Genomic DNA, 57504 nt, shown 5'->3' on the forward strand with positions numbered 1-57504 from the left:
CAAACAGCCACAGCACGCTGCCCCACACGAGGGCCGCGAACAGCGGGAAGGGGTCACGTGCCGGCGTGGGGATCCAGCCACTTCTCCGAGCCCACGCGCGCCGCCGCAAACAGCACCCGCGACAGCAGGTACATGTTGATCTGGGTACACGCATGCGGGCACGGGGGAGAGAGAGATGCGTGTTTGTGTGTGCGCATGGGGTTGGTGGAGGAGTGGTGGACACGTACGTGCGTGCGGGCAGTGGAGACATGAAGGACGTGGGGGTGATGGGGAGCCAGTGGTGTGGGATGGTGAGAAGTGACAGGAGATACGAGCATGAGATGGAAACACGGGTGTGAGGGTGCGAGAGGGAGAGACACGGGCATCAGATGAGGAGAGGTGGGGGGGCGTAGAGAGGCACTGGAGTGAATCCGGGAGAGGCAGCGTGGTGCGAGACACCCACGGGTGTTGGACGAGAGCATCGAGGGTGCAAAATCGTGAGAGGCGAGTGTGGGAGCCGAAGGAGCTGGAGAGCCACAGTCTCACCTGGCTGGGAGCCACAGTCTCACCTGGCTGTTGACCTGGTTGTTCTCTCCGAACACGAGCCAACCCCCGAGCGAGGCGGCCAGGAAGGCGTGGACGCTCTTTTTCTGCCCGCCCGTCGCCACGCGCAGCAGAGCCATCGCCCCCTTGTAGAGCAGCACGAAGCAGGCGAGGTTCCGCGAGTGCTGGTACGTCGCTCGCAGGATCGCACGCACCTTCTCCTCCAGGCTGGTTTAAAAAAAAAAGACATTCCCCCGTATAGCCTTTAACGGACCGTTGGGACGAGTGCAGTTTGAGAGCACTGATTCACGCCGGCATGGCACACGAGGCGGTGGGCGGACAAGCACCACGCCCGGCTGCCTTTATCTACCCGGTGGTGATGTTTACACGCTGCACCAGGTACTTTTTTGAGGCTGCGTACACCCTAAGGGAGCCAAAGGAGTGGTTCAGATCGCAGTTATCAAATGTTGGCTGTGAGCGGGAGTTTAACTCAGGTCACCACTGCTCCGCTGCTCCGCGATGCTCCACGCACCGTGGTGCGTGGAGCATCGCGGGTCATAATTACGGGATACATTTGTCCTGCTGGGTTGTAAGTGGTTAATTCTCTTCTCAGTGGCAGGCTCTGCATTTATAAAAATTTCAAACATAGCAAGATATCATGGCATATTTCACTATACCTCACACACCGGACAGTGTGCATTCATGATGATAGGAAGCAGAGACGTTTCAGCATAGTACAGTACCACAATGGCTTTTATTGCACTGCCCTCTGTAGAAAACAATCGCCTAAACCAGCTGGGGTTTTTTATGCATGGTGGTAACCTATCCAAGCGTTTTCCAGGCTTAAGCCTGCTTAGTTGGGACGCGTTCCGGCTGATTCGCTCATGGCGGTGTGCAGCAACGAATCTTTTACACGGACAAGCGTGGGAGAGCGGTGACGGAGCCGATGGCGGCGTGCGTGAGACCGGCGTGGGCGCTGTGACGGTGCGATCCATCTTTGCCGTCACCTGCCGGTCCGGAAGAGGAAGGTCATGACCAGCGCGTGCGGCGCCCGGATCTTCGCTCCGTACCTGCGCCCGTTCGCAGGAGCCACAAGGCAGTTCACAACGTCCGACGCATTATGACAATCGTGTGACCGTCACCGCACGTCGTAAACACGGCACTGTGCATCTCGCAACAGAGCCAATGAACCACAAATGTGCTGAAATTGGTAATATAAACTCTGGGAGTTCCATCACATCTGCTTGCACACAAACTATTATAGTAAACTACTAATAGTAGTTTGTCTCTTAATGGGCGTATTTAACTCTCTTGGTTGAAGAATACAATTCCCTGACCATGTGCTTGCCCTACCAATGCCGTGGCCATCACCATTGTCCTGCCAATACCAGGGCTTATTCCCTCACCCTTAACTACTGTATCCCTACTCCTAGTCATGGCCCTTACTCCGGCTGAACCTTACCACCTATGTCTACCCCTACCGCTATCCTACCCCCAAACTTTAACTTTTCAGCACACCACTTAAAATGTGCTGGTTGAAAGCGGCACATGCCATGCCGGTTATGATAGCCGTTGGAGCATACTTCACCACCCTGGTAAGTGCAGCTATTACCAAGATATGAATGCTAATAGTGCGATAAGCCAATGCGCTAATGCTCAACGACCACTTTACTTTGTGTAGCAATGAAAACGTCCTCGAGTCTCTGGCTCTTTCAGAAGGGTCCTGCCAGATTTTTTCAGTAGGGGGCAGCAGCACACGCTGGGTTATATAATCGAGTGAGAGATTACAATATGGGTATTTTTTTTTATACACATTTTGTACATTTGGACCGTGACGCCGAGACAAATTGCCTACCCCGACCCGCGCCTAATCGTCACATTTATCCCGCCTCCCGCACTCACACGGGATGTCACCTCCCTCGCCTGCTGTGCACGAGGTCGTGGGTTCGATCCAGACCACGACGCCTGCTCGCTCTATATTTGAAGTTAACATTTGTCTCTCGCCCCGTGGATTTTTCTCCGAGTTCTCCGTTTTGCCCCTCCCCATTTAGAATCAACACCACGAGTTTGGAGGAGAGTTTTTAGGCTGCCGCTATAAATGTCCACGTGAGGTTTCGCCACTACGTTGAGCTGTGATTTGTGACCGCAAGGTCGCTTCTGAACAGAAGAGCTCTACATAGTTCAGTGGGCTTGCCCTGGCAAAACAAATCAGGTGTATTGTTCATAGCTGGGGGCCCCTTTGGTTCGTGTCCACGGTAGTCGCGGGCAGCACTTGTCCCGCGCGCTGCAAAGTTCAGCAGCAGCAGCGCCCCCCATTCACCTTCGCCCTCAGACAACTGCAGAGGGCCCGAGCCGGCTACCCCCTGAGCAGCAGCAAGGAGGAGGATGAATGCAAGCGGCGTGCGGCACTCACACGGCCCCATTGCGTAGCCCCTTGAGGGCGGCGAGCGCCGGCTGGAGGCGCCTCTGCGCCAGGAGGCGGTTCAGCAGCAGCAGCAGCTGGCGGGCGGCCGCCGGCACCTCCATGGCGGCGTCAGCGTGCGCGTGACGTCACTTCCTTCCGCACCGACAGCGGGGGGGGGGTGCAGCAGCACGACACTTCCGGCGAGGGACGGGCCATGTCAGGTCAGAGAGGAATTACCTCTAGAGGCTGCACGGACATTCATCAGCAGGTCAAGCCCACTGATCTATATTATTATATTCTAAACTAGCTTCACTAGCCCGGGACTTGGATTCTTGTCTTAGATGCGTACACGGCCGACGCGGAGGCTTGGGGGATGAGTGACGTCAGCAGGCACACTGCGTGACGCTGCCGCGTGCGGGTGACATCACAGTTGTGACGTCACCGCTCACTTGCCGTGCAAAATCTGTGCATTATTGCGCGCCCCCCCCCCCCCCCCAAATACAAAAGTCTATTTTTATACTTTTTGCATTATGTACAGTCTGGAAGCTACCCACATGCCAAATTTGCAAGTTTGTTGCATTTCAGGAAGTATGCTAAACATTTCGAATAGATTCACTAATGTCCCTTGTGTATATACAGAGCTCTTTTGTTTTATACTCCAGGAGGAATCTGGCGAGATATCAAGATATATATATATATTTTTCTCACAGATGTCAGAACATTACAACAACAAACAATACACACGATAGGTGTCCAAAGTATAAGGTAAACAATTCACTTAAAAATATCCACGCACATCTAAACTGTTTCATCTTACCAGGTAAAGCACACCTGAGGTATACACTTATACTGGTAGGAACCACCTGGTTCCACCAGCCCACAGGGGATTATTGTGTCCGTCTGTCCGTCGTGCATCCACAAATGGGAGAGGTGGGGCTGGGTGGAGAGGGGAGAGTGGGGAGAGGCTGGGTGGGGAGGGTATGGGTGGGGAGGGTGGGGAGGGGCTGGTCACCCCGTGGTGCCCTTATAAAACTCAACATTTAACCTACTCACGCCGGCTTGTGCCCGCCCTCACAGTCGGCCCTTGTTGTTGTCCATCCTACACGTGTCCAAATAGTGTCAGTATCCTTCTCATCACAGCCTGCATCGTCTCTGGTCAGGCACCTGTAATTCGCTTGTCAGAGGATTTACCTGTCGAGTTGGTACACGTGGCCGACTAATGTCAGATAGCAACATGTACGCGCAGCATATTTACGTTTGAGAACCGAACATGTGTAATACCGTGCTTCTTGATTTGATGTCTCCTCGGTTGTGAAACTTATATTTTATATTGCCAATACTTGTAATTTATTTTATATTGTCAAAAGATGTGCAACAAACGCAAATAATTATAATCTGAATATGTATAGATAATTAAAGATACATTAAATAAGTTGAAATCAAACTTATATAAAGATCAAACAGCAATATATCATGGCATACACTGGGTGGGAATAACACAGTACTGAAGACTGACACGAGGTGCCAGCAACGATTACAGCAGCAACCTGACACGGTTTATTGTAAATTAATGTAATTATTTAGCCAGAATATTCTTAAAATCCTAGAGAAAACAGAAAAGAACCTCACAATACATATTACCTTGGCATTTCAGTACGTAAAAAATTAACCCGTAAAAACAAAGTTTTTCACTATAAATCCTTTATATGCGTGGCATCGGTTTTATTTTATTATTCATTTCTGTTTTTCTTGAGTAAGAGTTTCATTTTTATCACATTGGTATTTTAAATTAAATATGAAAAAAAAAATTCCTAAAAAGTGGAAAAAAATTTTCACGAAAATAAATTGTCACGTAATTTTAGATTTGAAGCTTTCGTGACTGCAAGGATTCATACAAGCTTGGGTTGCCTCCGAAACGTGATTTTAATGTTTTATTTTTATTAATTTCATTTTTTACCTACGTGACTTTACCGAAAGACCTAAGAGTATAAATTGTCACGCACAACGAGTCTGTGTGCAAAATGTCAGCTCGATTGGATCACGGGAAGTGGGTTAAAAAACGACCGAAAGATTTGCACGGTCGTAAGCGCGCAAGCAAGCAAGTGAACTTAATATAAAGGATTTAACAAGTAAACCCGTAAAAACAAAGTTTTTCACTATAAATCCTTTATATGCGTGGCGGCTAGAGTCTTCTCGTCCTCTGGCTTGAGATGGCTGCAATCTATGGGTCAGATGATTGTCTGCCAGTATTAAGTAATTGGTAATTAAATATTTAATTTGTTTTCCCTAAACAGTGTAAAATTTTGGAAAAAAATTTTCAGGAAAATTGTCACACAACGAGTCTGTGTGGAAAATGTCAGCTCGATTGGATCACGGGAAGTGGGTTAAAAAACGAGCGAAAGATTTGCACGGTCCTAAGCAAGCAAGCAAGCACGCAAGCAAGCACGCAAGCAAGCGAACTTAATATAAAGGATTTAAAAAGCCGATTAATGATATTGTAAAGGTATGGAAATGAGTGGTTTCTTATATTGTTGCAAATCAACGGCTTCTCTAATAGCAAAAATAAGGTTTGTCCAATGCACATCCCCTGCATACTTGCTGGACAGTGCACACCTGTGATGTACACCTGGGCTGAGACTCCAAAGGCTTAAAATGCCTAATCTGTCACTCTGTCCCAGGGCAGCAGATACCTTTTATCTGATGAAATTTTTTTGGCTATTTGTGAAATTTCATCACTTCTGGATTTGTTGAATATTACACTAACACAATGAGATGGACGGATGGGTTTTGAATAACGCGTATGTGTAAAATACCACGCTTCAGTGTTGAACTGTATAGTATATACACGAGACAAATACACTTGATCATGCACTGTAATGTTAGGGTTCATACTGGATGTATTGGGCTTTGCATTTGCCTTGTGCTATGCCTGCACACAAGTCGTGAGGTACAGAACTACAGCACAGATATATTTTTTATCATCGCCCATCACCTCAACAGTAAAGATGTGCACCACTTTGAGCGAAGTCGCCAGTGGTTGCCCTTTAACACGTGATCCCGTCACGCAAATATGTAATTCCAAGGCCCCGAAAGATTACCAGACTGCTCACCTTTCATTTGAGCCACGCGACACTTGTGATTGGCGATTTCCACGTAATGTATGTTGAGAATCGTACATTTTTCCCTTTCGTTACATCGTGTACCTGTTCACGCCACGCAGCTGGCCTGACATCAGGGGTTTTGCTTACATTCACACGCACCTGCGAGGGATTTTGGGCTGGGGAAGGTATTGATTTTGTGCTGGGGAAGGTATTGATTTTGTGCTGGGGAAGGTATTGATTTTAGGTGGAGTCTCGCACTGGATCAGCAGAAGGAAGCGTGCGCACACAACAGCTCGCAAACCTCACGCCACGGGCACCGTCTTGAGCTTGGAGACACTCAGTCACTTGCAGTCTTGGAACCATTTCAGTGCTTTGTGATGTGTGTTTTGGAAAGTTCAAAGCGACGCATGTTTATAGCGGAGTATTGTTTTTCAAGCTGTGCACGTTGTTATGAAAACCTCTTGGAAATGCAAATAGTTTGCGCCTCTTGAATGTCAAAAATGTCCCTGTAATTCCACACGTGTTGAAGACGAGCACATTATGCACCTGTTTGTAATTTACAGGGTATCGATTTTCATGTTTGACAAATGTTTTACTGCTCTTTAAGGAAGCCAATATCTTCATCAGGCCAGATGGTGTAAGAGCCATCAAGTCAATCACAAATTTGCAAAGTCAAATCTCGGGAGGTAGACTCAGCTTATCATTTCCATGGGGCGGGTAAAACAGATGCCCCATATTTTGTAAATATAGTGGTTGTCCTATGAAAAAGACTGTAATTTGAAATGTAAAACTGCCTCATAAACATCGATGGTAATTGATAGTTTAATGAGACAATTGACTTGGCTTCGTAGAAAAATCCCTCCTGGTTGAACTACAAACCAATGTACTGCCAGAAAACAGTGTTTGAGCGCAATTTTTTTTGTTACAGATAAAGCAGAAAAGAACAATAAACAGCATCCAATCTCCCCACAGGCATGCCTCAGCACCACGTGGTGAGGTGCGACCTCACAATCAGCTCACCTTTCACATCAACTTCGCAGCTCAGCATGGCTACATTAAGGAGGCGATGCAAGCCAAGTATGTGGTACAGACACATTCTACTTCGTAGTTTCCTTCCATTTATTTCAAGCACCATAGGTTTTTTTTGTTCATAAATAATTTTGAAACAGTGTGAGGACGCAATTACAGAACATGGACTGACTTATCAAATGTATAGCTTTCCAGTGATTAGTGACAGAATATGCACAACAAGGTTTATTTACAAGTATAATCTGCTTATAGCTTGAGTGACATATATACAGTACACACATTTCGTATATCGTGGTATTGAATGAAACATGTGTATGGCACGTTGGGTTGCCCTGCTTTGTGCCCAGGCCTGTCGAGTCTTGTGGCCACCGACAGAAGCATCTTTGGGTCAACTCCCTTCCGTCGTCTCTTGCTTATCTCCATCATCCTTCGAGACAATCACTACACGTGAGCAATAGTGTATGAAACTGTGCAGGCGATCCTGTGCTATAGACTTTTAAGTGTTATTCTCCCCTATGTGTGAGTTGCATCCAGGTACTCAAATTTCTTCCTATATGCATGTGTAGTGACATATATGGGGTCACTACGGCAGTTCCAAGGAGAACCAGGGTGTAAATGGTCCTCTATCAGCGGCATGTGCTGGGGCAACAAGGAGAGTCCATGAGGGGCATGGCTCCGGTGAATGCAGAGAGGGGGCATGGGAGGACGAAACAGTCTAAGCGAACCCGAGAGGGCATGTGACCGGACAGAAGAGGCAATGTGACACGTGGTGTAGGGGTCCTCGTTCTCCTGGTAAGATCCAAAAGGGGGCGTGGCCGAGGGCGGAGCCAGGCCACGCTGAGGGGCATATGAGACGAGTCCAGAGAGCGATCTGGGCTGTCTTCTGGGAATCAACTCGCTGTCTACGTCTCTTCGGTCTCCGGGCTTTGGGGCTTGTTAGTCGTGGACCAAGCAGGGTGTTAACGGACCTGGTCCGGTTATATAGTTACCCCGTGGTGGTTACCGCTATGTAGTATCCCGTTGTATGGTTAGGTAGTGGACCAGAATACAGAGAATTAACTGTGTTGTACGTTATGTAGTGACCCTGTTGGGGTCTAGTTAGCTACGTTGTACGTTTAGGGAGTTACCCTGTTGTGGTTGTTAAATAAACACGTTGCCTCCAAGAACAAGTGTGTCTCAGTTAAACCACTACACATGCACTCAATCAAAAATAAATTGGCCAATTATTCCAATGCAGGACCCTCCTGAATGAATTTCGGGACTTGGTGAGCTTTTCCTGGATAAAGATATTTTTTTAAAATGCATTATATGTTCAATCTGCTTTATAACTTGAAAAAGTCTTGTGATTAAACACTTAAAATAAAACTACCAGTATGATATAAACTGCAATCCCTCCAGTGTTAGTTATGTATTACATTTTACAAATACAGTGGCTTGCTATACCATTTGTACTGACACTTCATAGCCTAAGATGAAATGTAAAGAATATAAAACACAAGGTTCACATGTATTTAAACAACACATCACATTATTACAAGTCCATGCCACACCTGCTGATTTCACATCATCTAGTTTTACTCTGCATCTATAGCCTTCTGTGGCCAATAGCTGTCACACTTAGCAGTGTTCAGTGACCTTCCATCTTGTTAAGTGACTCTTGCAATGTAAACATTTTGACCAAATATACACTTTTGGCAAATAAATTAGCATAAAAAATATCAATATGTTCATGAATACATTTAGTTAATGTTACATCAATGTGAACAAGAGTGAGTGTTTTTTTCAATGGATATTGGTATCTGGCAATAGAATGTAGAATCACCACCACTTGCACAATGGAGAAGAGTACCACACCAAACTCATTAAAGAAGAGACAATGACAATGTTCTAAATTAGTGCTGGGGGTTAAGTGGACTTAGCAGCACCTGTCTCTACAAACCGTGACTGTCATCAGTAAGAGGGTAATTTAATCCTCAAATGTATTCAATTGAAAAATACCAGTCTCGGGCATATAAGTGCTTATACATTTTGCTTTCTTCGTTCATAATAAATATTTATCTTCACATTGTGAACCCAAAGAGAGTCTCTACTAAATCATAAGTGTAAATACAAGAGCTGAGAATAATACCAGTCTCGTTGGTAGCTCATTCACCTGCTCGTGTCAATGACTATCACACAGCCAATCAAGTGTGTAGGTTCTATGGAGCAGTAGTCAACACAAAGATCCCCCGTAGAGCCTGTAACAAACTGTTGGGGCAAGTGCTGTTAGCGAGCACCGATGAAGGCTGGCCCGGCACACGAGGGGGTGAGTGGCCAGCACCACGCCCGACCGCCTTTGTCTCCCTAGTGATGAGGTTTACACATCTCACCAGGTACTCATTTGAGGCTGAGTCGACCTTGGGTAGGCCCGGGACCGTTTCCGATAATCGTCAATAGTATTCGCAGTGAGCGGGACTCGAACTAGGATCGCGGGGTTCGTAGCGCAGCGCGCTAACTGCGACGCTCCCACATCCAAACCCTCAACCTCACCCCCTGCCACTGCTACACCAAAGGGCCATCATAATAAGTTGAGGACAAGCACCACAGAGACACTCTAAAAGGTAGTCTTAGAGCAAATTCACTTCTATTTGTGAGACATACAGTAGATACATTATTTTGTGCAATAAGACCGTACTCACCCACATGACACCACATTTTATATAACTTATACAAAACTACGACTCTTAAGACCATCATTTTGTGTGTGGCAGAACTTCTTTGGAGATTCAAATCCCATTGATGAATTATTAGGAAGTCTACATCACTCCAGTGTCTCACAGGTCTTAACATTCACCAATGTAAGTTGTTGCAGGTAGTCTTGCTCAAATCATACACAGAATCTGTTATTTGTGGCCATGGAACTCAGACATAAGAACATTAGAATACATGGAAATGCTCTTCTTTGCATCGACGCTGCTCAAGGGCACAGACAAGCATGCCAACACTACCCGCGAGAGCTCGGGAAATCTGTCAGCAAGCTTCCTCCAAAACATCACTGGTTCCGATGGCACAAACTCACCGAGATTATCCAAGTATGCGATGAGCTGTGCGATGCCAGCGATGTTGTCTTCCAACAAAGGAACCGCATTGCATATTTCCCCCGAATCCATGAGCAGCTCCAGGGCCTTGGCCGGATCGAACATTCGGCAGGCGGCCAGGAAGCGTGCCGCCGGCTGGGTGAACCGGCACGGACTCTCGAATTCCACATACTGGCAGAGGCGTGTCGCCATGGCAATCAGAGCATCGGCAGCCACTGTGCAAGCCACCTCCGCCTCCCCCTGCGCCCAGAACGCGAGCTCGCGCAGGTCGTCCACCACGCAGGCCGCCGTGCTCCGTGCCAGCTCATACTTGGCGAGCATTTGCCTCACGTGCCCGCCATACCTGTCCAAGACGTCGAGCTGCTCCTCAGTGTTGCCGCTCTGCGCCAGCTCCACAACTTCCTCCACCGCGCTGCTCCCGCTCGTCTGCTGCTCGCCCTGGAAGAACTCCGCGTAGTCCTGCAGATGCAGGCGGTGGTAGGAGGCAGACTCGAACCAGGAGCTCCAGCGATTTGGCTGTACGGCAGGCGGAAGAGTTGGCTTCATCCCCTTCTCCTGCAGGAAGTTGCGGAAGCGGGCTTTCCGTGCTGGGCACGCTGAAAATGATTTCTCGATGGCCACGATAAGCTGACTAACTTCGTCGAACGCATTCTGCCAAATCTCGCCCACGATGCTCAATATGTGTGCCGCACTGGTCACGTGGACGGCGTTTAGGAAAATAGGCTTCAGGCTTCTCTCCCACGCCTTGTACATGTAAGCCGCATGGTCGGTCACAAACGCAGACACTTTGGTGGGCTCAATGTTCACCATCTGTGTTGCTCGCAGCACAGCTTCGCTCACCGTTTTGAAGTTGGTTATCTCAAGCAGACAGCACTCAATCAGATAGGCCTCCAGCAGCGGTTCAACGCTTTTATTTCCACCGTTCCTCGGGCCTTCCACCGACAGGCTTGGCACTGCCAGAATATTGAGCATGTATCGATCCTCCTCATCGGTCGTCTCGTCCACTACAATAGCCACATTGTGGCAGCGGCCGAACTTCTCCGTGAGCTCCTTCACATGCAGCTCATACACTTTCTGAGAATACATGTTCCGCAGGACGGATGCCTCCGGAAGCACACCAACCTTTTTCACGTTTTGCTCTAGAAAGGCATGCAGAGCCGGATGGTCTATTTTACCGATGGGAATGTTCGCCTCGGCAAACGCTTGCACGAGCTTGAGAACGGGCTCCAGGCGATTGCCACTTCGCTGCGGCTGGGGAGCGACTTCGGTTTTGACCACTCGAGGCTTCTTAGACGGCTTCTCCTCGCTAATGGTGTACAGGCCGAGGCGGCGTCGATGTTTGGCCGTGATGAGATGCTTCTCCAGGCTGGCTTTCCTGGTGTGATCCACGGGGATGTTACAGGAGCTGCAGATGAGCTGCTTCCCGCTGGCGTGAAAGACTCCGCTAAATTCACGGGCTCGATCTTCCGGAGTGATTCTCACAGACGTTTTGGAAGCCGGTTTTGGCATCATTTCTGCATGGGCTCACTGGAAAGCTGCTAAACAAAACACAAACACATCGTGTTAAATGTGGCTTGATATAAGCACATTATTCATGTGTGCTTCTTGTACTCTATGTTGTTATTAAACTATGAAGAGAAATTTAATACGAAACAACTTAAAAGTGACATTTAACTACTAAGTGACATGTCTCGGACCGTGTTCGTGAGCATAAGGCAGATTTGAATCACGGTAGGGACCAATACGTCGGCCGTGGCTGATTATTGTTTAAATACGGTTGGCTCCCAAGAAATTGATTTCTCTGAGACGAAGGTACTTTGTAAGCCCAATGGGTATCAACAAAAGATTTGTTCACGGAGCCATCTATATATACAGACACGGACACAATTTCAACCGAGAGGATGGGTACAAACTGAGCAATCAATGAATTTCTCGCGCCAACGTGGCCTCCTCCGGATGCCGACCTCGACGTCGCGGTGGCTCTGTGATCTCACATTAACACGCTAATCTCTCACGTTAACATAGCCACCCGTGCACTCGCTGTGGAGGCAGCTCTCCGATCTCACATTAACATGCTAATCTCTCACGTTAACATAGCCACCCGTGCACTCGCTGTGGAGGCCGCTCTCCGATCTCACATTAACACGCTAATCTCTCACGTTAACATTACTAGCCCTGCCCACTTCGTATATGACCCAAGGACTATAACCATTTTAAACCTATAAAACAGTCTGCATTCGGCAGCTTTCCCCTTCTTTCCTCCTGACGATCTTTCGTGTTGTGATCGAAACAGCGCAGTTTTTTGTTTATTTAATATTTATTATTATTTTAAATTTGTACCTATCTACGTGACTTTACCGAAAGACCCAAAGAATATTAATTCCTCCGGTCACGGAAGCTTTAAGTCAAGATTTATATTTACTGATCATCAATGTGTTTTTTTTAGTTACCTTTTTACGTAAATAACGAATTCTGTGATACAGAGAACTTATTGGAAAATTAGAATAAGTCACTGGGGATGACCCATTCACTTAGATGCCATTGTCAACATATGGTCTCAATGAAACCGTTGCCATGAACCAGTAGCTTGGATGCAGTTTAAAAGAATTTGGTTGCCAAGAAACCATTGCTAGGAAACAGTCTCCAAGATGTAGTTGCTAAGATATGGTTACTAGGGTATAGTGGCAAGATCAGATTGCCTGGATCAGGTTGCCAGGATATGGTTGCTGGGAGATAGTGGCTAGCAGTAAGGGTGACAGAGTGTAATGCCCAAACTATCCATCTTATACCAACTTCACAAGTAGATATCAAACATAAGAGTCGGGAGTTAAGAGCTGTATACGCACAGTTTGTGATTTCAGATTACATTTAAGTTTTTTTCAAGGATACTTTGCTGTAAAATATGCATATTCCTGCACTTATAGAATGACAGATGTTACGTAAAGAATTCCACTATTTTGCTTCCACTAACACAGCTAGCTTATGCTGCAAAAATGTAGAACCCATTTAAAAATGGTTCGATCCATACGCTATGAGCAGCATAAATGAATACTGACCGCCAATTACATATTCAACAAAAACACTTTATAAATGCATTCCGTATAATGTGTTGTATTTTTTACATTATTATATTCGGTAACACTTATGTTCATTTACAAACGCAGAGCATTCATGCCGCACAAACAGAAGAGGTCATGATAATATAGGCTATGTCCAGGACATGGTATCATACACACAGATGTAATTTCACTGACAAATGCTGAATTAAACCTATATTATTGAAATGTAGGTTTGTAATGCTGCATGCTATTTAACATGATTTATTTGAACAAAGCATATCAGATTACACAAATTTATTTTATGTGTGTGACTACAAAACTATACTTGCATAGCATGCATATACACAGCTCATACTGTTGTTTTAAACATATACCACATATCACAAGCAGATGTGCAAACTGGACACTTCGAACATTTTGAGGAAATTCTATTTTTAATCACACGCGTCACATTACAGTATTTCCGAACAGAAAAAATAACATCAATGCACCCAACTCTATTTTTCGATTGTACACCCATAATGTACTGTATACAAACACCACATCCCTTCATATATACAGTGTGCACACATATAAATCTGTCATTTGTGAATCTATTTTCCCTAGCACAATGTCACTTATATCACGAGGGGTTGAGCATAATGTGCAGAGGTCACGGTCTGTCTGTCCATGTGTCTGAGTGAGCACATCTAGGCCAAATTGGATTACATTATCTGCCTTTCCCTACAACCCCAGCGGCAGAACCCCCCCTACACCACACCCAGCCCCCCCCACCAGCATTGGCAGTGCACGGCTGAGTGCTGCAATGCAGCGGGGCGTGCGGTGGTGGCACGGACGCAAAGCGCGACGCACCGTGCATGCGTAAGCAGCCCCCTCTGTGCACGACGTGAAACCTCTATTAGTGCTCTCTCTCTCTCGCCGATCGATACGGTATATAGTGCAAATGACAGTTGCCAATGTGCAATTTCTAAGGATTTATAAATACATCGCTTGAGAGACAGCGCTCGGAAGATACGAACGCCTCAATTCTCTGACTGAAAACTAAAATGCATCGCAGGCTAACTTGAGAAATATATTTTTTAAATCCACTATCGTCACGAATAATGTTGCTTATATAAAATACAGTAGTCCGAAATGTTTAACAATGGCCTTCTTTGAATAAAGCTCAGGGCCACTGCTTGAAACATTCATCCTACTCTGTATGTTTACGTAGTATGGGAGCGTTAATGGAGACATAGTTTAGCGTATGTAAGCAGCACTGTCCCTTTCTATTTTAAATTTTATATATGAGGTTTCAGATGGTTGTTTTAATATCAATATAAATGGGACCAGACACATCATACACCGAGAAATGCAGTGGCTCAATGGCATAAACTACCCCAGATGGGTTAACACTGAATATTTTAGTATTTCTAACGCAAAATGAAACACATGCACCAGCAGGGATCGCATGAATAGGTATATACAGCTACCTTTCGTTTTACACGGCGGTTGTGTTCTTGAAAAACGGCGCGCAACTTAAGATCGTGTAAATTTACCTTAATTTTCCCATAAAAAATCAAGGAAATGGTTGGGTTCGGGAGTGCATGCTATTGAACCTTATTCTTACATCTACATATTTCACTGGTTACAGTACATATTATATTTACTACCATGCATGTATTAAATATAGTAACAGACTATTTAAAATAAAGATAAATTAAAATAAAAAGATGTTTAACACGTAGTGAGATGCTTGAGTGTGGCGCCACGTACTGGGGCTGGTGAAGGGGAGGAGTGGAGAGTGGTGGGGTTACTACTCGAGAGAGAGAAGGGGGGGGGATCGTCTTCATCAGATGACGACGATGGTGCAGATGATGGCTGAGGCTCCTGCTTCGTTTCCAACTTTCGTAAGAATGGAAGCGATGAAGATTGCGTTCAATCTTCATCGTTGCTTTCATCTTTTTTTCTTTCTGCATCTCCCAATAACACTGCATGACGGAAGAAAACATTCTGGCTAATTCAGAGATACGTTCCGTGTTCGGATCATCCTCGTCAAAAATGGCCATGGCTTCGTAGATGAGGCTCAAAACCTTGGCCAATCGCTTCCTTGTGAGGGAACGCACCTCCTCAACCTCTTAACCGTCTTCCCCTCCATCTTCCTTCTGCCGTTTATTCTCCAGCTGGAGCAGATCCTCCGTCGTCAAATCCTCGACGTGTGAATTGTACAACTCCGCCACATCATCCACTTCCACCTCGTCAAAGCCGACTGCCTTGGCCATATCAACGATTCGGCGATGGTTCCGTGCAACTTCATCGACGCTGAAGCCTCGGAAGCCGTGACAGAAGTATGGGCACAGCTTCTTCCATACCCCATTCATATAAGAGGGGGTAACCTTATTCCATGCCGTGCCACCCATCATTATGGAGTCCCGGATGGTGAACTTCTTACAAAACTCCTTTACCGTCATCTTGTTGTCTTCGGTGGCTTTGACGAAGACGGTGAATGTTTTCCTAAGGTAATAAGTCTTGAAAGTCACTATCACCCCCTGATCCATTGGTTGAATGAAGTGGTGTTGGGAGGGGAAAACACCACCTTATTATTCTCAATCAGATCACATGTAGATGGTGGATGGCCGGAGGAATTGTAGATGATCAGGATAATCTTGAAAACAGGTTTTCCCCTTTTTTTGGCAACAAAACAGGTGTTAAGATTTTTCGATTCAAAGCTTTCGTGACTGCAGGGATTCATCTTCTTGGTTCTTTCGGTAAAGTCACGTAGAAGGGAAGTAATAAAATAATAAAAATAAAACATAATAAAATAAAATAATTCTCACGACGTTTCGGCTACAACGCAAGCAGCCGTCTTCAGGTGAAGAATGAGACAATGCCAAGCTAGGAGCTTATATATAAGCTGCGTTGGAGGTGGAAGAAAGAGCGCCTTAACAAAAGAATGTGCATATGAAGAGGAATTTAGCATATTCATGGAAAATGCGTAGGAGGTGGGCGGGGGGGTTTCAAAGTCATATTATGCCCATGCATTATGCAGGATCAACAGCACCAAGGGGGGGTGCAGGGATTAGCAGTAACAAAGGAAAGGAATGTTAATGATATGTAGCTGCAGTTACTCAACAACCACGTAGAAAACTAAAGTATAAACTACATAAAAAACTAAAGTATAAATAGCATAGCACCATCAGTATACTTACTATTCTCTACACTAAGCTGAGTTACTAACAGCAAGTAATACATTACAATTCTACGTCGTAAAAATTATATAATATGCTTCCATCTAAACTTTATTCTATTGCATCACACGAGCATATACCGTACTATATACTGCCAACATTAAATTATATACTGTATTGCTGTAAACCAACCTATATCTTATACATTTAATATAACACTATGTATTATTCTACCCACCCTAATGTGTGTCGAAATGGTTTATTACGTCCTTCCAATGATTGCTAAGCCAGAATCCATCTTCTCGGTTAAAATTGTCTCTGTGTTTGTATATGTGGATCGCCTCATGAACGAATCTCTCATGATAGCCAGATGGCTTGCAGAGAACCTCTGTCTTGGAGAAGTCAATATCATGTGAGCCCACTGAGTTGTAACAGTGATCTGCCACGGCTGAGGTGTTTGTCCTACCGTGTTTCAGGTCAGCTTTATGTTCACGGATGCGGTCCGAGACATGTCGTTTGGTTTCCCCAATGGTAGCAGTTGGTTTCCCCAATGGTAGCAGTGGTAGCAGTTACATTGGGGAAACCAAACGACATGTCTCGGACCGCATCCGTGAACATAAAGCTGACCTGAAACACGGTAGGACAAACACCTCAGCCGTGGCAGATCACTGTTACAACTCAGTGGGCTCACATGATATTGACTTCTCCAAGACAGAGGTTCTCTGCAAGCCATCTGGCTATCATGAGAGATTCGTTCATGAGGCGATCCACATATACAAACACAGAGACAATTTTAACCGAGAAGATGGATTCTGGCTTAGCAATCATTGGAAGGACGTAATAAACCATTTCGACACACATTAGGGTGGGTAGAATAATACATAGTGTTATATTAAATGTATAAGATATAGGTTGGTTTACAGCAATACAGTATATAATTTAATGTTGGCAGTATATAGTACGGTATATGCTCGTGTGATGCAATAGAATAAAGTTTAGATGGAAGCATATTATATAATTTTTACGACGTAGAATTGTAATGTATTACTTGCTGTTAGTAACTCAGCTTAGTGTAGAGTATAGTAAGTATACTGATGGTGCTATGCTATTTATACTTTAGTTTTTTATGTAGTTTATACTTTAGTTTTCTACGTGGTTGTTGAGTAACTGCAGCTACATATCATTAACATTCCTTTCCTTTGTTACTGCTAATCCCTGCACCCCCCCTTGGTGCTGTTGATCCTGCATAATGCATGGGCATAATATGACTTTGAAACCCCCCCGCCCACCTCCTACGCATTTTCCATGAATATGCTAAATTCCTCTTCATATGCACATTCTTTTGTTAAGGCGCTCTTTCTTCCACCTCCAACGCAGCTTATATATAAGCTCCTAGCTTGGCATTGTCTCATTCTTCACCTGAAGACGGCTGCTTGCGTTGTAGCCGAAACGTCGTGAGAATTATTTTATTTTATTATGTTTTATTTTTATTATTTTATTACTTCCCTTCTACGTGACTTTACCGAAAGAACCAAGAAGAGGTGTTAAGATGTTAAAACACCAAACTGAAACCTTTTACAAGGAATCATGTCTGCATTAACCACAATACTTGTGGTCAGAATGCAACAAAAAAACATACTCTGATAATATATGCATTGTCTTTGAAACTGATTGGTCCACACCAGAGACAGCTAGTCTCAAATGGTGTTGCCAGAAAAAAGGGGAAAACCTATTCTCATATTTTGGTACTGGCAAAGGAGGTCCCATGATGATAATCTTGAAGTCACGCAGCTATTCATGCAACTTGCCGGAAAAACATTTAATAGAAAATACTGGCAGTCATCCATCCTTTGGAATTATGTTCATAATTGACAGGGAACCTGTCCTTCGCATATCCTTTAAGAGCACGGGGATTGGCGGAGTGATAGATCATCATTGTCTTCAATTTATAATCACCCTCAGCGTTGCCTCCCAACAGAAGGGTGTAGCGATCCTTTGCGGCCTTAAACCGAAGTGCCGACTTCTCCTTTCGAGATATGTAGGTCCTTGCCATCATCCTTTTCCAAAAGAGGGCGGTCTCGTCGACGTTGAGTACCTGCTTGGCGGAATAACTCCCCTCGTCGGTGACCTTCAACGTGGCGATAAACTCCGCAGCACCATCATGGTCAGCACAATCAGCTTCGGTTGTCATTTTGATGTTTTGGTAGCTGTAGCAGTTCGTGAAGTTGTAAAACCAACCAGAACTAGCATGAAATGCCTTTAGCACACTAAATTTTCACCAAGTCATCGTACATAGGACGAGACTTGGTCTGGATAAAAAGCATGCTGATGGGGATATTTAGTTGGTTCTGGTTTTCGAACCAGGTTCTCAGCATGCGTTCCATCTGCTCCATTGCCGTACTCCTTGCATAAGACGTCTTCTTGGCACTCATCGAGGTCCCAGATTTGGCATTTTCTTCGATTATCTGAGCATTGTCTCTAATGGTTGGGATGGTGCTCTCGCTTAACCCAAGCAAGAGGTCAACTTCAGTACACGCTCACCTCTATTTAGGCGTTCAATAACGTCTAATTTGACGTCAATTGTGATAGCTTTCCGCTGCTTCTTGAATTTGGAGGCATCCTTGGATGTAGCTGGACGTTTACCGGACATATAGGTAGGCAAATGTGTGCACAAGCGAGAGTTCATGCGGACAAGATCTTCAAAATGCCGCGTGAGAAGGAGATGGTGATGCTGCCTGCGCTTGTGGTTGGTGTACTGCACCTCAGGCATTGCTACTGAACTTTTCTGCCTGACTAACGATTAGCTCGCATTGCGTTCCGTACACTATGGCCAACGCGTTAGAGCGCATTATTTCAATAGCAGTGCGCGCATAACAAAAATAAGCATAAGTTAATCTAGCACACCATTTTAAAATCACGTTACGTAAACACGTGTAAAATGCAAGACGACTGTAGAGTGAAAAACACCACCACGATGTGAAAGGAAATTACGAAAAAATAAAGTGATCCATTTTTTTAAATTAGTGCATATTCTATTTAGGAGAAATATGAAGCATTTTACTGGAGAATACCAAAGTAAATTACATATTATGATTCAGTACGTTAGAGCTGTATGCTACATGGGGTAGATATGAATTCTGCAATAATGCACCAGATGCTTTTAGTTGGTTTATGCAAATGAGGTTATTTACGTATTGCTTGTTATTTTAACAAAATACCAAATGTAATCTATCTTACTATCGGATGTCATTTATTTTTGTTCGTAAAAAAAGGACTATTTCTCAAATGTACGACACCTGAATACAGTCCGAGCAAAACAATTTAGTGTCTGGCATCAATAATTAAATTATTCTCATCCACACCCACAGAATCTAGAATGCTGGTCATTAATTTATCGCATTAACTATTGATATCTCGGAGAATTCAAGGACCATTAAAGCATGCCACAAACGTGACATCTGAAGGAGTGCTGATTATGCGAATTCCAGATTAAATATTAAATATTCTTGCAGTGCATGAGCACGATCATCTAGGTCTCAGCGTTTGCAACAAAGGAGGAAAACAGCAGCGGGCCTGCCAATGTCAAAAATCGTTTACACCAAAATGTATTTTACTGCAGTTATGTCTACAGCATGACTCTCTGGTTCACGTGATGCACTCAGTCTTTAAGGTGCAATCAATTTTTTTGCAACTAATTTCAGGTGTCTTTTCAGGATAAAAATGTATGCTATCCACACAGTTTGCAATGCGACATGACAAGACCACATTGATTCAGTCAACCCAAGGGAAGACAGTAGGCATAACACACAATCATCATTATCGTCATTGTAGATAAGCAGCTAAATAAATAAGCAGACTATATATCTAGAAATATCTGTCCCTCCACTAGAAATAAATGTATTTTACATTTCCTGTAAACTTACAATAAACAGTAGTGATATATTGTAGTAATATATTGGACATACTATTATATTTTACACAATATATTCTAGCATGCTAGAAGTGTGCTCGCTCTGTAACCAGTTAAAGCATGGCTGCATTATGCAGTGTAAATACAATTTACAGACTACATTTCATGATAATATACCTAATATTTGTCACAAATAATGAAATGGAGATTTGACTTTGCTGAATATGTTGAAGAAATTAAATATATGGACTTTGCTAAGACTCATCTGTTTTATGAAGGGGGTTTTAATTGCATACAATAGGGCATATGCGATATATATGTGCATACAATCTACAAATGTTTCACCTTATTAAAAGGCATATTTTCATCAATGCTTTGATACCTTCACTTGTGGCGTTTCTCCACATGCATTAAATAATGAAAGAATTAATTTCTCAGCCATTTACTATTTATGAATGTTCCTGGAATCCTTAAATTATTAAAACAAAGGCATTAATTGTCCCCTGCATATGCTAATGACCAAAATCTATCCCTTCATTTATTTATTACGGTAACTGATACAAGTGCACTAATTAGCGGCTGTTTTTAATTAGCTCACCAGCTTTGTTAATTGCTCCATAATGCTATTTGTTTACTAATTACGAGTGGGAGGGGGGGTTAATTGGGACATGCTTGTGCGAGAGCCACAAAACGACTGATCACTCGCACGCCCAGCCGTTTGGGAGGCTGATTTTACTCACGATGTATTAATTGCCGCTTTGCTAATTGCCATACAGTTAATTGCTGTGCTCAGAAAGGCAGTGTGAAAACAGCACCCCCCACCATTCCCCTGCTCCATTCTTGCCAGTGATGGCCTGATTGGAACTTTGCCCAAGAGGCCTTGCCGAACCAGTCACATGATCCTCATTATCAAGAGCCTTACCCTCATTAACCCAGGGTGGATGATCTGCACCAGCATATGGCTCAACACACCTAAGAATCATTTAAATGCGGGCCAGTATTTTCTGCAGAACATTATTAGATGCTATGCACGTACAAGCATTTTAGTGAATTTACATGAACTGCCACCTTCCTGTATATATCAAAATTCAATAACTCTTGGCGCCCTGCAAACATATATACGTGTGCATTACAAATTTTGTAAACATGTTTTTACTTAGGGATTTAATTATTTTTTTATTTAAAGCTTTCGTGACTGCAGGGATTCATCTTTTTGGTTCTTTCGGTAAAGTCACGTAGAAGGGAAGTAATAAAATAATATGTTTTATTTTTATTATTTTATTACTTCCCTTCTACGTGACTTTACCGAAAGAACCAAGAAGATGAATTTAATTATTATTGGAAAAAATGAATTCCTCGTGTTTTCATCATGAGCATCGAAAAACTGTATCTAATCCTGCATTTGAGAATCGATAACTTATGAGTTAAGATAATACCGTCTTGTGCAAAGATGTAGTTTTACATTTAGGGTAATGGAGTGAATGAGACATAAAATTAGATAAGGCACAAATTACAATATTCTTGAATCGAACCACAACTGTATTTCTCGCATAACTGAGAGGAAGGTATGACTCATTACATTCCTATTATTTTAAATGTACATTTCTCACAGAACATGATTATGCTCTTATTATGTCTACACAATATTGAGCTTAGCCGGTATAAACAAGTGTGTAATGACTGAAGCATCGCTTTTGCGACACTCAATTTGCATTTTGATTGTACAAAATCAAACTCGTGCATGTAAAAAATGGATACAAGTTACTACTTGCACGGCTCCATTGCCTTTGCATGGCTTTATTATGAAGCCCAGGAACATTTTCCCCTCTTCCAGTGTAGCCTTTTTAATGCCGAGCACAGCTGTGCACCGAGGCCAAATTGACATTCGTTTGGAAATGCCGAGGGGGAGGTGTGAGCCGAGCGAGTGTGTGATTGGCGGTGGTGGTCGAGGGAGGCAAGGTGCAGCCAGTACAGCTGCTGGGTGCTGGAGGTTTTGGGGAGGTTATTTGGCAAAATTACATCTGGGCCCAAGGGAATATAAGAGAGATGGCAATGAGGATTGTGCGCCTTTATTGGGAGGCCGAGACAATTTGTTTGTGCGCCTCCCACTGTGACCTTGCACTGACAGTGTCAACGTGCTCAAAAAGTAGTATTTCACACTGTCCGCACTGAACAGTATTGCACACGACTAATTGCAGGCCTGTGCGTAACATAACTTAGCAATCAGCCATAACATCCTCAAAATTCACAAACATTAACAAGGTGTATTTCGTATGCATCACACAAAACAATTAGGTTGCAGCGCGACTTAAGAAAACAGCAAAAGAGGGAAACATCTTGTCCACTCAATATATCGTTATATGTTACACGTGTGTGCACCTATGCTTCTCATATCACACTGGAAGAAACATTTTTTGCACCAAGCTAAATAGGTTGGGCATGTGAGTAAATTCAGAGATGTTGTGTTATGAAACACACTGGTCTCTTGATGACGTCGCTCAGTTTAAAACCACTGATCCTGAACACATGTAATTGTGCTGAAAGGGCTTAGGGTAGTGCTTAGGATTTTCTGGGTTGGACCCTTAGGCCAAAAATCCGTATTCTCAAGCTCAGGACAGACTATTCACGAGGCATTTCATGATTCATCTACTCAAATCGATTGTTACACTCATAATGCATCAAGTAAAATATTCTGCAAAACCATTCACCATAGTTTGGGGGTAGTTCTAAGGATTCATGACTCAAATCACAACCATGACAATTATTTTGTGGGGCACATGGGGGTATAGTAAATTGATACATAATTACGATTACATGTACAGGTCACTATCTACTAGTTTACATTTAAAAATAACACGCGTATGAGGACTCAAGCTGTCTTTGTCTTCGCCTGGCTCAAGTGCGTTCTTTGGGCCAGCCCATGTAGGACAAATGAGGCAAAAGATCAAGGACGATCTATGACCATGTATTTGCGGTTAGGGAGGTGGGATGTTTGAGGGGTGAGAGCTATGTCGTTTTCTCAGACAAGGGTAGCGATGGTGAGGAATGGGATTTTCTGCTGAAGAGGTCTTAGGAAGATCGATTCTGACATTTTGCAGCCAGATAGTCTTAAGCGTGAATAAAATAGAATAAATGGTTTTGGTATTCGTGGCTCATTGTGAAAATTGCTGTACATTTACACAAGCAGATCTCAACAACAACAACAAAAAACGCTGTACAAACTAAAGGCAACGGGGAAGCACAATCCATTTCCCGTGATTGCCGTGTTTCCGAGGCAACGGGCAATTAACAAAAAGTGGTCAGAAAATCTCGCCTGCCACACGCGGCGCGAAAACAGTTGGTTTGAGACCGAGTTAACGAGAGAGCCCTGTTCGCAGTAATGAGACTGACGCACTTTGTATTATACAGGGAGCTCGTTAAATCCAGAAGCGAATCTTGCACTGTAGGTGCACTATTATCGTAGCTGTTATGGCACCTGTTACCAACTCGATGCGACAATGTACATCGTTTTTTCAGTGTGCTGCAAATCGGCATGCACAGAGCATATTGACGGGCTTGCAATTGCATTGTTAAGATAAAGTTGGACCAATTATAATTCTCATAAGGTACAGAAACCATAATGGGAATAGATGTGTGACAATAAACGACGTATCTTTTAGCAACAGACAATGCAAGCATGGACCATCGTTTAGTATTTCTTCGTGGGCAAATAATTAATGGCAAATATACTTAAATATATATCTAGAACGTTTGTAAATAAGGTGGAAGTTGTGAGCATTAAGTTAGTAAGCATGCATAAATATGCTGACAAATGTTATGGAAAGGCCCTAAATATATATTATTGCAATATTTTGCCACTAAAACTGCCATAACCATAACATTTTCTTTCAAATACATTTTACAGCCGGAATACAAATTAGTGTACTGCATCTATAATTAATGTCATAGGCATGTCAAGCTAAACCATATTCTCCTGCACGACTTAAATATTTTTTTAGGCAGTTTATCATCAGTGATAATTATTCCACTGCTGGATGAAGGCAGGCGTAGGCCAGACAGGCAGTGGCGCCATAGGGACCACTGGGATGTGGTGGGTCAGGAGGGAAATGCTCTCCAGGTTTCCCTCGCTTCATGCGGGTTCCGTGTGCGCGATTCCACGTCTATGCGGCTGACCTATTTCTACCAAAATTGTGGGTTGGGTGACTTGTGCGGCCTATGCTACACGATTTCGCTTTGTGAACCCTTTTTTGGAAGGCATCTATCTATAGCATAACGCGAGGGAAATTCGTATGTGCTGATGCATATCTGTGTACATTTGTACCTGTGGCCAAGTGGATGTTTTCACACTCGTTATACTACACACAAAAAAGTTTCACTGCCTGCCTGTGGTGACGTCACAGTACATATCTGCCTGACGTCACCCGCAGCGCACAGCGTTGAGACTTGTACATTTATAGTGACGTCCGCCCAAAGGACGTGGGGGTTGCTCGTTTACTTCAATTTCTTTTAACGGTGAGGCAGATATTTTACTTATAATCTCCACAACGACGCTCATGGTCATTATTCAGTTTCCGTTCACTCTGGTCATGAGTTTGGCGAACATTTTATTTGGCTGGAACATACACATCTTGCTCGACTGAACAAATGGACCCAAAGTATGGCATTACAATTACAAAAGAGTAAAACAATTACAAAACAAGCATCGTCTGTTTGACAATCGGGGAATGTTTTTAGCCACTTATAATGGTTTTAGAGTGCAAAAGACTGTCGCGTGACTCGAAATCTGAAGCACGTGGGGGGGGGGGGGCGGGCAGGTCACGCGCTGCATCTTACATCCCGCACCTCCTCGCCGGGAGCACAACTCAAACGCTCGTGACCAATGCGGTTTGGGTGTCGAAAACAACGCATGCTCTGTATGAATATGAGCTTAAGTGTAGTTAGGGTGAGGTGATTGCCACTGATGTAATAAACCCACACAAACCTTATTGCTACCGTGAACTACCGGAAAAAAATTACACCCTTAAAATATTCTACTTTTCAGGAATAGAATGACGTAAATATATACCAGTGTCACTATGATCAGCCCATCATTAGTACAGTATAGTTTTTAACATACTGATTTGCTTACAACTTGGTACTAAGCAACCTTTTTAAAATAACTGATCCACAATCTTACCCAGCCAACGCGTGCATTTGTTCCGTAAAACTAAAAATATATGGGATGGATCCTCTGTGTGCTTGCATCCTGTCCCATCCATCCCGTTGCTCAGTCCCACTTTGGCCTAATTCCTGGCCCCACGTATCCTGGCCGCTGATCCCACATTGTGGTATCTGGTACCTTCCGTTCTGAGCTCAGTTTCCATCCATGTAGGGCTGCAACGATTCTTGATGATACCAATTAGTGACCCGTTTTATGTCAAACACACTCCAATTTCCTGCCTCCGAAAGGGGGGGGGGGGCACGCCGAGCGTGATGCAGACGGTGCTGATGAAGTCACCAAGTAGTGGCTCAACCTGGGAGAAGAGTTGAATAATAGAGGGAGGAACAACAGTTCCACATTGCCCACCAGGGATTATTTGTCTGTCGTATATAGCCCCTCCCAAACATGTACGCTCCTGGATTGGTTGAAGTGCATCACGTGACCGCGAGCTTTATGTCGTGCACGAATGCGCTGTCCAACCAAGTTCCGACCTGCCTACTCCGAAGGAACGTGTTTTAGTGGTATCCGATAAGTCGAATAATTATCAAACCGACAGTAGCTATCATAGACTGCTTACATTTCACATTTGAGCTCGTTCCACGCGATTTGGTCTGCATTCTCGTTCATCAAGGGCGCGACCCCTACGACGTTTGGTATTTTATTGTTAATTACCAAATAAGCAAATTTTATGTTACTTTTATTTATGTAGGGTCATATTTAAAACCATGAAATGTCGTGACATCCTTTGGAAGATATCAGCCTCCTGCTTCCATCCTGGCCCTTGCTGCTGTACCACGTGTCCCAGTTCCATGGTCTTCCTATCCCCCCTCCTCACCCAACCTCCCTGCTCCCTCTCATCTCCCACCCCTTCACCCTCTCATCTCCTACCTAACCACCCTGCTGCCCCCTCTCATCTCCCACCCCTTCACCCTCTCATCTCCTACCTAACCACCCTGCTGCCCCCTCTCATCTCCCACCCCTTCACCCTCTCATCTCCTACCTAACCACCCTGCTGCTCCCTCTCATCTCCCACCCCTTCACCCTCTCATCTCCTACCTAACCACCCTGCTGCTCCCTCTCATCTCCCACCCCTTCACCCTCTCATCTCCTACCTAAACACCCTGCTTCTCCCTCTCATCTCCCACCCCTTCACCCTCTCATCTCCCACCCCTTCACCCTCTCATCTCCTACCTAACCACCCTGCTTCTCCCTCTCATCTCCCACCCCTTCACCCTCTCATCTCACACCCCTTCACCCTCTCATCTCCCACCCCTTCACCCTCTCATCTCCTACCTAACCACCCTGCTGCTCCCTCTCATCTCCCACCCCTTCACCCTCTCATCTCCTACCTAACCACCCTGCTGCTCCCTCTCATCTCCCACCCCTTCACCCTCTCATCTCCTACCTAACCACCCTGCTGCTCCCTCTCATCTCCCACCCCTTCACCCTCTCATCTCCTACCTAACCTCATCTCCCACTCTCCGCTCCCACGCACCCTGCGCCTCCTCCCTCTCCACGTGTCTCGCGTCCCCCGCAACGCGTCACGTGCCACGCGGGATCGCGCCGATTGGACCGTTTCCCCTCGCAAGCCGGTCTCGGTCTCCCTCCTCCGCTCGGCGGTGCGAGAGGGAAACGAGGCCGACGCGACAGCCCGTTTCCCCAGCGCGACAGAACGGAGGGGGGAGTGGGGAAACAAAGGCGGACGAGGAAGGGGGGGCCCACGACACCGCGCTTTTACATTCCCCAGCGCGCACGGGGGAGCGCGTGCGCACGTGACGCGCACGGCGCGCTCCCATTGGCCGCGGGCCGCGCCACGGACCAGTGAGAGGGCGCGGTGCCGCAGTGGCCGCGCATCCGCGCTGCTAAATACAAACCATCGATTCGGTGCGCCTGAGCAGCGATAGACGGGCGCGAAACATAACGACGCGATGCATTCAATAAGTTTATTTAACAACAAAACACACAAACATAATTGGAGACGTTTCGGGCAATGGACCCCAGCTCATTCGCTCGGCTCTCTCCTGGGCGCGCGCATTCTCGAGCGGCCCCGGAGGCTTGCCGCCTCGACAGCGCCGCCCTCGCACTCACTCACCGGGGGCCGCCGCCGCCTCCTCCTCCGTCGTCGTTTTGTCACGGCTTTCACGGCGCCGCTTCGTGTCCACCTCCCACCGTCGTTGCCGTCTTCGTCATCGCACGCGCGGGCGGGCGGGGATGTCAATCGGCGTCACGGCGAGGGCAGCGCTTGCAAATGCGGGGGCCCCCTCAACGCAGCACCGCCGTGCGACGCGCGCGAGTCGCGGAGTAACGGCGCGGCCTCCCCGCCAGGCACGGCCATCGGCGCCCGCCACCCCGGGGGGAGGGGGGCAGGCGGGGGGGGGCGAGAGGCGGTGGGGGGAGGGGTGTGGGGGACAATACCGCGCGCTCATTTGCTGGGAGGCCGATCACGTGGTCGTTTCGATCGCGAGCCCCCCCCCCCGCTCGTACGAGACCGCGCGACGCCCGAAAAGCGCGGGAAATAAAAAAACACGGCGCGTGAGGGGGCTCGGTGACGGGGGCTCGAGGGGGCATTGGGACATGAGGGGACTACATGAGGGGCATTGGAACATGAATGAATTACATGAGGGGGCATTGGAACATGAGGGGACTACATGAGGGGGCATTGGAACATGAGGGGATTACATGAGGGGGCATTGGAACATGAGGGGCATTGGAACATGATGGGCATTGGAACATGGGGGGATTACATTAGAGACCTTGATAGAGAAATGGGAAATGAGGACATTGGAGACAGTGGGATCTGAGGGTTTTAGGACTATGAGGAATGGAACCAATGGGTCACAGTGATGATTGCACATTTTGGAAGAGGCACATCAGGCATTAGGGTATGAGGGCAGTTCACTGAGGTATATGAATGTGAGGGCATTAAACAGGGGAGCAAGAGGACATTAGATGCAATTATCTGGTGGCATTTGAGGTGTGGAGAAATTATAAACTTGAGGCCATTTGTAGCTATGGAGTTATGAAGACAAGTGAATTTTAAGACACTTGGGTTTGGAGGCCAATCATTGAGACAAGGCGTATGAGGACATGAAATACATCTGACATTGAGAGGAATGAGGCCATTGAGGCAATATAAGAAAACGAGCATGAAGACAATTGAGCAAGAGACTGGGGAAAAAATGACATTAAGCTATGAGGGATATATTGTGGATGTTGGCACAAGGATAGGAGAGCACAGGTGCTCATGGCCAGGTTGACAATGGGACATGGAAGCAACGGAGCATAATTAGGACATTGGTTAGGGGTTAGGAGACACAAACACTGGGGAAATGTCATGGAAAAAAATGGTAATGTGTGCCTTGGGGACGCCTTAAGACAGGAAGCTTGAGGTTGCACAAATGAGGCAAATGGCTCCTGTGTTTGTAATGCCCCCTTCGATGTGCAATGCCTAGGCGTGGTAATTTGTAGTGAAATTCACGGCTGAGGCAGGGAAAAAAACAATAATTATTGGAAACTCATGTAATAAGGTGGGGCTGGTGCCATTCGAATATTTCATAAACATTCAAATTCACTATTTCCGTGAACATTGTACCAAAAGAATCGTAGCTTTATCAATGTTTCATTGCTGTGATTATCATGGTGAATGGCAAAGGGGTTCTCCGCACTTTGTTAACACACAGCTCAATGTTCCCCAGCTCCACATGTTTTGTGTGTTGTGAGCTGCTGATTTTCATGCATAGCGACAGACTATTGATTTATAGTTTTCACTAGACTTCACAATAAACAAATGAAACATCTGACAGATTAAATGTTGGGTTACTGTGGGTCCTGTGACGTTTACGTACAATATTTTCACGTAAGTTCAGCACGAATCCAAATCACGATCCCTTGCTCTTTCTCAACCAAAGTGCACTATAATACCAGATATTCACAAGCTATAGGGACATATTTGCACTTTAACCACAGTGATATGTGATATAGGGGACAGTTCAGTCATTGGTATTACGTTACTACTTCTATACTGTATCAGCTGTTACATTTAAATTCAAGGGTAGTTGCAGTGTGGCTGAGCATGTCATATTCTAAAGATGTATTATATGTACAGAATACCATTTTAGCGTATATATTTAAATGTTACAATACAATAAAGCATAATTAAAATTGAGCAATGTTGCTCAATCACAATCATTTATCAGATTATTTACAGAAAACCTCATACTGTAACGTAACAGATTATTTCCTTTTCACTCTGCACTGACGTACTGTAGCTGCACATGAGATGGCTTTTATAGTGTCAACCTAAGAACTTCTCATGCACCACAATCCTAAACACTGAAATCACCAACTTTAATAGTCTGGGTGGGTGCCAAAGGCCGCGGTTTAAATGTTTTTATTTCCCTATTCAGTTTCGCAATGCATGCTATTTTCGCAATAGGCTGCATCTCAATCGCCACTCTGCTTGTTTTCACAAAGCTTGGACACGCTGAGGTGAAACGGTATTTATTCCATAACATTGCAGCGACTTGCTTGACCTCGCCACTTTTAAGTGAGAAACAAAACATAAAAGAAAGACAAGTTTGAACACCTGTGAGTGTTGCGTCCCACGTGGGAACTGTGGAGCGGGTGAGTAGCCAACTGCGTGGCGTTCAGGCCATGCCAGCGGAACCTTTGGTGTCACTTGTGGAGATTTGTCTCGTCTCTTTCCATCATTTGACACAAGATCCAGGTTCGATTCAACACCGTACATACAATTCGTGATCTGATCCCATCTGTGAAGGATGGGATCCCTGACATGCAATACCCCGGCGTCTACAAACTAAGCTGTGTCTGCGGCAGCAGTTACATTGGGGAAACTAAGCGACATGTCTCGGACCGTGTTCGTGAACATAAGGCAGATCTGCAACACGGTAGGACCAATACCTCAGCCGTGGATGATCATTGTTTTTCCAAGACGAAGGTACTCTGCAAACCCACTGGCTATCAGCAAAGATTCCTTCATGAAGCCATCCAGATATATAAACACAGACACAATTTCAACCGAGAAGATGGGTACAAACTGAGCAATCATTGGAAGGACGTTATTAACCAGTTTAAGTCATAACTGGCTGTGATGTTTCCATCCAGCCTGCCGAAGTTAGCAGTTATTTTCGACTCTGAGTTACATTACCAGGTTAAATGTCTTTACATTAACGGGCTTAATATCTCACTAACACAGCCACCTTCGCTCGTTTTCCTCGATGCGGCGGTGGTTTTCGCTTTTTTTACATTGACATGCTAATCTCTCACAATACAATGGCCACCTCCACAGCTTCGTCGTCGTGGAGGTAGCTCAGCTCTCCGATCTTATATTTACACGCAAATTTAATCTCTAGCCCCGCCCACTTCGCTTATGACCCTTGGGCTACAACCATCTCAAACCTCTATAACATCCTGCCTCAGCAGCTCTCCTGCTATATTCTTTCACCTGATGATGATCCATCTTGTTGCGATCTAAACGTCGTAATATTTGTAATTATTTTTCTATCTACGTGGCTTTACCGAAAGACCCAAAAAATAGTAGGGACTAATGTTATTATTATAGGCAGCGGGCAAGGGAAGGAGAGAAAGGAGGCAGTTAAGGGTTTCAAATGCATGGGGGTCAAAATGGAACATTTTAAGGAGAGATTGTCGCAATTTAAGGTTGCTGCAAGTGGATTTGAGAATAGATTATATTTGTAATTTGTGGTGAACGTAGCACCTCCAGTGGCTGCGGTGTTTACGTGAACCAATTCCAGTACCTTTAACACATACAAGACGGGAGGGTTATTGACAGGGGGCTGTGTTTTGAATCTTCAAGTCCACGCAAGCAATCCTCACGCCCTGGATGAAATGGGAGACGCCAATAGCCCATGTGATCAGTGACATATACTGCCAGAGAAATTTAATCGAGCGTCTCAGAACATGTGCAGACTTGTGAGCTTGTGTCGAGAAGTAAAAGGGTCCCAATTTCAGCAATTACGAACAATCACCCTGTACTGTTCTAAAATAGAGTGATTGATTGTTTTACACGTGCATTGTACACGATTGAATATAATCGATGGGTCGACGAATGATTATTTACTTACTATACAGCTTAAGTGTCATTTTGAATAACTTTGCTTAGAGGTTATGTTATGGAGAGCAGAGAGACATCCATTTATTTACCAATCCACACTGACCGGCATGGTGAAGTATGGTCAAATAAAGCCCCATGACCCGCACGGCGTGGGGAGACCCTCATCCAGCACTGGATGCATAAAGGGCTACACATGCACAATTCAGAATTACCATCATGCGATTGAGATTATGCTCGAAAACCCTTGCCAAGGTATTAACGCTGCTGAGTTACATTTTGAGGTGGTGATTAATCACCCCCGGCCACAGACAGGAGAACCCTACAAATATATGCATCTGGATGGCACTCTCCAAACACTTGTCTGAAGCCATGACGACGATTCAAATCTGTAAACGACGAGAAATCCTATCACAGCATAGAAATTAGTACAGACTTGAAAACGAATATTTTCAACAACACAGTAAAAACGCGCACTGTGTACAAAAAATGTTCAGCCTTAAGCGTTATGCAACACCATCAGTTCCTGAAGAATTTCCATATTTGCTCGGTTTTATTGTTGGCGACTTAGGCAAGGTGATCACAATGCAGTTCTTCAGGAACTGGTGTTTTTGCATAACGCTTAAGGCTGAGATGTGTTTCGTACATGCAGTGCATGTGTTTGTGTGTTGTAGAAACCATGACGACATCAGCTCGTCACACCACGCCCTGTAAACATGGTGGTTTTTATTAGAGCTCTGCTTGTCACATCTCAAGAATTGTTTCTTTTGATGTATTCACGCTTGGCATTTGAATGTGCTCTGTGTGAGTGTGTTGACTGTACTCGCCTTATGAAGCGAGGCAAATGCGCGAACCCATGCCTCTCACGGGCGCCCCGTACATTAGCCAATGGGCGGTGCAGCGGCCGAGCGCTGGCCTGTTGTTTGCCATTTGTCACAGAGGTTCGCGGTTCCAATCCAGGGAGTTGTGCGACGCGACCCCCTCCATAATTCACAAACTCATTCTGTCGCTTCACGGCGCCGGGCGTTTCATTACCGCGGGTGTGATAACCACAACTAAACGCGCGCCGTCCGCTTCTCGGTGGACATTCAAGATCCCGGGGCATCATTCGCAAGCGTCGGCCAGTGTGTGACAGGACCCTCTTGAGGAAGGAGTCGTGAGACTCAGTGAGGCTTTCCTGGATAAACAAGCGTAATAAATAAGTAAATAAAAAAATAAAACACAAACTGTGACGTTCTGTCTCGGGTCCCCTTCGGGGTTTGTCTCACATCTTGGACACTGGTTCGGCCGGTTCCTCCCGGATGTGAATCCCTTCCTCGAGAGGTCAGAGTGCAGTGGAGGACGGTGGCAAATGATGCAAACAGAAACTATTTACCGAAACTAAACTACTGAAACTAAACTGGAGCCTGAGCAGGGGACATCCGAGCTGGACTATCTCCTCTTTTTGCTCTAATTGCAGGGCTTCATTTCAGCTGCAACAGTCCAGAACGCTTTTTCAAGAATAATTTTGGCACGCCACATCCATCTGACCTTATTTTGTCCTCATGATTTTTTATAGACCTGTTCATCGGTATATAGGGTACAATAATATAATAGATTTTCTTGTTAAATTTGTATTCATAAATAATATAATTTGGCTGGAAAAATCCCTTGAGATGAAACATCCCGTTTGCAAGGTGGCCAGGGTGTTATTATGGATATGCGGTAGTGGTAGTGCCTTATGCCAATCATTCAGACTCCAAGCTGGCCCTAGCAGCATTCCAGAAAATATCGAGCAAAAAATGTAAGCCATGGCTAAATGCATCTCTCATTGGGATCATTTCAGTTTACCTTGTTAATGTTAACGTTTGACTAAAGATTCGTTTTAGCCAAAGAGTAATTCTTGTCTCTGGTCGTGTTGCGCTACAGACCACAGGGTCCTGTGCATCGCATCCGCATGGCGCACACGTCACGCGGTTTTTGTACGGCGTCTTGGGATGCAGTTGTATTGAGATGCTATATAAATCCAGATCTTATCGTATCATATTGCATTAGGGATTGCGGGGATAACAAGCATCTGACTGTGCCGGCTCAGTGAGAACGCGTGCAGTGTCACTGTGCATGCCACGGCCCGCGCACATCAATAGCAGCGGTCAACACTGTGGGCGTAGGGTGGAATGTCGATGAAATGTCACCTGTCAATTTTGGACCAAAGACGGGATCCAGCAAGAAGTGAAGCGAGAAACGTCCACGTGTGCACGGAGATCCGCGTGGAGCTGGCAAAGGCATTACTGCTCACGACCCTGCTGTTCTCTTTTGCTCTACATAGATGAAAATATTAATTATTATTTATTCAGCGAATTTGTGTCGACATTTGAAATAGTAAATGTATCATTGGTCGATACTAAGGGTGTAACGTTTCATCAATCAATCATTCTTGCCCATGATACATGCATTTGGAATTATGTAAATGTATGTACGTTGAATTTATTTGGCACCATATGTAGCCAAACGCGCTAATCGTATACACATACAATGGTAATATTACATTTATGGCAACAGTTAAAGAGCGAAACAACTGCAAACAAAGCACTGAGAATAGGAATGAGAGTGTAAAAGCAAGATATACAAATGATACATTGTTTAATTGAATTGCGAGGCTGAATTGTGGTGACAGAATTTCGTGGCGAGTCAACCATTCCATGCTTTGTAAATACCGCAGTCCCATGCCCTTTAATTCGCAACAACCACGTACGCTGTCTTTGGAAGACGTACTGTCATGTTTACTTTGGTTTGCCCAATCTACCAACAATAATGTGGCAACTTAAATCAAATAGGATTACGTGAATTATGTGTCTTGTTTACTTTTGGGGTTATGTGATTGCGACGTGAATTGCGCATGCCATTTCTTCTGTTAAAGGAGTTAAAGGGACGCTGCCGCGCTGGAGTGGTTGACGCATTTGAATTGCAAATCAGAGGTGGCCAGCCAGAGTCGATCTCCTGGCACGGCAGTTGAAACAATGGGGCAAGAGTCCAAAATCCCGCCTCCCCCAGCCACCGCCTTTGTCCATTTAGCAGTAGAAGTTAGTCTAATGGCAAGTTGCATGTGGTGGGGTAAAGTGTGGGTACTTCTACCTCTTCCAATGCCAGTGTGGAAATGTAAACCAAATATCCAACCGCGCTGTCATGGGGTTGTCTATAGATCTCTCTTCTAGAGGCCCTTCCGCCAGCAGTGGCGTGAGGAAGACATTGCAGGGCCACACCTTTGTCTTTTTAAAAAGGAATTATACTGCCGAGCATCGCAGCCGAAGAGGAGGGCAGCTGAGGTGAGGCCCGACGTGGCCTCTTCCGCAGCCGTGAGCAGCTCCACAGTCTCCGATCTTTCGCTCGAGCCTTCATTGATATTCCAGGCGGTCGCCCATCCCCACAAGCTTCCTGCAGAATGATGGAAATGAAATAATGTTAATGCCTCATCTTCCAAATGTTAATGCTTATACATTAATTTCTCAACGATTCTGCGTGACGATTGTTCTCTTTGATGGCAAAAAGCGGCAGTGTTGTTGAGATTGAAAATACCAATTTTTTATAAGTAAATATCTTTGTAATTAGGACACAATGATAATACATTAATTACTGTACTGTATGTAATTTTTCATGGCCTGTTGGGTCAAAGTGATGTTCCGCTCAAATGAACATTGTGGTGCTGCACGTCTCCCTGTTACAGCCCTAAGCCGGTGTGGACCAATTCCAACGCTCCATCTCCCCGGTGAACGTAATCTCGCACGTGTTCCATTGCCTGGGTGTCACTCCGTTATTATTCTTGGCCATCGAACATCACCCCCACGTGTCCTACCCATCCCACTCACATCTCTCAACAGTTAGAATGGTGCGATTAACCTGCACCTGCTCTCTCACCCACACTTTTCAGTTTTTATTCCGTTTTTCTTTTGTTAATGACCACATTTCTGTAAATATATCTTAGCCGATAGTATGTTTTTGTATAGGCTAGCAAATATGTATGTCTGTCATCCTTTAAAATGTTATATATATGGATAAATAAGGCAATGTATATAACTTTTTATACCCCGGTTTAATCATCCGTACACAGTGCTTGGTTCACATCTGTGTCTGATGTGTTGCCAATTCCCCCTGAAGCTACAGTACATTCTAACATTGTGGTGGCAACTTTTTTTTATTAACTCGACTTTAGCGGCGCTGCACAGGGGTGTGCCTCCCTGGTGTCATTCCGCCTATCCATAATTTCATCCTAATCCCTGCGTTGTGGGAATTGTGCGTGAAAGGATTAGAGATTTAATCCGGAGATTGTGTCTGGACCGTGCTCTCCGTACAGACGCACAGGCCCAGTGAAGGCTTGTTGTACGACAAATTAGGAGCGACGGTCGTGGCGGGGGACTTGACCATGCCTCACCACGCTGGCCAGTGCTCGTTAGTGAAGGGTGCAACATTGTTGTGTTGCCTTGCACAGAGCGCCTTGACTGGATCGCTCGGAGGGAGGATGGCTTGTGGATAAGATTTGTGACAGAACGACAGCCACGGTGGGGAGATAACAGCACCCGTGGAGATGGAGCAATGTGCGAGGGCGAGACGGGTCGTGGTCACCGCAGGAAATGTTCGTGAGAGGCGGGCATGGGGAGGCCTTCATCCAGCAGTGGATTGACCATGGCAATGACGATGATGATGATGACGAAGATTATGTTTCTGGCGATGATGATGAATTGATAATGTAAACCCCGCCCGGCCCAAATTTATATTCCCAATTCCGACTGAATAAACAGACGCTTTCGCTGACATTAACGGCGCTGATTTGTGAATCACAGCCCATCAGCGGCGTGCCCTCTCTACCCCCCACGTGCCCTACACCTGCGATCCGTCGACCGCTCGCGGTGCGGCTAATTGCCCGACGTTGCCGTGGCGACTGCGAGTCCGAGCTGCGGCTGCTGACGACGGCGGCGGAGGCGGCGGCGTGCGGGGGGGCTCGGAGCGACACTGCTCGGAGTCGGCCGCGGAGTGGAGACGGGGAGGGGGGGCACACCGCGGTCTGTCGGGCCAGACGCGCTGATGGGGTCGGCCGCCCGGGCCAGTCCCCCAGTCGTGTTCCTTCAATGGCGAGACAGGCAGGGAGATGTTCCCAACGAGTTTTTCTCGAGCGGTCTGTGTTGTCTCAAAGTCGGGCAATGCCTCTCCACTCACGAGTAGTGTCCGTTGACCGGGACAGGACAGACAACTTGTTAAAGTGTGCCTGCAAAGATGAGTGACATTTAGGCCAGGGTTGCACGGATTAAAACATGTTTTGCAGGTCGTGCGGTCTCCACCCGTGTGTGATGTTCACTAAGAAGCAATGCAGTTGTGGTGTATTGCCTCTATACATGCGACCACATCTCAGCAAGTCGGCACGACGTGCACCACTATGGCAGTAACACGAATCACATCATATCACATCGATGCTGCAAACACATACGGTAATGGAACCACACCGAATCGGAGCCACTTGTCACGGTAACCTGGCTCTGATTCCTGCCTCCTACAAAGCCTGTCTCGAGCTCAGCACGGCTGCAGAGAACTCCCCAGATCTGCGAGGAATAAAGCGTGCTCTGCTCCTCTCGTGTTTAAAGGTGTCGAGGGCAAAGCAAGGCGACCCGCGCTGATCCGTGGCCACGACACCACGGGTCGAGTGCCGCTGTTAAGGACGCCAGCCACCCCTGGGCAACAGCGGGGCAGCTGGAGGCCCCTCGGCTTGTCGCAGACTCGCAGAGGCGGTCGGCCAGTTGACACGGCCGCACGTTCAATCACACGGCTACACATTTTGATTGTTGTTGTTGTAATCCTTTGTGAGCGTTCCAAGGCGATGGTAACACCGCTCCTCATCACGGTTGGCAGCGTGGGAGTGAGATTTTAATATTTTGGAGGTAGGGGAAAGTAACTGGTTGGTTGATGTTGGACCACCAGCACCAGGTCTGTCCCCCTCCCCAGTGTGTTCGTGAGTAATAATCACGTCTAATCTCCGTGTTGAGGGAATTGTTCATGGAAGGATTGGAAATGTATTTATTTTATCTCTGAGCTGCTTGTTTTATACGCCTTCCACCTCAAATTTTACACGGGCTGATGAAGAAATTTCTATCAAGATCTATTTAATCCTACATTTGTCAATTTGTACAGTAGCAAATTAGGTGAAATATGAACTTGCCAGTACGGACGCAAATGAGAAGAGACGTGAGTCCTAACAATACAAAGTTTCATGGAATGTTTTTTTTGCTGAATTCATTTTTACAACAACAACAAAAAAAAGACTCGTCACCGTTCAAAAAACGAAATTGACTGCACAGAAACGCAGTCTCGTGGACGATCAAGTGTCTACCTACCATCACAGCCGCGCTGGAATCGCTATAATCAGGGCGTGATTTCATGGAGCGCTGAAGGCTGTTCCGGGAATTATTCTGGCACGCCACATCCATCTCGCCAGTTTCTGTTCTTCTGATACTGCGGTGGCGAATGCAGTGGTGGTGTGGGAAGTAACCGTGATTATTGGGTCTTTCTGTAAAGTCACGTAGATAGGTTCAAGGAAAATAACAAAAAATAACACAAAAAACACGGTCGTTTTTTGTCTTATTTTTTGTTATTTTCCTAAAAACGACGATAGTTTTTTGTGATATTTTTTTGTTATTTTCCTTGAACCTATCTACGTGACTTTACCGAAAGACCCCAAAAAATTAATTCCTGCAGACACGAAAGCCTTAAGTCAAGATTTAAGTAACCGTGAGTGAAGAGCGTTTAGCGTGACCAGATGTCTTTAGGGGACAGGACTAGAATTATTTTGGAAAGACGTATCTTGTACTCTAGTGGTAGTTCCTTATGCCGATAATCCCGACACCAAGCTGGCCTAGCAGTGTTATGGGAAATATCAAGTGAAATCTGAAGCCATTATCTTCATCATGATGGTACTGACACAATGTTTATGATCACCATGTCATTATTGTGATACCAATGCATCACTGTAACCTGATTTATAATCGTTAATATTATTATTTAAATAATATAATAAAACAAATAATTATATTATTTTATCATGCGATTTGTTACTTTACGTGATAGCTACAAGACTATGCCAGTCACTCATCAGCCATAATCATCCCACTGCCGGATGAAGGCCTCGCCAAGCTGACTCTCACGATTCTGCGATCCACCGAGCACAACACGAGATGATTTTATCGCTCCATCTCCTTCGCAGACGACCTCGGTGCTGCTTGTAACAAAATAACTGCGGACGTGGTGAATGTTTTGGGTCTCGCGTAACCACCTGGAAATGCCTGCGGAGGTATCGGTGCCGGGAGGCCAGCGCCTGCCCCTTGGCACGGCAGGAGGCGTGGGAAGTCCGCCAACTTCAGCAGCAGAGTGCCGACTCGCGCAGATGCCGCGGCACGCTCGTGCCAAGGACGGTGCGGCTTTATGCCAGCCGCTATCCCCTCCACGTTCACCACTCCAAGGGTCGCCACCTGTCCTGGTTTTCCCAGGACGTCCTCTTTTTGACATGGCCGTCCTGGGAAATACATAAGTCTTTCCGGCGACGTCAAAATAGAAAGTCCTTTTTTTGTCAGTTGCGCGATAATGCACACAGCGTGTAACTCTCTGAGACGCTTCACAGCGCTTGTCAATGCCACCTCTTCTCAATAGGAAATGTGTATTTTGTCCTGATGGTGCGATGCAACAATCCACCCAGCACCTGCACATGAACTGATCTCATCGCTCCATCACTGGGTACGAACCGGACGGACGCCTTCTGGATGCGACCATCGGGACTTACAACACACGGCCTCCCGTGCCCTGTCTCTCCCCTGACTTGCAGCCACCAGTGGAGACGAGGACTGCTCAGACGCACGAGAGGAGAGTGAGGTTTCCTCTTGCCCGTGTCGTGTTTATTCAGTCCACTCCAGCGGTCTCCATTAGCGCTGCTCCGCGTTCATTTTGCGAGCCGGATGAAAGGGAGTGCATGAATTATCTTGAATGCCCCAGGTGCAAAGATAGCAACCAATCATGGGAATACTTGCAAGAAAGTAATTTCACACAATCCAGGCCACTCTTGGCGTCCGTGGAATGGGCTTGAAATGTTATGTTCACACACGGGGTCAGCACAGCAAGTAAGTTGTTGATATATGCAGAATCTGTGTAAGTTGTCCCTTCGTACGTGGGAGATTTCTCTCGGTGCGCGATTATATAAAAAAAAAACATTAAAAAAACATGTTTTTATTTTACCAGGTAATGCCCACTGAGCTATATAGCTCTTTTTTCAGAAGCGACCTGGCCACAAATAATAGCTCAACGAAGTGGCTCATCACGTGGACATTTATAGCAGCCCAATACCCCTGAGCCAGTCCTGGCTACGCGCAAGCGCCCTGCTTGAGCGGCTGCATCTGGCAAGAGCGCGAGGCATTGTGCGACCGCGCCGCTGACTCGCTGTCTCCACCGAGCTGGCAAGCGAAAGTGCACGGCCGCTCACGGCTGCGCTCGCCACCCTCAGGGCTGGAGGGGAGCTCCACCCAGCCTCCAGCAGCAGCAGCAGCAGCAGCTTCGCTCCACGTTAATCCCGGCACGCAGCACGCGGCGCTTCACGCGACGCGGCGCTGCTGTCGGAATGCGGCGGATTATTCCGCCGCACGGCGCCCGTAAATGTACACCCGTGTCACCGCGCGTAAATGTACACCCGTGTCACCGCGCGTAAAAGTACACCCGTGTCACCGCGCGTAAATGTACACCTCTACTACCGCGCGTAAACATACACCAGTACCACCCCATGCAAAGTACACCCGTAACCACCGCACACTGACTGCTTGGGAACGATGCGCAAGCCCGTTGTCTCATTGCCTCCGCCGGAATGTCGGCTGCTTGCGAATACCTCACCACGCGCGTCGGTATGAGTTGGTAATCGATCATTAATAGGATAGAGAGGGAGGCGTACTGGAGGTACTCATCACTGGTTACTGATGCTAGCCGTGAATGTCAATCGAGCCCAGGTCGCCAGGTTCGTCGTAGCCCAGTGTGCTAACCACTGGGCCACCGCTCCACCCCAGCATGAGCACGGCACTCCTGCGACTGCCTGGCTCGCAGCTCGCGAGCGGAGCCCTGCCTGGCTGGGCGAGAGGCGGCGTGGGGCGTTCTCGACAAGAGCAGCAGTCGTACCGAGTAGGGACACCAGTGCCAGGCAGGCACTCAGCCGGGCACTAATAGCTCGTTTCGTCAACCCACAACTTATCACAGCGCGGTGAAGTATGGTCAACCCCGCGACCGTCGCACCATAAAAACACTGCACCATCGCTCCGCTCCAACCGCCACATGTTTGCGATTGACTTTTATTGAAATGGACAGGCAGGGAAAATCACAAATGTGTCAAATGCATCTGGCAAGGCGCGCTTCTGTTTTTTATTTCAAATCGAGTAGTAGTATTTGTGTTCAGGATTAATTGTTCGACCGCACGTTCGTTTAATAGGTAACACAAATAAAACGCCACCCAACCTAAGTGGAATATGAAGTTGGCTGAATTTGCGCGCTCTATTGCCGATATCTGGGCAGCGCCGTCTGAAGCGGCGCGCGCACGGCGCATTACGCATGCGGGGTGCGTTACAAACCACGCGGGCGATCCACTGTACCGCATTAGCATAGAATACGAGGGGACGCGTGAGCACCCATTTAGAATTTGCATGCAGAAGCAATTATGTGGCGGAGAGAGGCTGTTTAATATTCCGCCGGTGTAAAGTGTTGGCACACACGGGCTCTGGGTGCTTGTAAAAACGAGCACCCAATTTACTCTTAATGCATTCCGGCGATAATTAAAATATACAGAGGGGCAATTCTGTCGCGCGCCTCGTGTGAATGTCGAATGTGTGCGGGGCGTTGCCGAAAAGAGATTTGATAAATGTGGACGTGGTATTGATGATGATAATTAAAATAAGTAATTAAGGGGATGCGAGGCGATGGTCAGCTTCACCGACTGGATGTAGGTGGGCTGTGGACGAGGGGGGGGGGGGACAGGCAGAGTCGGAGAGGTCTGTGTCCTAACTCACAACAGACCGGTTCACACCCGGGTTACAACGGCATTCCGATGCAGTATCTACTCACCCACCTCTCTCTCTCTCACACGTCTCAGCCTCCTCCTGTCGGTAAATGCTCTACACAACTTGGCACACAGAGGGCTTCCCGGCCCTGAGACGACACCGGCGGGGACATTGCCGTTGTTATTTTGGTCACGCGGTAATTGCTGATGATATCACTGTGTAAAAAAATATATATTTTTTTGTTCCTGGGTAGTAAGTGTTATTTTCTAATTGCTTATGCCTCAAAGGTACAGACAATGGCTATTATTCCCCACAAACTTTGTTTTTTGTGACCAGAACAGTGATATTTAGAAATTTCGATATTTTCAATGAGAAAAAACGTGGTGTGCATTTGTGTCATTCCTTCACATAAAGTCCTGGTCACAAAAGCAAAGTTTGTGTGGAAAATAGCCATTTTCTATACTTTTGAGGAATAAGAAATTATAAAATAACACTTACTACCCAGGAACAAAAATCGTGTTACGTATTCAAATGTGACTAATTCAGAGCCAGCATATGCAATTACCCACGGCTGCAAAAAAGTCCTCAGGATATTAAGTATTCATTTTCTACTCGGTACTTTTAATGATTCCTCGACCGGTTACCCGGCAGAACTATGCCTCTGTCAAACACTTGAAGTCTGCCTCACTGGCGCAAGCTCCACACTCATCACGGCAACCCACCTACTACTGAACGTACAACACACACTGGACAGATTGTTCCAGAAAATATACAAATACAGTACACGGGATGCTGCCACAGCGGTGTGCCGGTCAGCAGCACACTGGACTTACAGTCATGGTCTATTCGCTGCTGAATGAAGGCCTCCCCACACCGCCACCAAACTCGATGGGCCCTGTGATGTCAATATCTCTCTCTCTTCATACACGCACGCTAGCCTCTCTGTCTCTCTTCCTCTTGGTGCGTTCTCTCCTTTGGCTGTTATTCTGTCACCAATCTTATTTTTTGGCTACAATGCGTTTCAGCAACGTGTCCCGTCGGAGCCCACTTACTTATCGAACCAGCCAATATGCTGCCTCTAATTAGACAATGTTCTCCAATCCACGTGTTCCTCTTTTTGTCTGTCCTTGCAATTGCTTGGTCACACAGCACATTGTTGGTGCGGTGCTCTTCATGAGCGGAATCTCAGGTCGGAACTTTGAGAACATTTACAATGGGAGGGAGTTCTCAAGATACGCGCTGCGAGCAGAGAAGGTGACGTGTGTGGTCCTGCAAGGTGGTGGTTAAACCTACGGACGGCAGGAAACCGTCGATATGATTGAGTCCTTGCCATTGTTGGACATATCACAGCTTAATGTTTGTGGGAGCAATGACCGTGGTAGTAGCGATAAGAAAGTGACAAAGAAGTGAGTCAGTGATACCACGAGAGAGACTCGAGTGAGTCACGGAGAGAAGCGTTAATCAACCGAACTGCTCCACTTCGCATTGTCTCGAGGAGATTGTGAGTTTGTGTAATTATGTGTCTCTGTGTTTATGTTCCCAGTAAACAGAATTGTCACTCAGGATTAGTGCAGGACCGCGATTTCCAGCAGATGGGTTGGCATTCAGCCCAGAGCCACTGAGTCACAGCAGCTGAAGTCATGATATAACAAGTCTGGAAATTTAGAACAATAATTTTACTCTAATTAAAAATAAATAACTGGAACGTGTATTCAGCGCCGAATAAACAGACGCTGTAGGCTTGCGTTATAGCTCCAGGACACAGACCTGCTTTAGTCATAGCCAGATGTAAGCTACCTGGTCAAATTAAATACCTGTGACCATTGCAACTCGGTTTGGTTATATATTTATCAGTTGATATGCAAAGTGCATTAAAGGTCAAATGGTGAAGGTGCGGTTCTAACATTTCTTGTTCACGTCCCTGCTGGCGAGAGGATCCCCGCTCGAGTGAGGTCCAGAGAGGCCCTCTGTGGACTATTTGGCCTACTCTTCCACCCTGACTGGGCGGTGTCGAAGAGGTGGGAGTAGCCACCCTTTACCCCACCACACGCGACATGTCGACCGACTGCGAACCCTATTCACCCTGCCTAGTGGACAGAGTTCAACAAACCAACACCATCGTCTCAACTGCGACGCCGGGAAGTCGAACCGGTGGCCTCTAGCACTGCAAGTCCATTCCACCAAGGCGGCAACAGCAGCAGCAGCAGCAGCAGCAGCAGCAGCAGCAGCAGCAGCAGCAGCAGCAGCAGCAGCAGCAGCAGCAGCAGCAGCAGCAGCAGCAGCAGCAGCAGCAGCAGCAGCAGCATCCCAATCGGGATAAATCTGGGTGAAAAAGAATACTCATAAAAAAACACCCCGACATCTGGGCAACTTGCACAACTGCTGCGATGCAGTGACCCGGGCGAGCCTGGGCTGGAGGTGAAGCCGGGACACGGCGGGCCCGGGGCCCACGGAGCGTGGCAAGGCCGCGAGCGGCGCCCCAACCCCCCCCCCCCCCCCACGCGTGGCCCGCACGGGACGCGAGGGCCCCGTCCCCGATGCGACCCAAAGGCGCCGCTCCGTCACCGAGTCACGCGCCCGATGCTTTATCCGGCGCCCCAGCCGTGCAAAACCGAGCGTCGTGTTTAAGCGATTTTCTCTGCCTTTGTTTCTTTATTTATTTCCCTAATGTGTCCCCGTCCGTGTCTCGCCACAACATCAGCGCGTTCCTGCTGGGCCGTAATAGTCGGCCTCGCGTTACCACGATGCTCCAATTCACTCAAATTTTCCCATTTCTCACAGCGGGTGATGCTTAAGGGGTGCTGAAATTACACGCAGTGACGGAATGGGAGCGTAAGCGGAGAGGAGTCTGTCTCAGACAAGCAGCAGGGCGAGGAGGCGACTCGCTCCTGGCGTTAATACGCACCTAGGTACGGCTCTAAAGCCGCGGGTAACGCCTCGTACCCGTGCGTTGTTGCTGTCTCGGCACGACGTCCGACGTTTCGCTCCACGTGTCGGCTACCGTTGTTATTTGTGCTCGCGCGCCACCGCCAACTGAAGAATGGCGCGGCGCGTGGTGGAGCCGGACTCGTCAGACGGGGGTCATGCGGACAGCACCACGGCAACGACCCGCAGACGCATTGAAGAGGTTTTTTAAATCGAGCAGTTGATCGATCACTGCTGAGGAAGAGGTGCACGATTCTGAGCGGTGACAGGGACTGAACGAGCCGACTCATCTCAGATCTAAAGGAAACGTCGTTTGTGATTCTGCTTTGGCAGGGGTGCACAAAGCACACATAGCACAAGCCTAACACATTCGTTAACAACACTGCCCCGAGATTCATACATTTTTGTTTAAATATCCCGCGGCTGCTGTAGCTGCCTCTCCATTTGTACAGAACCTGAATCTAACTTCGACCAGCGCCTTGTCCTCATCGGTGCTCGCGATGAAACGGCAGGTACACCTCCACAGATAGCACCTCTATAAGCGCTACTTAATTGCATTTTAAACGCGCGACAAGGGAAATACCAGCCACGGCAAAACAACGCATCGCCTCCACTGGTCCGAATGTTTCATGTGCCGATTTGGAGAGTGCTAATTAGCGGATGCAGTGTCATGCTTTGATTGAGAATCAATCATCCCTTTGTCTTGGCCCGCTTTGATCTAAAACACACGCGCTCTCGCACAGATGCGCTTTTCTTATCCAAATGCATCGGCCTTGTTATCGTCTTAATGCGGCCCGCGCGCACGCGGCTGCCTCTGTGCAAGTGGACGGTTTGTGCGCGCAGTGTAAATGACGTCGTCAAGGGCTCGCAGATGGCTGTGTGTGGGTGGTAACGCTCCCTTGACGCCCTATTTTCCAAACGAGACCTGCGCTGGTCTCTCATCATCATCATCGTTGACGTCGTCGTTGTAACCGTCTGTGCCTTCGCAAATGTTTTGCAACAATAACAAGAGCGACCCGTCCAGTTCCAAAAGAGAGATCGGTTGCACAACCGAGTCGCTGTTGCAATCAGTCGCCACTCGATCATCGCCTGCGACTTCTTTGTCCGCATCCGAGCGAGTAGTTTTGCGCAGACGAGGCTTGCGACTGCAATGAGGAATCGCAGGTCGCCAGTGGCGAACGCCATGCAGGTCATCACCGCACGTGGCCTCTGAGCAGATCGTCGCTGGAAACTCGAGCTTGCCTCAACCGGGAGCAACCGGGTGGGCAACTGGTCGCAACTGATTACAGAGACGTCCACACGTGAGGGTTTCAGTCGCGTGCGACCAAAACCGATGGCTCGGGCGTGGGGAGGCACAGCTGCGACACGACGCGAGGGTGTGGTGGTGGTGGCGGGGAACGCCTGTGACTCCGCACGTTCGAGACGAGGTCGCTGGATCACGCGCAGATTTGCAAAGAAACGAAGTCGGCTGAAGTTGGAAAGCTGTTGGCATTTCTCCGGTGCGGCACTCAGTTCCTAGCTCACTGCGCCTGATAGTGTTCAAGAGTAAAGCGGTAGGCAGGGGGATTGATGATGCACCGCTCACCGGCAGTCCTTCGTCTCCTGATGGCGCTTCTTATCGCCACTGCTACCGTGGTTACTGTGCCCGTGGACTTCACTCATTGAGCTCTCCTCCCATCTCGAGGACTCGGTCGGTAGCCAGACCTTGACTGTTCCACGTCTTCATCCACGCGATCAGCCACTTCGTTGAGCTATGGTTTGTGGCAAGGTCGCCTCTGGAAACTAACTGAGAGCTCGGTGGGATTTACCTGGTAAAGAAAAATTGCTTAGTTTTAGTTAATTCGTTTTTAGTGGTTTACTTTCATTTCCAATACTTTGAACTCCTTTCGTTTATTTTGTATTGGGTTGTTGTTGGAGACCGTCCCTACTGGACATCTGTGAAAAAGAGCTTTGGAGCTAATCGGATTTACGTTTATTGCCTCGCAATTTGGAATGCCTCTTCACACCGCGCTTTATTGAATGCCCCTACACGAGGCACCCTCTATCAGAGAAGCAATCTACACACAACGCGCCTGCAGCACGCATCACCATAATAGCTCCAGATTAATAGGGCACTCCATCACAGGGGGCTCTCATGCAGAGCACATCATTGTCTGACGGAATAAAGCGTGAGACGCTCCTTCCGTGTGCCGCGATTGAGAGTCTCGACGGCCATCCGCACCTCTCTCTGCGCGCGGCTTCAGTGGAACTCTCCATCACGCGCGCGCGCGCGTCTCGCATCAGTGATGCGGCCACATTGAGCAGTGCAGTCACACGACTCCCATGGTGGGGGGGGGGGTTTGGGGACGCCTCATCCAGCAGTGGATTGATCATGGTCGACGATGATGGAATAATTAGTAAACTGAATGACTTACTCAGGAGTGCCTCAAATTAAAAACCTGGAATGTTTGGCCAAGTTTCAATGTAGAGCTCAGTGTGCGTGTGTGCGTGTGAGAGTGTGTGTGAGTGTGTGCGTGTGAGTGTGTGTGTGCGCGCGTGTGTGTGCGTGTGTGTGTGTGCATGTGTGTGTGAGTGTGTGCGTGTGAGTGTGTGCGTGTGAGTGTGTGTGCGTGTGAGTGTGTGTGTGTGCGTGTGTGTGTGCGTGTGTGTGTGCGTGTATGTGTGCGTGTGTGTGTGCGTGTGTGTGAGTTACATATTTACGTCGTAGTTTAGTGGTAATGAATTGAAGGTGGAGGGGTTACCAGCCCCTCGCACCCGTCCAGAGCCCCCGTTTAGCCACTGTGGTGGTCACAGACGCCATGAGGGGAGATGCCAATCAGCATTGGCCCTCCCCCCACAGCGCTGGCCACGACAGAGTTGCCCGTCCGGCACCGCGAGGAGGTGGGGGGTTGTTTTGCCGCGGGCCTCAGTGGCCCTGGATCGCAAATCACTATTTAACTCCATAAAAAAGTAACCTGCAGAGCCACACCTATTACCATCATTAGTGGAAAAAACGGTGATCCAATCTCCGACCCCCAGGAACAGGTTTGCAGATTTGCTGAGCATTTCTGTGAGGTCCTGGGGGAGAGGAAATCCCTCAGCCAGGAAAACATCATGGCACAAATTGGGGATAACCCTGCTGAGGCTGCGTTGCCTCAAATATTGGAAGAAGTCACCCCCTGTGAGTGGCTGGCTGAGGTGCCATCTGTTGAGGAAGTACTGAAGGCGATCCGGAGTCTGAGACCCGGAAAAACACCGGGCAGAGATGATCTCCCAAGCGAAATGCTGAGGGAGGGTGGCGTTTGTGCACAGACTGCCCTATATGACATCATAACAACAGTCTGGACCACTGGACGAGTTCTGCAGGATTGGAAGGATGCCCTGGTGGTCCCCCTCTTTAAGAAGGGGGACCGCACAGGCTGTAACAACTACAGGCGCATCTCACTCCTCAGTGTGCCGGGAAAGGTCCTGGCAAGGATTATTCAACATCGTCTTGCTAGGCACGCTGAGGAGAGGCATGCGGAGCCCCAATGCGGTTTCAGGAAAGGGCGGTCCTGCACAGATGCCATATTTTTTGTCCGTTTGCTACAGCAGAGGTGTAGGGAATTCCAACAAGACCTACATCTCTGCTTTATTGACCTGGTCAAGGCCTATGATACCATCAGTAGTCCTGGGCTCTGGGTTGTTCTTCGTGCTTTCGGAGTCCCTGAGTCCCTGACCCTCTGATCATTACGGACCTTCATGGTGGTGAGCAGGCCCGGGTAAAACTACGTGGCCGGGAGTCAGAGCCTTTTCCTGTACCCCTTGGGGTGCGACAGGGATGTCCTCTGGCTCCCACATTATTTAACATCTATTTTGACCACGTAGTTCGTGAATCCTTAAATAACTGTACCGGGGGAATTTCCATTTGGTAAAGATATAATGGGAGGCTGATCGATGCCCGGGTGCGATCAAGGGAAGGCTCCCTATTGGTCAACCACGTTATGTATTCTTTGGTTCTTTCGGTTAAGTCACGTCTAAAGATAAAATAATAAATTAAAATAAAAGCATATTACGACGTTTCGATTGCAACACAAGCAATCATCATCAGGCAAAAAAAGAAATAGCAACAAAAATCTAACTAGAAAAACTATAGACAGACATACAAGCAGACAGACATCACAAGGACACACAGAGAGAGGACACATATCGGCACAAAGAGAGGGGTCGTTTCTGTGACGGTCCCTTAAATATAGAGAGGGGGGCAGGGACGAAACGTCGTAATATGCTTTTATTTTAATTTATTATTTTATCTTTAGACGTGACTTAACCGAAAGAACCAAAGAATAATTCCTGCAGTCACGAAAGCTCCATAATTAACACGTTATGTATGCCGATTATTTGGTAATAGCTGCTCATTCAAAGGAGAACTTGGAGACGCTGCTGAGACTGGAGCGTGCCACTAAGAGGTGGGGCCTTACCATCAGCCCCACCAAAACTAAGCACCTGCCTGGGTATTGTGTACCATCGGACACTCCACCCCCATAACTCCCAATCGCTGATGGGGCAGTAGTGGAGAGAGTGGAGAGTTTTCTATACCTGGGCAGTGTGCTTATGAACGGCTCCAGTTTAACAGCAGAGGTCTCACTCCGAATCAGTCGAGCGGCAATATATTTTCACCGGTTGCGTAACGCTGTGTAGAAGCTACCTGGTCTGTCGCTCCGCACGAAGCTTCAGGTCTTCTCGGCCACAGTCATTCCCTCCCTTCTCTACGCTTGCGAAACGTGTACCCCCCTAATGGAGCATCTTCGCCGGTTGGAAACATTTAGGCTGGCCTGCCTATGATACATCCTGGGTTTAACCAAGCTGGATTGTGTGAGGAGCTCACAAATCCTGGAAAGATCTGGGCAAAGTCCCATCGGTGAGCTCCTCCGGCAGGCAAGGCTGCGTTGGCTGGGTCATGTAGCCCGCATGCCCAGCCACCGCATGCCTAAACAGCTTTTGTTCGGCCGGATCGAGGGGGCTAAACGGGCGCGGCACGGGCTAGAGAAGAGATGGAGTGATGTGGTACAAGACGACGTGGAGCTGAGTGGACTTGCCGCTGACTGGTACCAGCGGTGTCAAGATCGGCCTCTGTGGAGGAGGCTCGTGAAGGACGCTACTAGGCAGTTGGAGGCAGTCGCCCTCCAGCAACAACGGAGGGCGGAGGAGCGACGCTCACAACAAAGAGCGGAGCGCCGGGTGGCTAAAGCGCAGCAAGTTGGCACAGTAAGGGGCACAGGTGGTGCATCAGCCAGTCATCTCGGTCATCTCAGTCAGTCGACCCGTGGCACCTGGGTCTGCCCCGTGACCTCCTGCCAGCGGGCGTTCGACACTTCACGAGGCCTCAAGGTGCACATGGCCTGGCATCACCGCTCTTAGTGGCGAATGTTATTGTTCTGTGTGAGTGCGTGGGACAGGCTATTAACAAGGCCACGGCAAGGGCCAACGATGCTGCGTTTTTTCAAGTGAGAGGAGGGGAGACGGAGAGAGCACGGAGGGGAGAGGGGCGGGGGGCGGGGGCGGGGGGTGCGACCGGGGCAGGGACTTCACCTTCACCTCCGAGCCGCGGGGCCGCCCACCCTAAACGATTTTACCGCGAGGCCTCGTTCATAAAGAGTGGCGACAAACATCACTGGTGACAAGTTAAACATTGAACCGGCGGGATTCGACTTTCGATATCATTGGAAACAAATGCCAATCGTGCAGCGGTGTGTTTGTTGAACTTCTTTCGCACCGTACGTAGCCGACCGTGCCAATCAGAGCAATCATTGCAAGAGAAGCACCCTCCTCGAATGTACTGTCCAGGTACTTGTACGGCTCCTTGCCAATCCACTGCTGGACGAAGGCCCCCCCACGCTGTACGTGCGGGTTATTTGACCATTGCTCACCACTCTGGTCAATGCGGGCTCGTGAAAGGCAGGCAATGAAGTCCTGGGCGCAGCTAAATCCGGCACGACATTGGATTTGGCTCCGTCGCCGTCTGCTGGCCGCCTCATCGCCACTCGAGGGAGGGGGGCAGAGTGTCCGTCTCTCCCACGGCGCGATCGGCAACACGACGTGTCCCCAGGGCCTGTCCGCCAGAGGAATGAGCAGTATTTGTAGCCGCATGAGCATCTACGTCTCGTTATGTTCACAGAACCCGGTAGGGGTGCTGCTGCCGCAATGATGTCGCGGTGAGCAGCGCACCGGACTTGCGACCTGGATGGGCGACGGTTCGAACCCTTCCCCCGGCGCAGCAAGTTTCTTAAACCTCCTCTCTGCCCCGCAGTGCCGTAGAGTTTAGTGGACGTGAGTTGCACTACAGTTACTATATCGGCAGGTCGCGTATGGTGGGGTCAATGGTGGGTACTTCCACCTCTTCTAAGACGTCCTGGCCAGAGTCGAGGAGTCGTCTAAAGTGCCCTCTCCAGCAGGGCTCTCGACAGCTCCCTCGAGCGGATCTCCTTCCCATAGCAGTGGCGTACGGTGCGATAGAAGTTCAACATGAAACCTACAATTTATTTAACCGTTTAAAACGTAATAACTGAATCTAAGACGATCGTTGCCACCGTGATGAAGAGTTGACGGGCGGTTGGTGTACGACGCGAAGCCATTCCCTGGCTCACTCACTCGTCCGCTCACTTACTCGCTCCTCCGCTCACTCGCTCTCCCGCTCGCTCGCTCCTCCGCTCGCTCGCTCACTCGCTCGCCCGCTCGCTCACTCGCTCACCCGCTCGCTCGCTCACTCACTCGCCCGCTCGCTCACTCACTCGCCCGCTCGCTCACTCACTCGCTCACTCGCTCACCCGCTCACTCGCTCACTCCCTCGCTCCCCCGCTCACTCGCTCACTCACTCGTTTCGCTCACTCACTCGCTCCCCCGCTCAGTCGCTCACTCACTCACCATGCCCGACGTGAACGAGCAACACATTCCTCATGAGCTCCCCGGCACGCCGAGAGAATACGGAGCGCGCGAGCCCGGCTCGCCGCGCATCGTTGTAATCGGACGGAGCTCCTCGTTTCAAGGTCACTTTGAGACGAGCGCCGCACTCGCTCCGTGCCATATTAATAGCGTGGCGCAATCTGCTGCGTCTCCACTGCCCATCTGCTTCGTCAAATTACTCCGTGACCCCCAGAGCCGCAACGCCTGGCGTCCAAAGAGGCGCGCGCGAGCCACGGCGTCCCCCCCCCCTCCTCCTCCTCCACGCCGCGGCCTTCCCCGCCACGGACTTCGCCTGCATCGGCCGGCCATGTGGGCCCAGCGGTCGAGCGAGCGGTCGCAAGATTCAAATTCTGGTTTGGTGTTCACTCCCCACCGCACATCCCCTCAACCCCCTTTCCCACAACCATTTGGGCTCAATGAAAGATGAACAACAGCGGCTGTTCTATGGATAGACTCGCCCCCATCCATAGGAATGCGGAATTTCCACCGCTGGCTCAGGCGTAATGGAACGCATCATATACAATCCCAAAAACACAGACGCACATTGACACCTCGAAGTCTGAGAACAATGCAGAGCGATCGTTTATTGGGATGTGCACTTGAAATGGAATGTGAGGGTTCGCCCCAGCGGGATATCAAGGAGGAGGAGGCGGGCGAGGTCCAGTGGTGGACAGGGGCGGGCGGGCCGGGGGGGTGGGGGAGTTGGGCCTGAGCGGTCACTCCGTGGCGGCAGTGGCGGCGTTGCGTGATGGTGATTACCGCGTGGCGGTGATTGTCGCGGGCAGCACCTGCGTGCCTGCGAGTGGCGCACCTGCGGGGGGGGGGGGGGCGCACCCGGGGGGGGGCGCACCCGCCCGGCCCTGCCCAAGAGCGCGCAGCTGTCACGGCCCCGGTCACATTTTTCACGCCAATTTTTTTTTCTTTCTGCTTCGACTTCTTCTCCTTCTAACTTCTGGTTGTTGTTGTTGTTGTGTGCGCGCGTGCGCGTGCGCGTGTGCTCCACATCAACAGCACGGCTCAAACGTGCGAAGCGTCGACCGCGATCATCGTCGTTGTTGCGGTGGTGGCGGTTTTCGCGTCGCGTTTCATTGCCGCGAGAGGTGGCCCAGCCCGAGCGGACTCGAACCGAGAGGTGCCCCCCCCCGTGCTGATGCCTGCAGGCCACGTCAGCCGCTCGCTTGAGGCCGAGTCGACCCAGGCAGGAGGTCTAGGAGCGGTTGGGACATCCGTCACTGAGGTTCGCCCGGGCCGGGAATCGAATTCAAGTCGCCGGATTCGTAGCACGAACCTCAGCACGACCACTTCCAACAGTCGCCACTCAGTGACAGCGACGTCACTACAATGTGCGTGCCAGGCTACGTGCGCTTTTGAAGCAATCACATTAAATACGATAGCTGGCAGGAGGCCACGGGTCAGACCTTGTTGTTGTGGGTTAAATGCGTAGAATGGGTGCGCTCCGCACTGTGCCGCCACACACACACACGCAATGTGCCGCCACACACACACGCACTGATCTATGCGTGATCCACCAACCCCTGTACCAGCAGCGAGGATTGCAGGCGTGCGTCACCATGCCTGGCGAGCGATGTCTGCGCGTCTCGACCCACGCGGCCCATCCGCCAGCGCGAAGGGGCCGGCCCCTGAAATTGCGCGGCTTAGCACCCACACTTCTCACGCGGCCTCACCACCCACTCCGACCTCACCACCCACGCCGGCCTCACCACCCACTCCGGTCTCACCACCCACTCCGGTCTCACCACCCACTCCGGTCTCACCACCCACACGGCCTCACCACCCACTCCGGCCTCACCACCCACGGCGGTCTCACCACCCACTCCGACCTCACCACCCACTTCGGCCTCACCACCCACTCCGACCTCACCACCCACTCCGGTCTCACCACCCACTCCGACCTCACCACCCACTCCGGCCTCACCACCCACTCCGACCTCACCACCCACTCCGGCCTCACCACCCACTCCGGCCTCACCACACACTCCGGTCTCACCACCCACTCCGGTCTCACCACCCACTCCGGCCTCACCACCCACTCCGACCTCACCACCCACGCCGGCCTCACCACCCACTTCGGCCTCACCACCCACTCCGACCTCACCACCCACTCCGGCCTCACCACCCACTCCGGCCTCACCACCCACTCCGGCCTCACCACCCACTCCGGCCTCACCACCCACTCCGGCCTCACCACCCACTCCGGCCTCACCACCCACTCCGGTCTCACCACCCACTTCGGCCTCACCACCCACTCCGGCCTCACCACCCACTCCGGCCTCACCACCCACTCCGGCCTCACCACCCACTACGGCCTCACCACCCACCCGGCCTCACCACCCACTCCGGCCTCACCACCCACTCCGGCCTCACCACCCACCCGGCCTCACCACCCACTCCGGCCTCACCACCCACTCCGGCCTCACCACCCACTCCGGCCTCACCACCCACTCCGGCCTCACCACCCACTCCGGCCTCACCACCCACTCGGCCTCACCACCCACTCCGGCCTCACCACCCACGTCGGCCTCACCACCCACGCCGGCCTCACCACCCACTTCGGCCTCACCACCCACGCCGGCCTCAACACCCACCCGGCCTCACCACCCACGCCGGCCTCACCACCCACGCCGGCCTCACCACCCACTCCGGCCTCACCACCCACGCCGGCCTCAACACCCACCCGGCCTCACCACCCACGCCGGCCTCACCACCCACGCCGGCCTCACCACCCACTCCGGCCTCACCACCTACTCCGGCCTCACCACCCACGCCGGCCTCACCACCCACGACGGCCTCACCACCCACGTCGGCCTCAACACCCACCCGGCCTCACCACACTCAGAGCTGTGGTCGCCTCCCGTGCCGAGCGCTGTGGTGCGAACTGCCGCGCAGAGAACCTCGCGCCCGCACGACGCTGAGTGGCTTCGTGAGGCGTCAGATTGCGACCACACCTTGATATTCTGCACGGAGCTAGAGGGCATAAGTAAATGTCAAAACGTTTACAGTGCATACTCGAATAACCAAGCGGCTTTATTCGCCACAGCAATAAGCACTGGTTCGGTTTCATTATTCATGGTCAGATCCACTGCTGGACGAAGGCCTCCTCCACACCCTACCACGATCCTGCAATGGAATGATCCACCCGGCACCTGCGATTAGCACGGTTGGCTACGTACGGTGCGACAAAAGTTACACATACACCCAGCACTTGTGTGCACTACGAGCTGTTCATCTTCATTCAAGTCGAGAGTAAATATGGCAATTATGTTGAAGACCGCACGTACACACACACACACACGTCCACACAATAACAGCAACAACAATAACCGCCATTCGCTACTAAGTGACGGTGACGTCACCACGGCGCTTGTGCCAGGCTATGTGCGCGTTAAGGCCACGTGAAGTGTCGAACGCCCGCTGACACGAGGTCACATACACACACATGTATCTGGTTATTGTATTGTATACTTCACAGGGTTCAATTCGTTTAGACGGATTCATCAGACATGGCAGTCCGTTCTCATTGGTTAGATTTAGGCGACAGATTACGTTTGTGAATAGATGTCTGCCTTTGGTTGACTGTGCATTCTTCTTCACTCTCCGTCGTGGATTACCAGTCCTGTGAAATATACAAAAAAAATCACAACTCCGAGATTTTAACTGTACACCCCTTCGGCAATCAGAATCTGGATTTAGCACTGGAGGAATCCGAGTAGCTAGGAAGCTCTTTGTCACCGATGTCCAGTAGGACATCAAGATGTCCAATGCAGTGCTGGCTGAAGACAGTCCACGCTCTGGTGGTCAGTCAGCCGCTCGATTCTGAGCGAGGCCCACCGAGCTAAGAAGCGCTGTGTGTCCTGTGGCTGAGTTCGTGACATGGGGACGGGTTGGTGACGTCCCCGCTGATGCTCTCCACGGCTGGGTAATCGAACTGAGGGGTAATCGAACTGAGGGTTGCCCGCTGCATAGCGCGGTACGCGGACCAACAACGCTCCACCACAGTTTGAGTTGAGTACTTGCTGAATAGCATTTCGTTACAATGACGACGCTGTTTGCGCACTCGGTCTGTCAAGAGTTTAGTGCGGTGGTTGGTTTGCCCGCGCCCTCTCCACATGGAGTACGTTGTTTTACGTCCCTAGTTATGTATTTGGTATGTTCGAGCATCAACCGTTTGTTACGGAATTTTACGGCTGTATTTCCCTGATTACTCTCTCGCCTTCTCGCGACTTACGCAACTCGGATTTCATTGATCGTTAATATGTTTTATTCCCCCAATCGGCGAGATGCTCAGGGAGGCTCCCAGCGTTGCTCGCCGCTGAATGACGTCTTCACCGTGTCATCGATGCGCGGCCATTCTGTCAGCACGTGGCAGCAACAACTTTACTCGGATAAATCGCGTCACGGATAGTTTCATACTTACAGCTGTTTCTCTGTAGCGCCCTGCGCTCTGATTTACGCCTTGTTTCGTAGTTTTGTTCCTAATTATAACTGCACGCGATCGGATGGAATCTATCACATTTGGTTTATTTCAGAGTTTGTCGCCGATTAAAACCTGTCCGTGATGATATGGAATTTCGCACCTCGCGAATTCCCGATAGAAACCCCCAACTCCCTGCGGTACAAACATAATTTTATATTTTTGGCAGAACAGACAATACCATGTATATGTATAACCACCTTAACCAATCTGCCGGGCAATTTTATTTCAACAAATGGCACTTTCTCAAACAAGACAAGTTTGGGGGAAACTACGTGGCACACGGCTCGAAAAAAAAAATCATACAAAAAAAATCATACAAAAAATCATACGAAAAATCATACGAAAAATCATACAAAATATTATACAAAAAATCATACAAAAAATCATACAAAAAAATCATACAAAAATCATACGAAAAATTATACAAGAAATTACCAAAAAAAACCCCACCTAAGAAAATAAACGAGGCGGAATGTGTCGCGTAGGTGGCAGGCGAGCACGCGTGCTTTGTTGTCCACACATCTGGGCCACGTGGCGCTGTCCCACGGGCCCCTCCCTCTCCCTCCGCAGGTGCATGCCCCGGGGCGTCGTGCGTGTCTCTCTCTCTCTGTGCCTCGGCACTGGGGGAGGCGGCGGGGGTGGGATCTGCCTTTGAGTCACCATCATCAACATCATCAACAACATTCATTCCACCGCGCAGGCGATCTGCGCGGCTGAGTCAATCAACCGAGGGCCGCCCTCTGCCATCACCGCCACGGCGGTTGGGTTGGGAGATTGAGGCTCTTGATATGCAATCGGGACTCGTGAATGTCTTCGCTGTCATTGTTCCGGATTATAAGACGCTCCGGAAAGTGTGCCCGGCGTCAATAAAGTCGTCGTACAAATCTGGTCTCACTGCGTGTTGATTCCCTTCATATCACCACGCAGATTGTTACGAATATTATTCTCATCCAGATAGAAATATTTGAAACAAGATGTATATTTTTCGGGAATTTCGGTAAAGTTACGTAGATAGGTTCAAAGAAAATAACCAAAAACTACGACGTTTCGATCGCAACACAAGCGGTCGTCATCAGGAAAGGGGGTTCGCTTCTAAAGGCAAACGTCGCAGTTTTTGGTTATTTTCTTTGAACCTATCTACGTGACTTTACCGAAAGGCCCAAATAATATGAATTACTGCAGTCACGAAAACTTTAAGTCAACAAGATGTATCTGAAGCTGAATTTAAATGCATATATATGTAAAATATGACTCTGTAAACTTTTTCAAATTATATTCTTTTGTGGTCGCTTTTATGCCTCAAACCCATGGTTTGGCAACGCATCAGTGTGGGCGTTGTATAACCCAGCGAACTCTCTACTGTACAAACTCACAGGTGCAGCCAAAGTTGAAACTTCCTCGGAGGTTGCTCACGCGCACTGCGACAAAAAGAATTGCGGTCAGCCATGAACAGAATTAATAATCAATTACAGGGATCACGTGCGCAGCCCACGATGGGACGAGACATCTGTCGATGTCGACACTCAAGCCGTGTCTGGATGCGGAGAATAACCCCGTGTA

General features: G+C 48.3%; 2 protein-coding genes and 1 pseudogene across 3 annotated transcripts; all 3 read right to left on the minus strand.

The window, feature by feature from the left end:
• Positions 1 to 7: 7 nt before the first annotated feature.
• On the minus strand, positions 8 to 3142 carry LOC133361742 (peroxisomal membrane protein 4-like; annotated as a pseudogene).
• Positions 3143 to 9662: 6520 nt separating this feature from the next.
• On the minus strand, positions 9663 to 27817 carry LOC133361743 (uncharacterized). 2 transcript variants are annotated; one of them, XM_061580741.1, is made up of 2 exons: positions 27562 to 27817; positions 9663 to 11668 (listed from the first exon to the last, which is right to left on the minus strand). In XM_061580741.1, the coding sequence occupies exon 2, from the start codon at positions 11643 to 11645 to the stop codon at positions 9939 to 9941; it is 1707 nt and encodes a 568-aa protein (XP_061436725.1). In that variant the 5' UTR covers positions 11646 to 11668; positions 27562 to 27817; the 3' UTR covers positions 9663 to 9938. The 2 variants fall into 2 exon arrangements, with proteins under 2 accessions (XP_061436725.1, XP_061436724.1); XM_061580740.1 differs by having other exon boundaries at positions 9663 to 11671.
• Positions 27818 to 34037: 6220 nt separating this feature from the next.
• On the minus strand, positions 34038 to 52260 carry LOC133361741 (uncharacterized; the record flags this gene model as incomplete). Its single annotated transcript, XM_061580739.1, has 6 exons — positions 34038 to 34974; positions 36421 to 36657; positions 38855 to 39094; positions 50417 to 50598; positions 51411 to 51559; positions 52209 to 52260. Coding segments are annotated over 6 exons (1084 nt in total), but the record flags the coding sequence as incomplete, so codon positions are not given.
• Between the last annotated feature and the right edge of the window lie 5244 nt (positions 52261 to 57504).

This window comes from Lethenteron reissneri, unplaced genomic scaffold (genome assembly GCF_015708825.2).
Source record: "Lethenteron reissneri isolate LAM-NWPU_2019-01 unplaced genomic scaffold, ASM1570882v1 scaffold_1214, whole genome shotgun sequence".
In the NCBI taxonomy this organism is placed as follows: Eukaryota; Metazoa; Chordata; class Hyperoartia; order Petromyzontiformes; family Petromyzontidae; genus Lethenteron; species Lethenteron reissneri.

Bases quoted from the DNA above. Each gene is read 5' to 3' on its own strand.
- LOC133361743 (XM_061580741.1), bottom strand. From the start codon at position 11,645: ATGATGCCAAAACCGGCTTCCAAAACGTCTGTGAGAATCACTCCGGAA.